This window comes from Salvelinus fontinalis, chromosome 31 (genome assembly GCF_029448725.1).
Source record: "Salvelinus fontinalis isolate EN_2023a chromosome 31, ASM2944872v1, whole genome shotgun sequence".
Lineage (NCBI taxonomy): Eukaryota > Metazoa > Chordata > Actinopteri > Salmoniformes > Salmonidae > Salvelinus > Salvelinus fontinalis.
The window spans coordinates 13,577,203-13,649,291 of NC_074695.1; the positions used below are offsets into that span (position 1 = coordinate 13,577,203).

At 42.5% G+C, this 72,089-nt stretch overlaps 1 protein-coding gene across 1 annotated transcript; it reads left to right on the forward strand.

Annotated features, from left to right (window-relative positions):
* Positions 1 to 32,456: 32,456 nt before the first annotated feature.
* Positions 32,457 to 38,548, forward strand: LOC129829593 (keratin, type II cytoskeletal 8-like). Its single transcript, XM_055891373.1, has 9 exons — positions 32,457 to 32,990; positions 34,839 to 35,047; positions 35,758 to 35,818; positions 35,909 to 36,004; positions 36,540 to 36,704; positions 36,880 to 37,005; positions 37,174 to 37,394; positions 37,518 to 37,561; positions 37,721 to 38,548. The coding sequence occupies exons 1-9, from the start codon at positions 32,565 to 32,567 to the stop codon at positions 37,984 to 37,986; spliced, it is 1,614 nt and encodes a 537-aa protein (XP_055747348.1). The 5' UTR covers positions 32,457 to 32,564; the 3' UTR covers positions 37,987 to 38,548.
* Positions 38,549 to 72,089: the final 33,541 nt, after the last annotated feature.

Consider the following 72,089-nt stretch of genomic DNA (forward strand, 5'->3'; position numbering starts at 1 on the left):
CACGCACCCGGCCTCCAGTGTGTCTCCCCAGCCTGGTACGCCCTGTGCCAGCTCCACGCACCAGGCCTCCAGCGACGGTCTGCAGTCCAGAGCCTCCTGCGAGGGTTCCCAGTCCGGAGCCTCCAGCGAGGGTTCCCGGTCCGGAGCCTCCAGCGAGGGTTCCCGGTCCGGAGCCTCCAGCGAGGGTTCCCGGTCCAGTGTCCCCGGCGACGATCCATGGTCCGGAGTCCCCGGCGACGATCCACAGTCCGGAACTTCCGGCGACGATCCACAGTCCGGAGCCTCCGGCGACAATCCACGGTCCGGTTCTTCCGGCGACAATCCACGGTCCGATTCTTCCGGGGTCGATCCACGGTCCGGTTCCTCTGGCGACGATCTATGGGCCGGAGCTTCCGGCGACGATCCACGGCCTGGTTCCTCCGGGCGACGATCCACGGTCCGGAGTTCCTGGCGACGATCCACGGTCCGGTTCCACCGGCGACGATCCATGGTCCGGAGCTTCAGGCGACGATCCCCGCACCAGAGTTGCCACCGAAGAGGGCGGATCCGCGAATGGAGCGGGGTCTACGTCCCGCACCGGAGCCGCCACCGAGGATAGATGCCCACCCGGACCCTCCCCTATAGAGTCAGGTTTTGCGGCTAGAGTCCGCACCTTTGGGGGGGGGTACTGTCACGCCCTGACCTTATTCTCTATTTTTGGTTAGGTTGGGGTGTGACTAGGGTGGGCATTCTAGTTTCTTTATTTCTAGGTTGGCCTGGTATGGTTCCCAATCAGAGGCAGCTGTCTATCGTTATCTCTGTTTGGGGATCATACTTAGGCAGCTTTTTCCCACCTGTTGGTTGTGGGATCTTGTTTGTGTATAGTTGCCTTGAGCACTGCATAGCTTCACGTTCGTTTCTTTCTTCTTTATTGTTTTTGCCGGTTCACGTTAAATAAAGATGATGAACCCAAACCACGCTGCACCTTGGTGCATTCTTCCAACAACGATCGTGACACCTGGCCAGTCTGTCATGGAAAGAGCAGGTGTTCCTAATGTTTTGTACACTCAGTGTATATTGCATCCTTAAATATATATTTTTATAAAAGTGCATAAAATATGCATATACTTTCATCCTCATTTTTTATATTTTACATTTAAACTCTTACAACTGTCATGAGGGTGTTCTATTAAGGCTATTGATTGCAATGATATAATATTCTGTATTGTGTCAATTAAAAAAAAGAAGTGACAGGAAAGCTCACTCTTTAGCTGTGTGTGAAATGTGGTGCCTCTATCACAAAAGACCCCGGATCCCCGGTGGCCGGATCATATGACCAATGAACCCACCCTGTGGAAAAAGCAGAACCGTTTGCATTTCAGAGGCCCAAAAATATATCTGTCTCATCTGCCCCTTACTTCCTCCTTTCTCTTATTTTGCTCTCTCTCTCTCTCTCTCTCTCTCTCTCTCTCTCTCTCTCTCTCTCTCTCTCTCTCTCTCTCTCTCTCTCTCTCTCTCTCTCTCTCTCTCTCTCTCTCTCTCTCTCTCTCTCTCTCTCTCTCTCTCTCTCTCTCTCTCTCTCTCTCTCTCTCTCTCTCTCTCTCTCTCTCTCTCTCTCTCTCTCTCTCTCTCTCTCTCTCTCTCTCTCTCTCTCTCTCTCTCTCTCTCTCTCTCTCTCTCTAATGTAGGACTTTGATCCTTCGCTGGCCTCGTATCCCAGGGTGGAATGGGCCTTGTGTACAAAAACATGACAAGAGAACTGATAAGAACTGAGCAGGGGAGAAGCACAGCTTACCATCTAACGATATCAGAGTAACATTGGAAGGCCATGGAAGGCCATGGATTGGACGGCCTTGACTTGTCCCGTTACTTTATTTCTCGACTGACTTATTCTCCGCATGCCCATTTCTTACCTTTTGTATGTATTCTCCTATTTTATTACTACATCTAGCTATTTAAGATTTCACTTGGGAGATGTGAGAATGCAAGGTCATTTCGATTTCTGGGGGTTTCTGTTTGGTTTGTCAACACTCCCAGGAGATAACCTTATACAGATGTAGGATCTTAATTTGATCATTCTGTTGCAGCTTTAAAAAAGGCTTCTGAAGTTTGTAAATTACACAGATATTTCTGACAAAAAATGTACCAGCCCCTCTAAAAATGTCAATTAATTATAATCCACATAACAATTCACATTTCCTTTTGTTGCAGGATAATTTTCCTGCTGCAGCAAACTGGCACAAATGAAGATCTTACATCTGTATGATTACTGTTCCTACGTTCCATTATATGGTTAAAACATTTATCAAGTGAAGGGCAGGAAGTGACATACGAGTGTAGATGGAACAAGCAGCTATTAAGGTGATGAATGAATATATTTAGTCATGCATGCCTGAGTGGATGGAGCTTCCTTGAAATGAGGGGTGTGTATATATATGGGTTTCCAGGGCAACGGGTCAGTTGTGATTGACTCAGTGGTCAACATTAGAAGATACATTTTATCTCGTCTTATCACTGGCGAATAGGGAGGAAAAGCCCCAACCTTGGATATCTACTGTGTGGTTAAATAGCAATACAAGTGGCAAGGATTAATGACTGTATCTTATGTCATAGTTTGTTACACATTAATTCAACAGCCACTGCGCAGGTCACAGTTGTCTTCTTCAAGATCAGTAGGGGGCAGAAGAGGGTAGGTGTTCGGTGGACAGGTAGGCTACAACCTACAGTAGGTAAAGGACAGCACAATGACATGGTCTCTCTAGTCTCCGCACCCTTTTTTACCCACAAGACCTTTGCACTCGTTTCCTCTTTGCACTTCCTCGCATGGGTTTCCTGTTTGAAAGCAGACTTTTTTTCATTACGTATTTCGTTCCCTCCGCCTCGTGATCATATATGGCCAGTCCTGGCATTGCTGAGTGTTCTGGGAACGCAGGTTCTTATCAGCTGCCATCAACCCACCAAATAAAAGGTGTTGTGACTGGTTTCCAACAACAACGAGTAAAAAGAAAACAAGCATCGCTTTTATTATGTGTCTAGCTGTTATCGCAACAATACATGCTGACTGTATAGGAAATTACAGGCCTGTAAGCCTCTCCCTCTCTCTCTTTTTCCCACTCTGTCTCTGTCTCTGTCATATTTGTCACATGCGTCGAATACAAGAGATGTAGACCTTACCGTGAAATGCTTACTTACAAGCCCTTAACATTCTGACATGCAAACACTTGGTTTATTTGGAAAGAAGACATCTGGTAGATTATGAGAAAGTGATCAGAAGATAGATTGGAGTTAAGTAGTTCAGAATACACAAGATCAAACACACACAAAAGAACAATTTTGTGTGTACTTTCATTGACAAGCTATAAGTGAATTATTGATAACTAGAGCTGGAAACACATCAGATGGCATCCACAACATGTGAATGATATCAGAAAAAATAGGATTGACAGACCTAACAACTAGAAATTGGCAGACGTTTTAGTAAGTGGTGTCAGGTGTGTTCACGGAACATTTCCAAGTGTCCCAAAACATCTCCAAAGTGTCCAAATGTGGTAATTGCACTGGGTGTGCCCAGAAGTTATTGTTTAAAATAAAAACAACATTTCTACAACACCAACTTCTCTCAAATATTGTGGTGTTGTCGGGGGACATACAGGGGATATGGATGCCTACAGAGCGTAATCAGGCAACATCATATTTTTGATGCGCTAAGATATAGTCACTCGGGTGGACATTCCATGTTGCCATTAAGTCATACATCACCAGATAGCATTGGCAATAGGCTAGATTTGTTCCTACCAACATAAAGATTCATCTGGCATCCCCCATGTAGCTATAGCTCAAATACAGAATAAATCGAAGCTGTTTGCTGTTTGGTGAAAACGTTGTGTAAAATAAGCATTTTGACCCTCGGAGCTGGTGATCAATAACGGTAGGTCAAAGCCAGACAAATAAGACATCCTCATGATCTGTGGAGTCCCAGCTTTCAGTGTGTATCAATGCATTCCGTGTTTATTTTGTTTATGCGTCACAACGCTAACCGGAATGTAGGTAGCAGGCATCTTGAAATGAGGTCATCAGCTCGGCCTGCCCTTATAAAATTCATATATGGTAGTAAGTCATACCAAAGATTTGAAGGCACCGATCAATAGCCAAGATACTCAGATTTCTGCAGACACCCTGCTTTTTCAGATAGGGGCTACCTGAATTGAATAAAAAAATCAAATAGGGTCCCCAACAATGCAGTTCAAGAAATAGAGTTAAGAAAATATTGACTTGATAAACTAAAGTAAAAATAAGTAACACAATAAAATAACAATAACGAGGCTCTCTCTCTCTTTCTCTCTCTCTCTTTCTCTCTCTTTTTCCCGCTCGCTCGCTCTCTGTCTCTCTCTCCGTCTCTCAGTTCATTTGCACCATTTGCCATCTTTTACTCTCTCTCCATCTTTCTATCAGTGCCCCGCTCTCTCTCACTCTGACCCCAGATTCTCTCCCAGTCTCCTGAGACTGTCAGATGGACCAGTGAGTCCTGGTGGTTAACCCTTCCTTTCCTGGATCTGGAATCCCTGGACTTTTTGGGTGAACTTCCCTCCTCATATCTTTCCTGATCGTTATTTTCTCAGAGGAAACATATTACCAAAAGGCCTTCATGAAAACAATTGTCACACTGCGTTGTATGATATTGTCATAGAACCCACTATGCTAGAGGTCAAGTGCATTCAGGGTAAGGTGCAGTAGAAGTTCCACTAATCAGTTGGTCACATTTATAAGAGTATACTTTTTCTGACAACCACGAGTACTTGAGTTTATCTGTGTTTGAAGGTAGATTCAGCTCATTGTTTCCAGGACAGGGTGTGGTGCATCAACACACCAACCCAGGTGCCTCAAAGGCCCACATTAATAATTTAGCTGGGTGAGAACAAAAGCCGCTCAAGGTGCATTAGTTATATGAGCCGATGCGTTTTCTGTTAACCCCTTCATTTAGTGCCGTATCATTTTATGACATAGTGTATGACTATGATAATACTGTCATGAAGAATTACTTCAAATTAAATACAATTTTATTTGTCAAATGCACCCGAATACAACAGATGTAGACCTTAGAGTGAAATGCTTACTTACAAGCCCTTAACCAACAAAGCAGTTAAGACAAATAAGTGTTAAATAACACATAGATAAATAACAAATAAAAGTAACCAATAATTAAAGAGCAGCAGTAAAATACAAAAAGTGAGGCTATATACAGGGGGTACCGGTACAGAGTCCATGTGCAGGGGCACCAGTTAGTCGAGGTAATTTAGGTAATATGTACATGTAGGTGGAGTTAAAGTGACTATGCATAGATAGTAAACAGAGAGTAGCAGCAGCATAAACGGGGGGGGGGGGGGCAATGCAAATTTTCTTGGTAGCCAATTGATTAGGTGTTCAAGAAGCTGATAAGAACTCTTTTGGACCTAGACTTGGCGCTCCGGTACTGCTTGCCGTGCGGTAGCAGAGAGAACAGTCTGTGACTAGGGTGGCTGGAGTCTTTGACAATTTTTAGGGCCTTCCTCTGACACCGCCTGGTATAGAGGTCCTGGATGGCAGGAAGCTTGGCCCCAGTGATGTACTGGCCGTACGCATTACCCTCTGTAGTGCCTTGCGGTCGGAGGCCGAGCAGTTGCCATACCAGGCAGTGATGCAACCGGTCAGGATGCTCTCGATGGTGCAGCTGTATAACTTTTTGAGGATCTGAGGACCCATGCCAAATCTTTTCAGTCTCCTGAGTAGGTGTTGTCGTGCCCTCTTCACAACTGTCTTGGTGTGTTCAGTAAACTACGAATAGTCATTCATAACGACTTGTATCAATTGACACAATCATGTTAGTCAGGAAACAACAATATGTCTTAATCTCATTTTAACATATCCTGATGCAAAACATCATAATTCCACCATGTACAAAACCTATAGTACTAGTCCCTTCACAATACTTGTCACACATTCTCAACGTAATCAACTAAAGTAACAACTAGTGGGCCCATTGGAAAACTGTCAAAAGAGCGTTTGTTCCAAGGCCCATGTAAGGAAACAGATCTCCAAAGCCACCCCACAGCCGGGCATTGATAATCGCTCTGAATATCAACAGGAAAACAAGCTAAAAGGGCCCCATGTTCTGAGGTTTGACTTTGTGACCTCTCCTTAAGATATCGCTTAAGTAAAATGGACATCAGGTGATTGATTTTACACACAACAAGATCTGACTGGCCAGAAGGACAGAATATGTGTGAATATTGAATTGGGAGAAAGGTTACGCAATAAGACCAGTTGCAGAAGTGCGACACACATCAACGATTTGGCCCCAGATCTGGAATCTGGATTGGGTAACACAATATACACTGCTCAAAAAAATAAAGGGAACACTTAAACAACACAATGTAACTCCAAGTCAATCACACTTCTGTGAAATCAAACTGTCCACTTAGGAAGCAACACTGATTGACAATAAATTTCACATGCTGTTGTGCAAATGGAATAGACAAAAGGTGGAAATTATAGGCCATTAGCAAGACACACCCAAAAAAGGAGTGATTCTGCAGGTGGTGACCACAGACCACTTCTCAGCTCCTATGCTTCCTGGCTGATGTTTTGGTCACTTTTGAATGCTGGCGGTGCTCTCACTCTAGTGGTAGCATGAGACGGAGTCTACAACCCACACAAGTGGCTCAGGTAGTGCAGTTCATCCAGGATGGCACATCAATGCGAGCTGTGGCAAAAAGGTTTGCTGTGTCTGTCAGCGTAGTGTCCAGAGCATGGAGGCGCTACCAGGAGACAGGCCAGTACATCAGGAGACGTGGTGGAGGCCGTAGGAGGGCAACAACCCAGCAGCAGGACCGCTACCTCCGCCTTTGTGCAAGGAGGTGCACTGCCAGCGCCCTGCAAAATGACCTCCAGCAGGCCACAAATGTACATGTGTCTGCTCAAACGGTCAGAAACAGACTCCATGAGGGTGGTATGAGGGCCCGACGTCCACAGGTGGGGGTTGTGCTTACAGCCCATCACCGTGCAGGACGTTTGGCATTTGCCAGAGAACACCAAGATTGGCAAATTCGCCACTGGCGCCCTGTGCTCTTCACAGATGAAAACAGGTTCACACTGAGCACATGAGCACATGTGACAGACGTGACAGAGTCTGGAGATGCCGTGGAGAACGTTCTGCTGCCTGCAACATCCTCCAGCATGACCGGTTTGGCGATGGGTCAGTCATGGTGTGGGGTGGCATTTCTTTGTGGGGCCGCACAGCCCTCCATGTGCTCGCCAGAGGTAGCCTGACTGCCATTAGGTACCGAGATGAGATCCTCAGACCCCTTGTGAGACCATATGCTGACACATGCACATTTGTGGCCTGCTGGAGGTCATTTTGCAGGGCTCTGGCAGTGCACCTCCTTGCACAAAGGCGGAGGTAGCGGTCCTGCTGCTGGGTTGTTGCCCTCCTACGGCCTCCTCCACGTCTCCTGATGTACTGGCCTGTCTCCTGGTAGCGCCTCCATGCTCTGGACACTACGCTGACAGACAAAACAAACCTTTTTGCCACAGCTCGCATTGATGTGCCATCCTGGATGAACTGCACTACCTGAGCCACTTGTGTGGGTTGTAGACTCCGTCTCATGCTACCACTAGAGTGAGAGCACCGCCAGCATTCAAAAGTGACCAAAACATCAGCCAGGAAGCATAGGAACTGAGAAGTGGTCTGTGGTCACCACCTGCAGAATCACTCCTTTTTTTGGGGGTGTCTTGCTAATTTCCTATAATTTCCACCTTTTGTCTATTCCATTTGCACAACAGCATGTGAAATTTATTGTCAATCAGTGTTGCTTCCTAAGTGGACAGTTTGATTTCACAGAAGTGTGATTGACTTGGAGTTACATTGTGTTGTTTAAGTGTTCCCTTCATTTTTTTGAGCAGTGTACTTTTTCTGCTAGCTCTCCTGTCTCCCTTGTACCCCTCTCCCACACACTTAAACCTTAAACCCTAATCTAAACCCCTCCAGCAACCCTAACCACAGGGCAGGTCTCTTCATAATTCACCAAAATGCCTGACTAAAAGATTGTGCAGGGAGTGCAACCCCTCACCCCCTCTCCTCCTCTCTGTCTGCCCGTTTCAGTGCATTCCTATCCCCTGCCATCATACCTGCAAGCTTTTCACACCGACCAAAAGCTCCCAGTCGTCCCTGCTGTAAAAGAGGCCTGGACAAAGGGCTATGGTCTTCGTGGACTCTTGGCCCATGCTAGCCTGATCCAAAGAGGAAAAGATCTGGTTGGCAACGCCAGCAACACAGGGGGAAATATTTACCCACAGTGCTTTACAGTGTTTGCTCTCTTGTTTCTTTGTTTTTTACAGCCCCTCGTTTCAAGTTCTGGGCTCTTTTTGGCCAGTTTATGAGCAGGCAGGCAGCACATAATACATCTGCACCTCTGTGGCAGGGAGTAGTCAAAAGCCCCATCCGCTCCAGATATAATAACATTTTATGAGTCATGACTGGCGAGCTGAGAACTACAGATCCAGAAATTGAGAGCTAGAATTAAGATTTTCAAATGTTTGTTTCTTAACCAGAAGCAGCCTTTGGGGAATGAGTCAGACCATAAATGGTTTCTTTCGTGAGTGCCTCCTGTTTTACTCTGCTATTGTGTTTTACTTTATCACTTTGGCTCATGGTACATAAATACTTCACAGGGCGAGGAAGGTGATATTTGAGATAAAGTCTACAGTCTACACAAAGGTTTCTATCAATGTTGTAGATCTCATTCTATCTATGCCAACCGACATACCTTTAACTCCCTTTAAAGGTGTGCTGGCAAATGTTGTGATGTGTCTTTGTTAGTTTGCATAGATGAGACACTTTGTTCTGTACTTTTTTGAAGTGTGAGATGAGCGATATCGTCTATCGCAGGTTCCCATGCCAGAAACTCAGTAATCTCCGGGGAATCCAGTGAGTCACTAACCACAACATTCTGATCCACAATCCTCAACTAAGCCAACAGTTTCTCAAACTGCACATTTTAAAAATAGCTTCTCTCTCCTCTACACTATGTTTCTGAGCCGAAAGTTCATCACGCTGTACTTCAACGCTGAAGTTGGTAGACATTCAAAAGAAGTTTCTAGCTTTGTCCACTCTCTCACCTCCTCACGTGACATGGTTCAGATTACAGGCCTGATGACGGATGTTTGCTACTCTGGTCTGCCTATAGGGAATGTAACATCCCCTCCTACACATCAGAGAAACTTTCCTGAGTTACTCCCAAGGCAATACAGAATACTGAATTTCTATTTACTCAAAAACAGATCTTTAAACAGATTCACGCGTTTCACCTCTTTTTTATTTTTTATTTTATTTCACCTTTATTTAACCAGGTAAGCTAGTTGAGAACAAATTCTCATTTACAACTGCGACCTGGCCAAGATAAAGCCTAGCAGTGTGAACAGACAATGACACAGAGTTACACATGGAGTAAACAATAAACAAGTCAATAACACAGTTGGGGGAAAAAATGAGTCTATATACATTATGTGCAAAAGGCATGAGGAGGTAGGCAATAAATAGGCCATAGGAGCAAATAATTACAATTTAGCAGATTAACACTGGAGTGATAAATCATCAGATGATCATGTGCAAGTAGAGATACTGGTGTGCAAAAGAGCAGAAAAGTAAATAAATAAAAACAGTAAGGGGATGAGGTAGGTAAATTGGGTGGGCTGTTTACAGATGGACTATGTACAGTTGCAGCGATCGGTTAGCTGCTCAGATAGCAGATGTTTAAAGTTGGTGAGGGAAATAAAAGTCTCCAACTTCAGCGATTTTTGCAATTCGTTCCAGTCAGGGGCAGCAGAGAACTGGAAGGAAAGGCGGCCAAATGAGGTGTTGGCTTTTGGGATGATCAGTGAGATACACCTGCTGGAGCGCGTGCTACGGGTGGGTGTTGTTATCGTGACCAGTGAACTGAAATAAGGCGGAGCTTTACCTAGCATGGACTTATAGATGACAAATCTAAACAAGGGAATTCCATTTTGTGCATTTAATTTACATAGTAGCCATTAGCCATTAGCCATTAGCAATTAGCCATTAGCCATTAGCCATTAGCCATTAGTCATTAGCCATTAGCCATTAGCCATTAGCCAATAGCCATACATCCCAAATCGTTACGTTTATGTGAGTAGTAAGTAGCAGCCACGACACAGCCCACTCTATCACTAACCAAACCACATTAGATCTGTGTGATCTGAGGCCCTCAATTTACACCCAAACATTAGAGCAGTGCAATGTAAATATTGCAATCAACTATATGCTGTTGCGCAAACACACAGACACACCCAAGCATACATAAGGGCCCAGGTAAGGTTCAACAAGACCACATACAGTGCCTTCAGAAAGTATTCACACCCCTTGACTTATTTCACATTTTGTTATGGAACAGCCTTAATTTAAAATGGATTATATTGAGATTTTGTGTCACTGGCCTACAGACAATACCCCATAATGTCAAAGTGGATTTATATGTCTATACATTTTTACTAATTAGTTAAGAATGAAAAGGTGAAATGTCATGAGTAAATAAGTATTCAACACCTATGTTATGGCAAGCCTAAATAAGTTCAGGAATAAAAATGTGCTTAACAAGTCACATAAATGCGTTGCATGGACTCACTCTGTGCAATAATAGTGTTTAACTTGATTTTTGAATGACTACCTCATCTCGGTTCCCCACATATACAATTATCTGTAAGGTCCCGTAGTCGAACAATGCCTCAGAAAGAAGGATACCTATTGGTAGGTGGGTTGAAAAAAGCAGATATTGAATATCCCCTTGAACAAGTTATTAATTACACTTTGGATGGTGTATCAATACACCCAGTCATTACAAAGATACAGGCGTCCTTCATCAATCAGTTGCCGGAGAGGAAGGAAACCGCTCAGGGATTTCACCATGAGGCCAATGGTGACTTTAAAACAGTTACAGAGTTTAACGGCTGTGATAGGAGACAACTGACAATGGATCAACAACATTGTAGTTACTCCACAATACTAATCTGAATGACAGAGTGAAAAGAAGGAAGCGTGTACAGAATAAAAATATTCCAAAACCTGCATCCTGTTTGCAAAAAGGCACTACAGTAAAACTGCAAAAAATGTGGCAAAGAAATTAACTTTATGTCCTGAATTCAAAGTGTTATGTTTGGGGCAAATCCAACACACCACATGATGGTGGCTGCATCATGTTATGGGTATGCTTGTCATCAACAAGGACTACAGAGTTTTTTAGGATAAAAAGCAACAAAATAGAGCTAAGCACAAGCAACGTCCTAGAAGAAAACCTGTCTCAGTCTGCTTTCCAACAGACACTGGTAGATAAATTCACCTTTCAGCGGGACAATAACCTAAAACACAAGGCCAAATTTACACCGGAGCTGCTTAACAAGATGACATTAAATGTTCCTTAGTGGCCTAGTTACAGTTTGGATTTAAATTGTCTTGAAATTCTATGGCAAAGACTTGAAAATGGCTGTCTAGCAATGATCAACAACCAACTTGACAGAATAATAATGCAAATGAAAGAATAATGTGCAAATGTTGTATAATCCAGGTGCGCAAAGCTCTTAGAGACTTACCCAGAAAGACACACCTGTAATCGCTGTCAAATGTGATTCTAACATGTATTGACTCAAGGCTGTGAATACTAAAGTAAATAGGATATTTCTGTACAAAATTTTCAATAAATGTGCAAACATTTCTAAAAACATGTTTTCACTTTGTTATTATAGGGTAATGTGTGTATATGGGTGACAAAACATATACTTTTAATATACATTTTTCATTCAGGCTCTAACACAACAACATGTGTAATACTATCTGAAGGCACTGTACTTGGATGGTTGGACCTGACGTCAATGGATCTAAAAACCTAGATGTAATCACACAAACATGCATAGTCCAACAGGATCAACACATAACAACACATGTAGCGGAGTTAAGACCGTAAGCTCACGCCACAACAAGCTTGAAATGAGGTACCTTTTGTTTTGCTCAATCGGTTTGCACATTATCAAAGAGGGCGGTCACATGTGTTGTGAAGCTGAGGATCAATGGTTCAAGCCCAGCATAGGGTGGCAGGTAGCCTAGTAGTTAGAGCGTTGGGCCAGTAACTGAATGAAATAGCTTTTTCCTGTCATCTAGTCATAACCATTATGCTCAATTCTATAAATATATAAATATTTATATATATATACATAAATATATAAATATGCTTCTCTGTATGTCTACTGAAATCTGAGTAAAAGGTTGAAATGAATGTGAATCTTAGGAATGTGAGTGCAAATAACTAGAACATAGTACAAAACAAAAAATGAAAAGCGAAGACATGAAACAGAAACAGAGTCAATAATGCCCGAGGAAAGAGCCATGGGGAGTGACAGATATAGGGGAGGTAATCAGGAAGGTGAGGGAGTCCAGGTGAGTGTCATGAGGCGCAGGTGTGTGTAACGATATTGGCAGGTGTGTGATAATGATGCGATAACTGGCGACGTCGAGCACCAGAGAGGGGTAGCGGGAGTAAATGTGACAGTACCCCCTCCCTGATGAGCGGTCAAGCCGCCGGACGGCGATGACCGGAGGGACGGTCCCGAGGACCAGGAGTGGACCGGTCGCTTCTGCTGAGGCGCAGGAACCTGTAAAGCCAGCTGAGGCGCGGGAACCTGTAGAGCCAGCTGAGGCGCGGGAACCTGTAGAGCCAGCTGAGGCGCGGGAACTTGTAGAGCCAGCTGAGGCACGGGAACCTGTAGAGCCTGCTGAGGCACGGGAACCTGTAGAGCCAGCTGACGCACGGGAACCTGTAGAGCCAGTTGAGGCGCGGGAACCTGTAGAGCCAGCTGAGGCGCGGGAACCTGTAGAGCCAGCTGAGGCGCGGGAACTTGTAGAGCCAGCTGAGGCGCGGGAACCTGTAGAACCAGCTGAGGCACAGGAACCTGTAGAGCCGGCTGAGGCGCGGGAACTTGTAGAGCCAGCTGAGGCGCGGGAACTTGTAGAGCCAGCTGAGGCGCGGGAACCTGTAGAGCCGGCCTGTTGAGCCGGTTGAGGCATGGAAGCCTGATGAGCCGCATGAGGCTTGAGAACCTGTCGAGCCAGCTGAGGCATGGAAGTCTAACGAGCCAGCTGAGGCATCCCTGGTTGCTTCCGCCTCGGCACTAGGACCCGACGTCACCAGTAATAAAATAAAAAAATCCCTGTTGCTTCCCCTTGGTGAGGCGTTATTCGGTAACGTGTACGCTGGGAGTCAGGAAGCAAGTACATGGAGTGCAAATGTAATAATAACTAGAACATAGTACAAAACAAGAAATACAAAAAGCATATAGACAGAAACAGAGTCAATAACGCTTGAGGAAAGAACCAAGGGGAGTGACAGATATAGGGGAGGTAATCAGGAAGGTGATGGAGTCCAGGTGAGTGTCATGAGGCGCAGGTTCGCGTAACGATGGTGGCAGGCGTGCGTAATGATGAGACAACTGGCGACGTCGAGCACTGGAGAGGGGTAGCGGGAGTAAACGTGACAGTACCCCCTACCTGATGCGTGGATGACGCTGACCGGACGACGCTGACCGGAGGAGCGGGAGTAAACGTGACAATGGGACTCCCAATCACGGCCGGGTGTGATACAGCCTGAAATCAAACCAGGGTCTGTAGTGACACCTCTAGCACTGAGACGCAGTGTCTTAGACTGCTCCACCACTCGGGAGCCAACTTGAATAAAACTATCCTCTCAGGTTTGGCAAGTCAACTTTTAATTTCCCTTGTGTACTTATACAGACTCTATTAAATAACGTTTAAAGGCCTCCTTCAGTGTGCACAATCCATCTATACATCCAATGTAAAAGGAAATACGCACAGTACTAGTAACTTATTGATCGTTTTTTGGAACTGACAATAACTGTGGTTAATTCTCAGACCAGGACCACATTATGACTTTTAGAACTGTTTCTGTCCTCAGTCAGACTAGGGTTACTTACATAATGTCAAGAACATGACCTCTCATGTTCTTATTATAATCTAATTTGAGCTGGATAGCATATGCTCCATCCAACATAACCTCCTCGGTTTATCAGTGTCATTTGTACACAAACTACAATGTGGAAACACTGCAGCTAAGACAGATATGCACTCACTGCAATATTGAGAAACATATGGTAGGACTGTGTATGTTTTTATGTAAATACCGCATTCAGAACCTGCACATTCTACAATACCTAGTCAGAGGTCAGAGTCTTAAGGTGCACGGGTGTCAGAGTCTTAAGGTGCACGGGTGAACGGTATGTGTGCATGGGTAGGAGGGTAGGAGGCATTGAGAGACAGAGATAAGTCACCTCTGACGTCTCCAAGGTGCCAAGGAATTCAGGAACCTTTATCAACGATACTGCACTACCAAAGCAGTAACTGCTCATAGCGTGGAACTGAGAAAATGTGCTTTTATTTACCTTGGTTTCACAGTAACTTTATGCAGTTACTGCTAACATGACCCCCATTTTCTCCAAAACACAATACAGCAGAGGCAGAATACTTGTCCACATGATTAAGCATGTATTTAATGTAGCAAAAATGACATTAACACATTTTCGACCAAATGAGCAGTAACTGCCTTTTTTCTAGGTAGGGCAGAATAGATGCCATGTGAGTCAAGGCTGCCATTCGGTCTAGATGATGCTTGGAAAAAATAGCAAGATGTATATTATCCATGTCCTTGTTCAGCCACAACTCCGAGAAACAAAGAATATTACAGTTATTCAGTTGTTAAGCAGAGCTCATCCAGTTTGTTCTCTATTGAATGTACGTTTTCCAATAGAACGCAGAGTAGAGACGGTTTATTTGCTCGCCAAAGTATTCTCATCCGGATGCCGGCTTGTCTGCCTCTTTTGCGTCGTCACTTCCTCTTTCGAGTCCCGGGGATTATGGCCTGGTCCAGAGTGAGCAGAAAGTCCAGAACTGTCGACTTGTTGAAGTAGAAATTGTCATCCAAATTGAGGTTAATGATCGCTGTTCTAATGTCCATAAGCTGTTTCGGTCATAGGAAATGATGGCGGAGACATTATGTACAAAATAAAGTTACGATTAGCTTAATAACACCCGTACAACAGCTGCTGACCCCTGCAGCGCAAGCAGGTTGCCTGCTAGGTATTTCTGTTTACACATTACAGCATGTCAATTTATATTTGTGTTTCGTATCACTTGCACTTCTAGAGGACTTAACAAAGGCTTCCAAACTGGCAGCGACTACAGGGCAAAACAGACCAAAAGGACATGGCAAAATGCTCAACCATTTAAGGTTTCAGACTTGCTGCCGCTCCAATCTGTCCCCTATACATTTTACATTTATGGGGCACTATAACTGCAGGATCTGAACTGGTACAGCATTCTCACTAACGGGTGCAACAAATGAGCTAGAAACAACAAAACTTTGCACACACTAGTGATCAAAAGGTTTTCGGCACTCCAGAAATATGGTACGGTATTGTATTCTGTGTGGTGGGATTGCAGTACCATTCGAAACACAGCAATTCTTTCCCCACCCACAACATGCACCAAAATGTACAGCATGCAGCAGCTAAACATTTCACAGTATTTTACTGTTTATTATACCCAAAAGTACCATATAAATTACAGTTTTCCATTATAGTGTACAGTACTAGCAATGACAAATGTTTTGGTTGAGAGAGCCATCCCCAAGCCCAGCTTTTGAATCAAGATTCACTACAAAGGAATCAAAAGTAACTACAGAGAAATCAAAAGTAGCTACAGAGGAATCAAGAGTAGCTACAGAAGAATCAAGATATATACTCTATTTAAAGGGTAGGAAGCATGAATTTGTACTCACCAATGTAACAACACAGTGTGGTCAAAGACTTAGTAATTTAGCTGTAGTCACCATCTGGTTAACTATAAGTACAAAATAGTTATTTTTTGGGTTATTACATATTTATCAACTTATTTCCAACTTCTAAACTACCCACAATGCACTATTTATCAACATCATGTACAGTATCTGCTCTCTGCTACCTAGTTCGCATGCTAGCTCGGTAGCTAGCTCAAGCTGGCTAACGTTAGCCACACCTCATGCTATTCACAGACTTTTTGGCTGTGTTACCTAGTGAAACCCCGTTAGCATCACAGGCTCTGGTGCCTTTTTGCCATGGGCTCAAAATGAAAGAGAAAATCATACCTTCTTGCTCTAATTATGTAGTACCTCGTCTGTTCTCCTTTTTTGGTTTTGTCAACTTTCTCAAAAATGTTCTCTGGGAAGTAGGCTACGGCAGTTTTGTAACTTTTTCCACCTTGACTTAGTGCTAGCGCGCTAGCTAGCTGACAGACATCGGGAATCTATATATTTTGGATATCGGCCCGGTGAAGTGCCCTCCTCCCCCTTGCTTGGGTAGCTAACACAGCCTCCATTCTTTTAAAAGTTTTACCATCAGAAGGGCCAAAACCATCAATCTGTAAGTCTCTGCTCCCCCTTTGCTTTGAATTTGCAGTTATGCTTTAGTTGTGTTGTGTTAGTTGTGTTTAGCTGCTCTCCAGTAGTTGGGCTATAGCTTCCCAACCATAACCATGGTGGTTGGCTTGGCTGGTTAGGCTAATAAGTAGTTGGCTAAATAGCTAATGTTAGCTGGCTGGCTATCTGGCTCGCTAGCTTGCTGGCGAAGATAACTGCATATAGCTAACATTCTTTGATAAATGGTTTGATGGGGGTTATGTATTTCCAAAACGTTGGTTTACTTTAATGTACAGTAGCTGTAAGCTAGGTGTTTAGTGTAGCGTAACATTAGCATGCTGGTAGGGCTAACATTAGCAGACTAATTGACTAGGAAGCTTGCAAGTTGATTTATAACAATAAATTCATAAAGTATTTGCTTGTAAGTTGGCTGAAAATAGAACTGAAACCAGTAGTCCTGAGTGAAACGATTTGGTTTAATATGAAGTTATACATTTGATCAAAGACTCCAGTCACCCAAGTCATAGAAGGTTCTCTCCTCTACCGCACGGCAAACAGTACCGGAGCGCCAAATTTATGTCCCAAAGGCTCCTTAACAGCTTCTATCCCTATCCCTGCTGAACAATTAATTGAATGGCCACCCGGACTATTTACATTGACCCCCCCCCACCTCGACTAACCTGTACTCCCGCACATTGACTCGGTACCAGTACCCCCTATATATAGCCTCATTATTGTTTTTTATTGTATTTTTTACTTTAGTTTATTTAGTAAATATTTTCTTAACTCAATTCTTTTAACTGCATAGTTGGTTAAGGGCTTGTAAATAAGTATTTCACTGTAAGGTCTACACTTGTTGTATTCGGCGCACGTGACAAATAAACTTTGATTTGATTTGATTTGATATGCAGTATGTATGTGTGGTTGGGTTGGTAGGTACAGTGCCTTCAGAAAGGATTCACACCCCTTGACTTTTTCTACATTTTGTTAGGTTACAGCCTTTATTAAATAGTTTTTTCCCCTCATCAATCTACACACAATACCCCATAATGGCAAAGCAAAACAGGATTTTTTATGTTTTTGCTGATATGAAAAAGAAGAAAAAAAGAAATATCACATAAGTATTCAGACTCAGTACTTTATTGAAGCACCTTTGGCAGCGATTACAGCCTCGAGTCTTCTTGGGTATGACACTACAAGCTAGGAACACCTGCATTTGGGGAGTTTCTCCCATTCTTCTCTGCAGATCCTCTCAATCGCTGTCAGGTTAGATGGGGAGTGTTGCTGCAAAGCTATTTTCAGGTCTCTCCAGAGATGTTTGATCGGGTTCAAGTCTGGACTCTGGCTGGGCCACTCAAGGACATTCAGAGACTTGTCCCGTGTTGGCTGTGTGCTTAGCGAGATTGTGCTGTTGGAAGGTGAACCTTCGCCCCAGTCTGAGGTCCTGAGCACTCTGGAGCAGGTTATCATCAAGGATCTCTCTGTACTTTGCTCTGTTCATCTTTCCCTCGATCCTGACTAGTCTCCCAGTCCCTGCCGCTGAAAAACATCCCCACAGCATGATGCTGCCACCACCATGCTTCACTGGGTGCCAGGTTTCCTCCAGACGTGACGCTTGGCATTCAGGTCAATGAGTTCAATCTTAGTTTCATCAGATCAGAGAATCTTGTTTCTCATGGTCTGTGAGTTTTTAAGTGCCTTTTGGCAACTCCAAGCAGGCTGTCATGTTCCTTTTACTGAGGAGTGGCTTCCGTCTGGAAACTCTACCTTAAAGGCCTGATCGTTTGAGATCCCCAAAGATTGGAAAGCTGCCGCGGTCATCCCCCTCTTCAAAGGGGGAGACACTCTAGACCCAAACTGCTACAGACCTATATCTATCCTACCCTGCCTTTCTAAGGTCTTCAAAAGCCAAGTTAGCAAACAGATCACCGACCATTTCGAATCCCACCGTACCTTCTCCGCTATGCAATCTGGTTTCTGAGCTGGTCATGGGTGCACCTCAGCCACGCTCAAGGTCCTAAACGATATCATAACCTCCATCGATAAGAGACCATACTGTGCAGCCGCATTCATAGACCTGGCCAAGGACTTAGAATATGTGGACATCTACAAATACCTAGGTGTTTGGTTAGACTGTAAACTCTCCTTCCAGTCTCACATTAAGCATCTCCAATCCAAAATTAAATCTAGAATCGGCTTCCTATTTCGCAACAACGCATCCTTCACTCATGCTGCAAAACATACCCTCATAAAACTGACTATCCTACTGATCAATGACTTAGGCGATGTCATTTACAAAATATCATCCAACACTCTACTCAGCAAATTGGATGCAGTCTATCACAGTGCCATCCGTTTTGTCAACAAATCCCCATATACTACCCAACACTGCAACCTGTATGCTCTCGTTGGCTGGCCCTTGCTTCCTATCCGTCGCCAAACGCATTGGCTCCAGGTCATCTATAAGTCTTTGCTAGGTAAAGCCCCGCCTTATCTCAGCTCACTGGTCACCATAGCAGCACCCACCCGTAGCACGCGCTCCAGCAGGTATATTTCACTGGTCATCCCCAAAGCCAATTCCTCCTTTGGTCGTCTTTCCATCCAGTTCTCTGCTGCTAATGACTGGAACGAATTGCAAAAATCACTGAAGCTGGAGACTCATATTTCCCTCACTAACTTTAAGTACCAGCTGTCAGAGCAGCTCACAGATCACTGCACCTGTACATAGCCCATCTGTAAATAACCCATCCAACCACCTCATCCCCATACTGTTATTTTTTGTCTTCTCCTTTGCACCCCAGTATCTATACTTGCACATTCATCTTCTGCACGTCTATCACTCCAGTGTTTAATTGCTACATTGTAATTATTTCGCCACTATGGCCTATTTATTGCCTTACCTCCCTTATCTTACTATTGTGTTATTGACTGTGTGTTTGTTTATTCCATGTGTAACGCTGTGTTGATGTTTGTGTCTGTCACGTTCCTGACCTTGTTTTCCTTTTGTATAGCTTTGTTTTGTTGGTCAGGACGTGAGCTGGGTGGGCATTCTCTGTGTTTGTTCCTTGTTAAGTGTCAGGGTTAATTGACCTTGTATGGCTCTCAATCGGAGACAGGTGTTTTCGTTTTCCTCTGATTGAGAGACATACATAGGGAGGTTGTTTCTCACTGTTTGTTGGTGGGTGATTGTCGCTGTGTCTGTGTTTATTGCACCACACGGTACTGTCTCGTTCGTTTTGCCTGTTCGTGAGTTCTGCGTGTTTTATGTAAGTTCCATGATCAGGTCTGTCTACGTTGTTTGTTTGTTATTTTGTATAAGTCAAGTATAGTTCGTGTCAGTCTTCGTCTTTTCAATAAATTCATTATGTCAACATACCTCGCTGCGTATTGGTCCACCGATCCTTCTCTCCTCTCCTCGTCCGAGGAAGAGGAAGACGACAGCCGTTACAGAATCACCCACCAAACTAGGATCAAGCAGCAGGGAAAAGGGCAGCGACAGCAGTGGGAGAAAACCCAGGACTCCTGGACTTGGGAGGAGATCCTGGACGGTAAAGGACCCTGGGTTCAGCCAGGGGAATATCGCCGTCCCAAGGCGGAGTTGGAAGCAGCGAAGAAAGAGAGGCGCTGGTATGAGGAGGCAGCGCGGCGACGCGTTTGGGAGCCCGAGAGTCAGACCCAAAAATTTCTTGGGGGGGGGGGGGGGGGGCACACGAGGAGTGTGGCAAAGCCGGGTAGGATACCTGAGCCAACACCCCGTGCTTACCGTGGAGTGAGAGGGCGTCGTACTGGTCAGACACCGTGTTATGCGGTAAAGCGCACGGTGTCCCCAGTACGCGTGCTTAGCCCAGTGCGGGCTATTCCACCTCGCCGCACTGGTAGGGCTAAGTTGGGCATCGAGCCGGATGTCATGAAGCCGGCCCAACGCATCTGGCCACCAGTGCGTCTCCTCGGGCCGGCATACATGGCACCAGCCTTACGAATGGTGTCCCCGGTTCGCCAGCATAGCCCAGTGCGGGCTATTCCACCTCGCCGCACTGGCAGGGCTACGGGCACCATTCAACCTGGTAAGGTTGGGCAGGCTCGGTGCTCAAGAGCACGTGTCCTCCTTCACGGTCCGGTATACCCGGTGCCACCTCCATGTACCAGTCCTCCGGTGGCAGCCCCCCGTACCAGGCTGTCTCTCCGGGTTCTCTCTCCAGCTGGTCCCAACTGTCCAGCGCTGTCAGAGCTTTCCTCCTCTCCAGCGCAGCCAGTTTCTATACCACGCACCAGGCTGTCTCTCCGTCTCCTCCCTACAGAGCTGCCCGTCTGTCCAGAGCCGTCCAGCCAGGACCAGCCAGAGCCGTCCAGCCGGGACCAGTCAGAGCCGTCCAGCCGGGACCAGCCAGAGCCGTCCAGCCGGGACCAGCCAGAGCCGTCCAGCCAGGACCAGCCAGAGCCGTCCAGCCAGGACCAGCCAGAGCCGTCCAGCCAGGACCAGCCAGAGCCGTCCAGCCAGGACCAGCCAGAGCCGTCCAGCCAGGACCAGCCAGAGCCGTCCAGCCAGGACCAGCCAGAGCCGTCCAGCCAGGACCAGCCAGAGCCGTCCAGCCAGGACCAGCCAGAGCCGTCCAGCCAGGACCTGCCAGAGTCCCTCAGCCCGGACCTGCCAGAGTCCCTCAGCCCGGACCTGCCAGAGTCCCTCAGCCCGGACCTGCCAGAGTCCCTCAGCCCGGACTTGCCAGAGTCCCTCAGCCCGGACTTGCCAGAGTCCCTCAGCCCGGACTTGCCAGAGTCCCTCAGCCCGGACTTGCCAGAGTCCCTCAGCCCGGACTTGCCAGAGTCCCTCAGCCCGGACTTGCCAGAGTCCCTCAGCCCGGACTTGCCAGAGTCCCTCAGCCCGGACTTGCCAGAGTCCCTCAGCCCGGACCTGCCGCCCCTTATCCTGGAGCTGCCGCCCCTTATCCCGGTGCTGCACCTTATCCCGGTGCTGCCCCTTCATTTAGGTGGGTTTAGTTGGAGGGTGGTCATTGGGAGGGGGATACGGAAGCGGGGAGTGACTATGGTGGTGTGGGGACAGCGTCCAGAGCCGGAGCCGCCACCGTGGACAGATGCCTACCCAAACCCTCCCCTTGAGGTTGAGTTTTGCGGCCGGAGTCCGCATCTTGGGGGGGGGGGGGGGGGGGGGGGGTAATGTCACGTACCTGACCTTGTTTTCCTTTTGTATAGCTTTGTTTTGTTGGTCAGGACGTGAGCTGGGTGGGCATTCTCTGTGTTTGTTCCTTGTTAAGTGTCAGGGTTAATTGACCTTGTATGGCTCTCAATCGGAGACAGGTGTTTTTGTTTTCCTCTGATTGAGAGACGTACATAGGGAGGTTGTTTCTCACTGTTTGTTGGTGGGTGATTGTCGCTGTGTCTGTGTTTATTGCACCACACGGTACTGTCTCGTTCGTTTTGCCTGTTCGTGAGTTCTGCGTGTTTTATGTAAGTTCCATGATCAGGTCTGTCTACGTTGTTTGTTTGTTATTTTGTATAAGTCAAGTATAGTTCGTGTCAGTCTTCGTCTTTTCAATAAATTCATTATGTCAACATACCTCGCTGCGTATTGGTCCACCGATCCTTCTCTCCTCTCCTCGTCCGAGGAAGAGGAAGACGACAGCCGTTACAGTGTCGCACTGCTTTGCTTTATCTTGGCCAGTTTGCAGTTGTAAATGAGAACTTGTTCTCAACTGGCCTACCTGATTAAATAAAGGTGAAAAAAACAAAACTATAAAATAAAAAGGCCTGATTGGTGGAGTGCTGCAGAGAAACTCTAGAGCTCTGTCAGATTGACCATCGGGTTCTTGCTCACCTCCCTGACCAAGTCCCTTCTCCCCCCATTGCTCAGTTTGGCCGGGCAGCCAGCTCTTGGACAGTGTTGTTGGTTCCAAACTTCTTCCATTTAAGAATGATGGAGGCCATTGTGTTATTGGGGACCTTCAATGCTGCAGAAATGTTTTGGAATACTTTCCGAAGGCACTGTAGGAGGAACTGAGGGTTGAAGGGAGGCCACACCCTGGTTTAACCTTCACCTGAGGAGACAGAGATTAGTCACCTCTCATGTCTCCATATCAAGGTGCCCAGGAATTCAGAAACGACCCCTCATCCGGGTAGGTGCAATGTGTGAGTCATGTTTATAGTAGATATCTCCTGGTGATTACCTTGAGGATTGCTTTACAGACAGGCTATTTTCATGATTGTATCTTTAACACACATCTGTGAACATCTGCTTTGAGTACTGGATCAGCTCAGTGGTGAGAAAGCGTACACACCTGTTAAGACAGGTCACTTTTGAGTCCTGTTGGAAAGATTACTGTACCTTTCTGCCACAGACACACATGAACACTCACCAGCAGCACACCTGCACCCAAACCTCCAAAGTGATTTGTCAGTGCACTGTGACATATGATGAAATAATGTTGGAGGGATAGTAGTCAGAGAAAAGCCAGATGTTGAGGTAAGTGACAGTTTTCCCTCCAAGGGTACAAATTCTCGACTGGAGTTTCCCACTCAAACCAAAAATACTCTTTACGCTTTCCAAGGCTGATGCCAAAGTCATCCAGGTTTATTTTATTTTCCATGCAGTTTCCCAATATCCTTCAGCTTTCTGGAAGTACAACTACAACATTAAACACAGTATTAGCATTGCACTTGGCGCTCTCTAGGGAGAATCACATTTCCATTTATTGAAATGAAATATAAAAATAAATTCTCACTAAGTTTTTATTATTTAAAATCATAAGATTCATACACCAAATGTTTTTATAAAGCACCTATCTCTGTCCTTCTAACTCCAAATAAAGGTACTTTGAACCTTGACACAATAAGTAGTAACGCAAGTCAGTGATAAACCCTTATAGTCTATGGATAAACCACAACTGTTTGTTCAGCTTATTGTTCTCCAAGAGCCCTCGTCAAAGTGACTAAGAAGCATAATGCTCATTGTTTGAGAATCCCTGTATCCATGTTGGCAGCAAAAATACTACCAATAGAGAAGTGGTTTATAAAGTTTACACGATGAGTCAGCTTCATGTGTGATTGTATAATGTTTAGCTTCTTTCACGTCTTGAGGGCTTTGCTGTAGGTTTTACATCAACACTCTTCCTTAACCATTAGTCAACCACCAAATTCTACACTGATTACTGCATGTCTGGACAGCTCTGGGGCGATTTGTGGTCTGAACCACTACTGTGTTTGCCTCAGGAGGTTGGAATAAAACTTTCTCATTTGAGAGAATGTTTTTATAACGAGATGAAAGTGATTGATAATGAAGAGTTTTTTGATTCTTTTTGTTATGAGCTCTATATTTTGATGCCAGATGAAACCAGACACATAACTAAAACAATGATTGCGATCGTAAGGACAGGGAAGAGGAAGTGGATTACAATTCTAAAATCTTTTACCTCATAAACCTGCCAACTAGGAAATCACCAACTGTAGAAGTTGGCTTATAAACAAGCATAAGCCCAGTGCTTCCTCTCCATTCAAAGTCACAACGTCAATTTATTTGTCTTTGTATTGTTACAGTTTAGTCTGCACAGGAAATGTGCCAGGAGGATACACTGTATATTTACATTTGTTGGTGAACTAAAATGTTTGAACTTGCAAATCTATTCTTGCTGCGTGCATTTGTATGTCTGTGAATGGGCTTGCACTGTTCAATCGTCAAAACCACTTTAGTCACAAATTATCCACTATGCATTTTTTGCGGTATATCCTCACAAGTGATTACTCATTGTGTGGCTATACTTATCTCTGTGTCCATGGCAACATCCCTCAACTTTCTAAGTCAAGAGTATCTAGAAAAGTCATCAGTGATCTGTGGTAACCCTGTTTCCATAACGACAGTGGGTGTGGCAGCGAAAGGCGCAGTGAAGCAAAGCGGAGAAGGATCACTGAAGGACAGCACAGCATGTGTGAGTTTTATTAAAGTGAAAGAAATATCACAGGTAATATCTATCCTCCAAGAACAGCATAAAAGCTAGCAAGCAGAAGCCACACACACACATCATTCGAATAAAGAGCCTCTGTTTTCACTGAGCAGGAAATGCTCCTGAATGGGAGAGAGAGAATGTTCCAGCCAAACTGGAGTCAGAAACCCACTTTGAGGGCAATGTTCAAAATGGGCTCAGGGCCATAGCGCTGAGTAAGACCAGGCTTTTCCATCGACACACATGTTATTTATTTCCTTGCCTTTTCTCTCTCAACCTAACTTGGGTAAGAAAAGGGTATGTGAAATTTAAAAGGCAGGGTCACATTTCAGCAGTTTAGTATGGTAGAGAGCAATTGCTTTACACCTTACATCTCTTACTGTATGTCCTTCAAACTCAACTCTGGACCTTGAAGCCAGTTCCAATGCATTTTTTTTCATTGTTCCCCTCTAATCAGGGACTGATTTAAACCTGGGACACCAGGTGTGTGCAATTAATTATTAGAATAGAAAACCAGCAGGCTCCGGCCCTATTAGGGTAAGAGTAGAACTTGTCAGCGATGGCAACTTGAGTACCAATAGTTGAAACGTTCTACATGAACACCATGTGACGTAAAACCTATTATGGTGCTGGTTGTAGGTGACTGGGTTCAGGAGTAACGGGTTTCATGTTACTGATTTAAACCTGGAACTGTAATCCGTTTCATTACCAGCAAAAATATTGTAATCAGATTACAGATACTTTTGAAAAAGTAGATGATTACTTTTCAATTCAGAAAGGATGTTTGTGACAATATTTTCTCTCTCACACATTTCTGTCTTCTCAATGACATTCAAATCAACATTGAAAACAGGTGCAAGTTTAAGTTTGTACGATACGGATATCAGTTTGGATAACTACAGGAGTCAAAGATCATACCCCCAAGACATGATAACCTTCCCTGTTTTTGGAAATGGTGAGAGGTTAAAATGTCTTGGGGGTATAATCTTTGACCCTCTGTAACTTTCTCACTCATCACTATTGGTGCTCCCGAGTGGCGCAGTGGTCTAAGGCACTGCATCTCAATGCTTGAGGTGTCACTACAGACACCCTGGTTTGAATCCGGGCTGTATCACATCCGGCCGTGATTGGGAGTCCCATAGGGCGGCGCACAATTGCCCCAGCATCGTCCGGGGTAGGCCGTCATTGTAAATAAGAATTTGTTCTTAACTGACTTGTCTAGTTAAATATAGGTTACATATTTTTTACAATTGGAACATTTATTCACGATTCATTCAGGATTATCCGTAATAATAGTAGCATCCACATTAATGTAGAAGTGTTTAAAAACATTATATTCTTATTTACCTTAAAACTGACTCCAAAATGACATAACACATTATCTACCATTCATTTCTATTGGGCAAAAAATAATCTGACTCAAAACGGACTGCAAACACATCCAACAAGTTTGTAGAGTCACAAGTTTGATGTAGTCATTGCGTACTAGGAATATCGGACCAAATACTAAACTACTTTATTTATAATAATTTTTACCCCTTACCTTTGTGAGAGAAAATAAGTATTACTTGTTAAACAAAATATATTTGTCTGAGCAATTGTATTAGCGTAAAATAATATAATGTAGCATTTTTTTGCATGCAATATAGTTCAGTATTTGAATAATTTATTTTATACAGTCATTATTGCTCATCTTTTTCAAGGGTGTCAATAATTCCAGACCCCACTGTACATAGCACATTGATGTGAATCACACTGCTGCTATCTCATTTAGCTATTTTAGTCTTACAGATTGTGGTTTTTGTGAATGGCTGTGGACATGCGTATTTGAACCCAATAAAGGTTGAATTGAAGAAGTTTAAGCTGCCTATCAATCATTGTTTTTTGTGACCAGTGGACAGGTAGTGAAAATGTGCTCTTGCAACAGCTGCATGCGGATCCCTGCCTATGGAATAAAAGTTTGAGGGAGTTCTTTCTAAACTCCTCCGTGGTCTTGTGCTCCATACTGTCAACGACAATTTATGAACACCACGAGTGGGGCTTTTATTGCTCAATCTAATTTGTGCTGAATAAATTATAAATAATCCATAGGCCTAACGGACACATGCTCAAACTTGTGCACTATTTATATAGACTAATATCTAAGTGTCACTAACAAAAAACGTAAACATTAGGCCTATAGCAAATGCAGCATATGGCATACATTTTCATATGCAAATAGCACCTTCCGGTAGTGCTCAAAGCATGCCATTCCATCTATATTTCCATATTTCCAAATTCTATTCTTGAAGATCAAGGAGTATTGAGAATGTGAATCTGACAGATTTTGTTTTTTATTGTAAAGATATAGTCTAATCATATTATTATCTGTAGTAGAAAGCAAAGGGAAGAAGCCTACATAACCAACCTGTAAAGTAAAACATCCATGTATGGCCATCTATGTAAAGGGGAAATAATCAGATTACATTAAAGAGTTTGGGTAATCTATAAATTACGTTACTGATTACAATTTTGGACAGGTAACTAGTAACTGTAAGTGATTAAATTTTAAAAGTAACGTACCCAACCCTGGAAAATGATGTGGGCTTTGCATGAAAACAGATATTTTACTGCAGTGCATTTGATATCCTCACTAAAGGAGAACGCTTATGGAAGCACCATAAGTGAATCAGTCCTTCTAAATATGTCAAAACTTTTCCACGAAAAGGAGTAAACAAATGAATAATATGTGAGTTATTTTGCTAACGAGGATGGTAGTGGTGATTCAATCTCCACCCCCTGATTCTAAACCACTTCATTGGACTTAAAACACTCGTGACATGTGGGAGTTGCATAAGTTCTGAAACACACTCAGCCACAACCAGACCCAGACACACCCTTTCTAGGTCTTTCTTGGGGGGGGGGGGGGGGGGGGGGGGGGGCTCAAAGGTTGAGAAAGATATTTGTAACTGCCACACAGAGCTTAAAGGCCCATCAATACAATCATCTCTGTGTAAACTGGTATGTGTGTAAAACGACCACGCCACATCAATTAAAACGAGTTGGCTCTTCAGTAAGGCAGGAGGTGTTAGCTAATAGATACCAGCGTAAGGCAACATGTTAACACAGTTAATGAAGTAATCATCTTGACGTGCCCTGAATGGGGAGGGACAGGCTGTAGATAAGTAGATAAGTGTTGTTCCCATTAAATACTTGACTGACACCTTTGAGTCCAAATTTGGAACCAATAGGTCAACTGTTTTGATAGCAATAGGGTCACTAGTAGTTAGTCCCCAACAATGTGTTATAAGGAGGAGTTTGTATAAATATCGCACATTTCTGTCTCATGCATTGACAACAGCGTGTCGATATTGTCACTCAGCAGCACATATTTCTGAGAGCATTACAGTCACACAGGTCACAGCATTGTAGTCACACAGCTCACAGCATTACAGTCACACAGGTCACAGCATTGTAGTCACACAGCTCACAGCATTGTAGTCACACAGCTCACAGCATTACAGTCACACAGCTCACAGCATTACAGTCACACAGCTCACAGCATTACAGTCACACAGCTCACAGCAATACAGTCACACAGCATTACAGTCACACAGCTCACAGCATTACAGTCACACAGCTCACAGCATTACAGTCACACAGATCACAAAGCATTACAGTCACACAGCTCACAGCATTACAGTCACACAGCTCACAGCATTACAGTCACACAGCTCACAAAGCATTACAGTCACACAGATCACAAAGCATTACAGTCACACAGCTCACAGCATTACAGTCACACAGCTCACAGCATTACAGTCACACAGCTCACAGCAATACAGTCACACAGCTCACAGCATTACAGTCACACAGCTCACAGCATTACAGTCACACAGCTCACAGCATTACAGTCACACAGCTCACAGCATTACAGTCACACAGCTCACAGGATTAGTCACACAGCTCACAGCATTACAGTCACACAGCTCACAAAGCATTACAGTCACACAGCTCACATACTTGGATCTATTTCAAGTGAGTGAGAGAGTTACCCATAATGTATTTCTCAAGGTTGCCATGGCAATATCATGGACAAGAGATCCGTTGGCGGGACAAGAGAGGATGGAGTGTTTGGCTCAAGGAGTTGTGACTCACTCTCTGAGAATGGAGAGGAAAGGTGAGGAAGGGCAACAGTGCCAAGGCATTGTCTACTTGGTAAGTAATAAAAAGCATTATCAGAAATGATCACACCCAACAGAAACATATGTAAAAACAGTAGCCAAATGATAGCCTCTCTTGACATGATATATAACGTGATAAAAAATGCTGGAATTTTCATGCTCAAAAGATATACTAAGGTAATTGTTAGATAGCCATACTCAGGTAATTGTTAGATAGCCATACTCAGGTAATTGTTAGATAGCCATACTCAGGTAATTGTTAGATAGCCATACTCAGGTAATTGTTAGATAGCCATACTTGTCACGTTCCTGACCTATTTCTGTTAGTTTGTTGTATGCGTTAGTTGGTCAGGACGTGAGTTTGGGTGGGCATTCTATGTTTTCTGTTTCTATGTTGGTTTAAGGGTTGCTTGGTATGGCTCTCAATTAGAGGCAGGTGTTTGGCGTTTCCTCTAATTGAGAGTCATATTTAGGTAGGTTGTTTCACAGTGTTCGTTGTGGGTGGTTGTCTCCTGTGTCAGTGTGTGTCGCACCATACGGGACTGTTCGGTTTGTTTGTACATCGTTCCTTTTGTGTAGTCTATTTTCCCTGTTCGTGCGTTCTTAGTGTTATATGTAAGTTCGTATAGTTCAGGTTTGTCTACATTTGTTTTGTTATTTTGTTAATTATTTCAAGTGGTTTCGATTCGTGTTTTTCCCGTCTTGTTTTATTAAAATTATGTCATCACAACCCGCTGCGCCTTGGTTCAATCCATGCTCCTCCTCTTCGGATGAAGAGGAGGAGGAACACCGTTACAATACTCAGGTAATTGTTGTGGAAAGGCAGCACATATTGCTACATCAGGAAGTACAATTGGGGTAATCAGTGGCAATTTTAGCATGTAAATCTTGGTGGGGAAAACTCCCCCAAAAAATGTTTATGCATGCCAGCAAAGCCACTACAGAACGCAACACCAAACAATATATTAATTGGACTATATCGGTGACAAACAGTGCCCACAAAATGTTAGGGCCTACATAAAGCTTTTCCAACAACAGAGTCCCAACAGCAGTCCCAACACCTTCCCACTGCTACACCTGACTGTCAGCGGAGCCTTGTCTGGCAGTGAATCAGTTCATTCAGCCTTATTTATTGGCTTTAAAAAAACATTGCTGATATGGCTGACTTGCTTAAACAAATGTGATTTTTACTGACAATTGAGATGTACAAACTATGACATAAGGGGAGGACGAGCGGTTAAGAGACAATCCGTAATTTCCAATAAGACTTAATGGGCGAGCTAGGACGGACATAGTCAATATAACTATTTGTTCAGCACTTTTGAAATGTACAGCGACAATTTCAGAACATGGGCCTTTCTTACAGTATTCTCCCTGTACCCCAAGTCAGAACCGTAGGATAAATAAAGGGGGCATATAAGCAGACAATGAAAGCTTTTACAATGTTTGATGATTACATTTCTCTAAAACAGGCTATAGGCTACATCTACACCACCAAGTCAGAACAGTAGGCTAAGTTATGAGGGGAAAAGGGACCAAATTATTAGGATGAGGCACATGGGCTACTAACAGCTTACTACACAACAAACAGTTAGTATTACTTTCTTAGCTACAGTATACATATCTCCCTGGCATATTACATAATTTATGCAGCAGCATATAAGACATTTTTGGACTCACCTTGCTGTGCTGTGCTCACTTGAACAGGAAGGTGGCGTAGCGGTCCTTTGTGGGCAAATTTTGTCATCAACTTTGTCATCAGCCTGTCATTCTCTGGATTTATGGTGCTTTCAAAACAACTGGGAACTCTGAAAAAAACAAGGTTGAATCGTGACGCTAGTGATCTACAGGTCAGCGCTCTAGAAAGATGCCCGGTTTCCTGACTTGGAATTCCAAGTTGGAATACCGTTCAAAATGTTTTTTCCCAGTCAGAGCTTGTTTCTTTCAGAGTTCACAGTTGTCTTGAACTCACGGAAGTCTGAGATTTCCCAGTTCTGAGTTTCCAGTTGTTTTGAACACAGCAGAAGTCATGCTGGATTGACAGCACGGCCAATGTTGAATGTTTACCCTTTTAAACTTGGAAAAGAGACACTTAAACCCAGACTTGGACCACACATCCACTCCACTGAATAGCAGGATAGTGATTGCTTTACAATGCTTGCAATTAGACACTGATTTCTTCCAAATCACTCACTGTTGAATTTGCAATTTCCAACTTGTTGTGTAATGTTTATATCCAATGGTCGATGAGCACCGATATGTTTTATCTATAATTTCTCTTCATAATTTCTCTTCATATGATCAAAGATTAAAAAGGATTTGCCAGTAAATTGTTGACTTGATTCATGATGATGACTGCTAGCTACGATTTTGAAAGTATGATGTTGACATGATCAGTCTAATCAAAGCTGCTCTAGATATAATGTGATTTGACATAATTTTATCTGTGGCCAATGACCTTGAGCCTTCTTGGATGGGCATTCTAATGTAACTCTATGGCAGCACCAAAGGGGCTTGAATTTTCTAGCTCTACCCTTAGACTTGGAGGTGACTAGTGTCCTCATGAGTGACAGAACACTGAGCCAATCACGGTGCAACTAGAGAACATTACCAACCCCTACGCTCCGTATTTTCGGCTGGCTGACCCACCCCCACAGAAAGCACTGAGCTAGGCTGAAACACCTGCATTTTGGAGCTGCCTTACTCAAGAAAGCAAAAAAGAGACCATGTTTGTATACTGTACGGCTCCATGATACCATTTTTGTACATTGTTTGCAAACTGATATGCGACAGATATTAAGAGCAAAATAACATGCAAAACAGGCAAACCCCCCCCCAAAATATATATTTTATTTTTATTTATTGCTAAACAGGTGGTGCTCAAAACAGGTGAATGACGGGCCGCCACCGTGGGTAATCAAGATTACAAGCACAACGGCACTGCTGTATATCTGATTGGTGTTATCTGGTAGGACAAAGGTAAAGGCAACTTTTAAGGAGTCTTCAGTAGATCACAACCCAGTAAACCATCATCACCTTATAACCATGATATTCTAACATGGGTTTCTGTAGCATGCTGTGAGACATAGAGGAATGCATGCAGCCTCAGGCCTTGCTCCAAACCACAACAACAAGCCCCATTGGGTGAATAGCTTGAACACCTAGCTGGTTGGTGTCGTTGTCCCTGTTTCTAGGAATAACTGGTTCTGCTGAGAGATAACATTGGCTGATTGAGAGCATGATGGTTCAAAAAATGATTATATAACTAAAAGTGTAAAGCGTCTATGAGGTCAATTATATAACAAAAAGGTGTCTGTGATATCAGGACAAGCCTACTGGCAGCATTCATTCATTAAAACCCTGAGTAGCCCAGGCTCATTACGTTCACGGTAGGCAAGGCATCCTGTTTCACACCTTCAGTACAGTATCTAACTGGACCCGTCTGCAATCAGGTACCAAATTAAAGAGCAGCGCAGTGAGCAACAGTTCTGCTTTGCACCTGACCTATATTCCATGAGGTTTACTGGCAAGCTTCTAATCCCTTGTCGTGTAACACATTTGACTATGTAAAGCTATGTAGAGAGGTGATCCTGTTCAACTACATGACAGTTTGTATAACCAGCTGTTATCATATTTCACCTCAGGCTTTAACACTCCAACAGGTCCCTTATGCCCTACCATGTTTTTCCTAACAGGGTCCAAATGCCAGGTAATAACTTGGTCAGCTTGTGTTATAAACTAAAAGTATTCTGTTACACTGTACTGCTCCTCCCTCTTCTCCCCTCACCCAGAGGCCTGCCCAATGAGAGCTAGCCCTTTGGCCCCTCCCACCGGGAAGGCTCTTAAAACCAGTGCTGTAACTCATTCTCTGTCTATCCACTCGGGTTTCCCCAGCACTCCAGACAAGCCCGCCTGCCATTCTATCTCCCCCTCAGTGTCCTTCACTCACCAACCGCTCAAGACCAGCCAGGATGTCGGTCAGGAAAACTACCAGCTACACCGTCAAGTCCTCTTCCTCTGGGGCAGCCCCTCGCAGCTTTAGCAGCATGTCCTACTCTGGACCCAGCCAGGGGGCCTCCCGCCAGAGCTACAGCGCCCGCAGCTCCTATGGAGGGGCCAACAGGGGCATGGGAGGCGGGTTCGGGGCCGGTGGTGGAGGCGGCAGTTACATCTCAAGCTCTTCTGCCTATGGAGGTGGCATGGGCCTGGGGATGGGGATGGGTATGGGGATGGGGATGGGTGGTGGTGTTCATACCCCCATCACCGCTGTCCAGGTGAACAAGAGCCTGCTAGCCCCCCTCAACCTGGAGATCGACCCCAACATCCAGATCGTCCGCACCAATGAGAAAGAACAGATCAAAGGCCTCAACAACCGCTTCGCCTCCTTCATTGATAAGGTCAGCCATAGTAACCTTTCCCTGTCTATCTGTCTGTCTGTCTGTATTTGTATCTATATCTATCAATATCTCTGACAATGTACTTTGCCATAAGCTTAAACTGCTATAAAACTTTAGTCTTTGAATGAAAAAGGGAAGTACAGAGTACAAACAATCTGTGGGATTTTACGAATGTATCTCTATTAGCTATTACAATGCTGAGGTGTCTGTTGTGTAATGAATGTGGAACAGCGGAAAAGAAATAGATAAAAGTTAACTTTGTGAAATGCTGGTACACGCCATGGGAGATCTGTTAGAGTGTGTTAGGTTGAATACACGCACAAGCAAACTCATCAGCTTGGAAAAGGGAAGAAAATCTAGACTTGTCTGAGACTCAACGCAGTCAAGCAAACTGCTTGTGATAGTTTTTTCTGGGTTCTCAAGAATTCACATCTAATGGTTTTGCAGTAATTGTCCTTTTATAGTGATGAAAACAGAAGTGCAGCAGGGTGGGGTGGGGGAGAGCGTTTCTACAGAAGGGTGTGTCTGTCTCTGGTTAGAGTAGCTAGTGATCTGGTATACCTTGGGAATGGCTGCCTGCCCTACCCCTGCGGAGGGGTGTGGCCCGCCCCTGTGGAGATGTGTGGCCCTGCCACTGTGGAAGGTTGTGGCCCTGCCCCTGCGGAGGGGTGTGGCCCGTTCCTGCCCTGCTGGAGACTCCAAAGAAGGTCATACTCCTGGAACACAGACAGGACCATTTTGTCATCACCGTCATTGTTACGTTTACATACTTTTTATATTCTTAACAAGTCTTGGAACAATGGAATGAATTTCAATGAAAGGCTAGTCTATACAAAAACATGGAGGGTAACATCAGAACACGGTCAAACATCAATACATAACATTTAAAAGTGATAGCAATGTTTCATATTGCTTTAGTTTAACTGATGCCTGGGGGCGTTTTTCTTAATAGCTTCTCTACTGACCTATCTGTCCCACATGCCTAGCCTGCTCCACTGGGTTAGTATTTAAAAAGGGCAGCTGGTTTCATGTTCTGGCTAACATCAGTGGATTGGTTACATAACGAGGAACAAAACGAATCAGAAAGGGATTTTACCACTGCATGTTTCTACAGGGGATAGATAATAGTTTGCAGATCGCCCCTCCTTTTTCATCTTGTGATAACAATTCCCTTTCCTACTTATTTCTAAGTACTGACTCTAATCTAATTGCAGTTGAGGCAGCCATTTTGTGATAATTCCTGAGGCTCAGTCAGGAGCAATGTCCACTGACAGCCATCTATTTATTTTATCCCCTATTATAGATGAGCCAACATGCTCTCCCCCTCCCCCATTACACCTACCTGTATACTGCAGTTAAATATTTACCTTCTAGTTGGTTGGATTGGCTTTGTCACGTTCCTCTCAATTCTCTCTCGAGCGGGCGGTCGCCCCACCTCCCGACCGCGCCCTTTTAAAACAGGAAAAACATGAAGGAGGTCTAAATAACTCTATCCCCAGCTCTTTCCTTCTCCCCCTCTGCCTCCTGTCAGGATGCACATCATAGCTTCCTTGGAAAAATTGCTTGCTAGGTCTATCCTCAAAACAGCCGTCCCCACAAGCTCCAAACACTAATTTAAACAATAAACACCCTAATTTCTCCATTGGAGGATTAAAAGGATCACATGAGGATGACATGGGGATAGTCATGGATGAGTCATGTTAACCCACCATCGATGTTCCTTTTATGGTGCCCTTTTATGGTAGAACAGAGAAAAGTCCAGAATTGGATCAATATATTGTGACAATGTGATAAACTGGTGATCAATGTGCTTATCAAATGAATCAACATCTCTTGCACAACACACAGGTACGCTTCCTGGAACAGCAGAACAAGATGCTGGAGACCAAGTGGAACCTCCTCCAGGGACAGACCACCACCCGCTCCAACATCGACGCCATGTTCGAGGCTTACATCTCCAACCTGCGCAGACAGCTGGACGGCCTGGGCAACGACAAGATGAAGCTGGAGGCGGACCTGCACAACATGCAGGGCCTGGTGGAAGACTTCAAGAACAAGTGAGTTCGCTATTCATGTCTCTGCCTTTAATTAACAGATGTCGTCAGCCATATTTTCAGAAAAGACTTTGCTTGGGCCTCTGCCTGGCCAGGTTCAAGGCACCATTGGAGGGGTGCAGTAAAGGATCAGGGAAAGCCTGTTAGTAGAGGGAATTTTTGATTTAATCAGTAACACAGGACACACCGGTATTGTGTAATCTCAGTACTATAGATGGACAACACCCAACTATAGTCCATTCTCTTCACATCATAGGGATTACTCCACTGAACTGGAATGCTCTGGAGGAAGCATTAGATTTTACTTGACTGGAGGTGAAAGTCATTTAGATGACTAGATGTCTTTCAGCTTCGCTTACACAGATCGCTGCATCATGGCAACGGAACACACACCAGTGCCGCCAATCTGTCAGTCCTGACAAATGATACGAGCACATTAGCAGTCTGTGTCCTCAGGGGGAAATAGCACAAAATAAAGAAACACCTCACAATCTCCGCCCAGATTGAAGAGTGCAGAGTAGTAAACGATTCCCAGGGGCATAGTTGTTTTGAACGTAGCACTCATGCCCCCTAGTGTGAAAATGGTATATTAACTCTATTACTATACCATAATAATAAATAGTTACAATTATGACATTGAAATATATAAAATCGAATGTTGAATATATTCATATCTGAACTAAAGCTAACATTGCTCTCAATCTTCTCCCCAGGTATGAAGATGAGATCAACAAGCGTACCGAGTGTGAAAACGACTTTGTGCTCATCAAGAAGGTTAGCTACTTAAGATTTTATCCCATCAGTTTTTCTGGCTTTCTCTTGTTGTCATCTTGTTAACATACGGATTGTGGATGTTCCTCTCAGGATGTGGACGAGGCCTACATGAACAAGGTTGAGCTGGAGGCTAAGTTGGAGAGCCTAACAGATGAAATCAACTTCCTGAGGCAGATCTATGAGGAGGTATGTCACTGAGCTCATCACTTAGCTACTTCCTGTTTACATTACTCCATAACAGTTTAGTTCAAAATAAATACCTCAAGCCATAACCTTATATAATGTATCTGACTCCATCTACCTACCTAATCTGCTAGGAAATTATTACAACAACTATTTGAATTAGGAGGACATTATTGACTCTTCAGTCCTTAATTAGGATGATATTTTTGACTCTTCAGTCCTTAATTAGACACTCACTCATTATAACCAGATGTGTTGTTGGCAGCTTCCAACAACGGCCTGGATTTTTTTTGTTGCTTTTATTTATTTAGTTATTGAGTTATGGCACACGGTGTTGTTTGTTGTATAGACTGGAATGGGTCTCTCTCATGCTGGATCTACACTTTTACTGACATCTGTTAGGCATCTTGACTTTGAAGTCAAACTGCTGGAATCAATCTGGTTGATTTTTCATCTCTGGGGTAGGCTGAAGTCTGAAAGTCTTGTCTGTAATAGGCCAAGTGTTTGATGGTCTCTCTCTCTCCTTCTCTCTCTCCAGGAGCTGCGTGAGCTGCAGGGACAGATCAAGGACACCTCAGTGGTGGTGGAGATGGACAACAGCCGTAACCTGGACATGGACTCCATCGTGGCTGAAGTGCGTGCCCAGTATGAGGACATCGCCAACAAGAGCCGGGCCGAGGCCGAGACGTGGTACAAGAGCAAGGTATAGTAATGGGCACTTCTATAGTAGATAAACATGATTTCTCCCTTTGGCCGCTATGTTCAGGGCTGCTAATAGCCTTTCAGTACACTGAAAAAGTTGATGTAAAGTCACGTGTTTTCCACCCCGACCATGAATCACTAACGAACCCCCTTCTTTCTTCCTGTTGGATGTTTAGTATGAAGAGATGCAGACATCTGCCACCAGATATGGAGATGACCTGAGATCCACCAAGACAGAGATCTCTGATCTGAACCGCATGATCCAGAGACTGCAGTCTGAGATCGACTCCGTCAAGGGACAGGTACACAACCAAGACTCTCAGTGCTAATAAAGTACAATCTTATCTTAAGTGTTAGATTTGTGGCATCTAGACTCACGTGATGTTGACAGAATATACTATTTTCCAATGGCATTAACAATTTGATTATAAGCAGAAATTATGACATGCCGTGTCTTCGTCTTGTGTTAGCGTGCCAACCTGGAGAACCAGATCGCCGAGGCTGAGGAGCGCGGGGAGATGGCGGTGAAGGATGCCAAACTCCGCATCAGGGACCTGGAGGATGCCCTCCAGAGAGCCAAGCAGGACATGGCCCGGCAGATCAGAGAATACCAGGAGCTGATGAACGTCAAGCTGGCCCTGGACATTGAGATCGCCACCTACAGGAAGCTGCTGGAGGGAGAGGAGGACAGGTGAGATATTGACATCCATGAAAATAGTACTCGTCAGCTTGAAAGTACAGTATTATATAGCAATGGAAATACTGTATATTACCAGAAACTAACACTTTCAATTGGTCTTCTTTTCACAACCAGGATAGCAACTGGTATTCAGTCCATCAACATCTCCAAACAGAGCTGTAAGTACATGCCTTCCGCACACCATTTAGCAGACACTTTTATCAAAATAAAACCCAGTGTTTTTCCCCTTCTGTTTTGTGGTGCATTTAAAACATCCATGATATTCATGTTTAGCCAACCTGTATTTACCAGTTGTCTCTCTCTGTGTCACCTCACAGCAAGCTACAACTCCTTCCCTATGGAGAGTGCTAACAGCACCTACAGCAGTGGCTACTCCAGTGGTTTCGGCGGTGGATACGGCGGTGGATACGGCAGTGGATACGGCGGTGGATACAGTGGCAGCAACTACAGCTCCGGTAGCGGCTACGGTGGCGGCAGCACCACCAACGTCACCACCCAGAACAAGAAGAGTGTCGTCATCAAGATGATCGAGACCAAGGATGGAAAAGTTGTCTCTGAGTCCTCCGAAGTTGTTGACGATTGAGCGGCTGGATAATGCCCACTAGTCTAATCTCTTGCTCACCATTCCACTACAGTGTAACACTTAAAGTCAAAGGCAAACAATGTTACATGAGCACAAATATAAATGTGGCTGTTAAGCAATAAACAGTTTTAATCCAACCAAAGATTTTAAGGGGACCACAGAATATTTTTCTTGTTCATACTGTATGTCTTATGCCTTTTCTAATTCTGTACTAAAACTAAATGCTTGCAGGAAATTAGCAAAAAATGAAGTTGCAACTTGTAGAACATTCTGTCCAAACCTCTGCAACCATGTTCTCTGTAAAGAGGGCCATTCTCTGAGTTCAGTTGCATGAAATGGATGATATTGTGTACTGTCCATGACAAGCGTTGCTCAGAGTGGGTGTGAATGTGACAGTGCAGCACCAATGTTCTTGGTCAACCTGTCTAAAATGTCTGCTATGCTAGATAGTAGTGCATGTCTTCCCTGTTGTGTTCTGTTGGACCCCAAAGAAACTTCCCACCGTTGCCTGAGGTGCTGTTTTTGCTACCAAACAATTAAATGTGTTTTTACTGAAAACGTATTTTGTCGTGTGAGTTTCACGTCTTTATTCCTGCACACTCAAATTCTTGTAAAAGTTTCTCCCAACATGGGTGTCATACATAGTCTCAGTCGGTATGAAGTCAGTACTGAGATAATGCTGGTAAAACTGAAAAGGAAGGAGACAGAATCATCCAGTGGTAGTAAAGGAGAAGACACACATTGAGGGTGATATGGACAGCACATAAACAAACAACTTCTCACCTGCACACAAGCCTTTCTTCAGCTGTTATACTGTATTCCATTCCTTTCTTCAGCTGTTATACTGTATTCCATTCCATTCTTCAGCTGTTATACTGTATTCCATTCCATTCTTCAGCTGTTATACTGTATTCCATTCCTTTCTTCAGCTGTTATACTGTATTGCATTCCTTTCCCTTGACTGTTATACTGTATTGCATTCCATTTCTTTCTTCAGCTGTTATACTGTATTGCATTCCATTAATTTCTTCAGCTGTTATACTGTATTGCATTCCATTAATTTCTTCAGCTGTTAGACTGTATTGCATTCCATTCCAGCATGCTCAAGTGTTCTGGAAAGAAAGAAAGAAAGAAAGAAAGAAAGAAGGGATACAGGTCTATAGTTTTTGACGTCAGTTGAGTTGAGTGTTGGTTTCTTGAGGAGGGGAGCAAAAGCCATTTTGAAGTCAGTGTCACAGTCATTGGTCAGGGATGATTTGATGAGGGAAGTGAGGAATAGGAGAAGGTCTCCAGAGATCGTCTGGGTAAGGGATGGGGGGGGGGGGGGGGGGGGGGGGGTGAGCTGGCAGGTTGCCGGTTGGCCAGACCTCACTAGTTTCAGAATGTCATCTAGAGAGAGGGGAGAAAGAGGTCAAGGCGTATGGTAGTTCTGTGTAAGTGGGATCAGGGGACTCAATAGGCTGAGTGAATGAGGAGAGGATGTCGTCAACCTTCTTTTCAAAATGGTTGACAAAGTCGTCTGCACAGAGGGAGGGAGGAGGGGGAGGGGGTGGAGAATCAAGGAAAATTGTTTATATTTGCTGATTGCCTAGGAGAGGTGAAACCACTCCCCCTCCAATACAGCCACTGATTAACAAAACAAGTCCCAATTTGCCCTGCCCCCTAGTTGTTGACACATTAACCAGGATTATCTGCAAGTTATGATCAGTCAGTAGTCAACACACCAGGTAGGCCACTGGGAAGACAGGCAGCACTTAAAGTAGATGGCCCTAGCCAACAAAGATACAGTACTAGACCACAACAGTTTAAAAAAAGTTTTTTAAAGTATCACTCCTGGAGATAACAGGAGTTCTCTAGCTATAGAATGAAGGACGTTTTTAGACATTATTGGTCTTATTACACCAATTATTTAATCAGTTATGGCCATGAAAAATTCATGCTGTTCTTCCCCATGTTGAAAATAGGCTGATGGGACTGATTACAGACAAGATTTCTGATGACCCTATATACTGTAGCTAAAAAACTTTCCCAATCGGTCTCCTTGTTCTGTGTGAAATTTGGTGTAGTTATCATCTAGGGTACCATGTGATAACAGAAACCATCCCAATACGGTCCATTCTTGTCACGAATCCCGTTTCCTGAGTCCGGTTGTTGCCTGTGTTCTGTTCTGGAGTGTTTTTCCGGTGTCCTGGAACGCACCCTGTCTGGTTGCCGGGCGTTTTAGCTAGTTGGGAGATCTCAGATTAACCGCACCTGTATCCCATCAGCTATCTGTGCACCTGGTCCTGATCATCATCTCTCCTCTTCATAAGCCCGGACCTGACATCCATTCCCTGCCGGATCGTTAGCCTTAAACATTATTCACCCGAATCACTTACCCCATTCCTGCCTGGTCGTCGGAGGCTTCCGCTACTCCCTTGGACCCACCTATTCACTCCCATCAACTCACCACCGCTGCCCGTTACGCTACCTGGATATTTCTACCCCTTCATATTCACTTGTAAATAAATACTCACCTTCTTCCTACTCTCCTTGTCCTGGTCTGCTTCTGGGTTCGATTTTGAAAGAACGTGACAATTCTGGCTCGATATACTGCAAAATGCATACATGTATGATCTATGAGCCCACCTTAGGGGGTGTCAATACCATTCTTATTGTTTCATACCTTAATGTGCGTTGTATTATGAAGTTAAAAACATATCAAATAGCTTGAGATTGTTTCCTGATAATAGAACATTACATTTCATACCCTCAATGCTGTTTGCCCAACTAACCAACTAGGGGTCATAACATATAATGCAGTGATAACCACATTTAGTTAACTCAGATGCATGGGTATTATACGAAAATATAACCCACAGACATGGACCTTAATGAAAATCATAATTAGATTTTGCTAGCCTAAAGTAAATAAATGTGTGAAATTTGGCCTGCTGGCCCATGGACTAATATATATGTCTATGTCCCAGACTGAGTGCCGCAGAGATAAATAAGGCTTACAGCAATTATAAAGCATTAAAGTAGGTTAAAATGTCATTCCATGTGAACAACATGTCAACACAAGTTTGTATTTTCATGAAATGTAGCACAAGGAAATATCTTTCAGGAAGGATTTCAGACATCACACATTTGGGAAGTGACCTATAGAGGGAGTTCCCTCTGTATGCATTTTCACATATCCCTATTGGTCATGACTCCCAAAATACTGGGCCTGTATTCATGAACCCTCTCAGAATAGGATCGCTGATCTTGGATTAGGTCCCTCTTGTCCATGTAATCTTATTCATTGTGCTCTTAAAGGCAAAACTGATCCTAGAACAGCAGAACTCCTTCTCTGTGAAACGTTATGAATACGGGCCCTGGTGATACCACTCTCAAAATCTAAAACACTCCTAAAACACTGCCACCTTTTTGTTAATAATACAATGTAGTCAGTGATATGATGTACAGTGGCAAGAAAAAGTATGCCAACCCTTGGAATTACATGGATTTCTGCATAACTTTGACATCAACTTTGATCTGATCGTCATCTAAGTCACAACAATAGAAAAACACAGTGTGCTTAAACTAATAACACACAAATTATTTTATTTTTCTTGTCTATATTGGATACATCATTTAAACATTCACAATGTAGGTTGGCAAAATGATGTGAAACCCCTAGGCTAATGACTTCTCCAAAAGCTAATTGGAGTCAGGAGTCAACTACTGGAGTAGAATCAATAAGACGAGAATGGAGATTTTGCTTAGAGCTGCCCTGCCCCATAAAAAATACTTACAAAATTAGAGTTACCTATTCACAAGAAGCATTGCCTGATGTGAACTATACCTCGAACAAAAGAAATCTCAGAAGACCTAAGATTAAGAATTGTTGCCTTGCATAAAGCTGGAAAGGGTTACAAAAGTATCTCTAAAAGCCAGTCCACGGTAAGACAAATTGTCTCTAAATGGAGACATTTCAGCACTGCTGCTACTCTCTCTAGGAGTGGCTGTCCTGCAAAGATGACTGCAAGAGCACAGTGCATAATGCTCAATGAGGTTAAGAAGAGTCCTAGAATGTCAGCTAAAGACTTACTGAAATCTTTGGAAGATGCTAACATCTCTGTTGACGAGTCTACGACACGTAAAACACTAAACAAGAATTTTATTCATTGGAGGACACCATGGAAGAAGCCACTGCTGTCCAAAAAAACATTGTTTCATGTCTGAAGTTTGCAAAAGAGCACCTGGATGTTCCACAGCGCTACTGGCAAAATATTCTGTGGACAGATGATGTTTGGAAGGAACACACAACAATATGTGTGGAGAAAAAAAGCCACAGCAAATCTACATCAAAACCTCATCCCAACTGTAAACTATGGTGGAGGGGCTGCTTTGCTGCCTCAGGGCCTGGACAGCATGCTATCATCGACTGAAAAATGAATTCCCAAGTTTATCAAGACATTTTGCAGGAGAATGTAAGGCTATCTGTCCGCCAGTTGAAGCTCAACAGACATTAGGTGATGCAACAGGACAACAACCCAAAAGACAAAAGCAAATCAACAAAAGAATGGCTTGAACAGAAGAAAATATGCCTTCTGGAGTGGCCCAGTCAGTCCTGACCTCAACCCGATTGACATGCTGTGGAATGACCTCAAGAGAGCAGTTCACACCAGACATCCCAAGAATTTTGTGGAACTGAAACAGTTTCGTAAAGAGGAATGGTCCAAAATTCCTCCTGACCATTATGCAGGTCTGATCTGCAACTACAGAAAGTGTTAGGTTGAGGTTATTGCTGCCAAAGGAGGGTCAACCTGTTATTAAATCCAAGGGTTCAAATACTTTTTCCAACCTGCACTGTGAATGTTTACACGGTGTGTTCAATAAAGACATGAAAAAGTACATCTGTTTGTGTATTATTAGTTTAAGCAGACTGTTTGTCTATTGTTGTGACTTAGAGGAAGATCAGATAAAGTTTTATGACCAATTTATGCAGAAATCCAGGTAATTCTAAAGGGTTCACATACTTTTTCTTCCCACTGTAGGTGCAAAAATTAAACAGAACACTGGGTCAATTTCCACAATAACTAAGAGCGTTGAAGTGGAAATTAATTGAATTTGTCTTAACTGAATTGACTTCATTGTCTTTAAACCTCTTAAGCTGACAGTCCCTGAAATCGGGCACTAGAATTACTTAAAAATATATGTTTACATTAATTCTTTTATTGATTTCCCACTGTTTAGAAATCAGAAGACAGCCATCCAGACCTTCCTATGACCATGTAACTGTCCTCTGTCGAATAGACTTGTATTTGCCTCTATCTGGTGGTCGACTGCATCATTACATCAATCAATCAATCAATCAAATGTATTTATAAAGCCCTTTTTACATCAGCCGATGTCACAAAGTGCTATACAGAAACCGAGCATAAATCCCCAAACAGCAAGCAACGCAGATGTAGAAGCACAGTGGCTAGGCAAAACTCTCTAGAAAGGCGGGAACCTAGGAAGAAACTTAGAGAGGAACCAGGCTCTGAGGGGTGGCCAGTCCTCTTCTGGCTGTGCCGGGTTGAGATTATAACAGTAGATGGCCAAGATCTTCAAACGTTCATAGATGACCAGAAGGGTCAAATAATAATAATAATCACAGTGGTTGTAGAGGGTGCAACAGGTCAGCATCTCATGAGTAAATGTCAGTTGGCTTTTCATAGCCGAGCATTCAGATAGAGACAGCAGGTGCAGTAGAGAGAGTCGAAAACAGCAGGTCCGGGACAAGGTAGCACGCCCAGTGAACAGGTCAGGGTTCCATAGCCGCAGGCAGAACAGTTGAAACTGGAGCAGCAGCACGACCAGGTGGACTGGGGACAGCAAGAGGTCATCAGGCCAGGCAGTCCTGAGGCATAGTCCCAGGACTCAGGTCCTCCAGGAGAGGAGGGAGAGGGAGAGAAGGAGAGAGAATTAGAGGGAACATACTTAAATTCACACAGGACACCGGATAAGACAGGAGAAATAATACAGATATAACAGACTGACCCTAGCCCCCCAACACATGAACTACTGCAGTATAAATACTGGAGGCTGAGACAGGAGACACCGGACAGGGCCAAACAGGCAGGATATAACCCAACCCACTTTGGCAAAGCATATCTATCCTTTCAAATCGCCTGTAAAGAGCATGAGCATGCTGTGTCAAGTCACAATGTCTCAGAGAGAGAGAGAGAGAGAGAGAGAGAGAGAGAGAGAGAGAGAGAGAGAGAGAGAGAGAGAGAGAGAGAGAGAGAGAGAGAGAGAGAGAGAGAGAGAGAGAGAGAGAGAGAGAGAGAGAGAGAGAGAGAGAGAGAGAGAGAGAGAGAGAGAGAGAGAGAGAGAGAGGAGAGAGAGAGGAGAGAGAGAGAGAGAGAGAGAGAGAGAGAGAGAGAGGCTAATTCAACAATAAGGGGATTATTCATGAGCATAACATATGACCTTTAATAAAGGACATGTTTGGAATAACCTTTAAAAACCAACTTCTCTGGTTTTAAACAACCTTTGTGGCATCGATATGAGTCAGAAACATGAAATCTAGTGTCAACATTGACTACAAAGTGTAAATAGGATAATTTTGCTCATAAAGCCAGTCTCGTCCAAAACTGAGTTTTATAAGTAAGTTTGTCACAATTTACTGGAGGGCTGAGTGTGGATTAAGGTCATGCCGACTTGCACAGTGCCCACTAACCAGAAAGAAGCAGCTGTGCTGATTGCCCTCAATCAGCTGCTAATCATAGCAGCCGGAACCTCCAGATAGTGAGACAGATCTGCCCATTACACAGCGCCTCAGACTTGTTTACATAAGACAACATGTTGTCAATGTTATGTTGAAATAACCCTTGGCCCGAAGCCTTTTATGGAGTGGCCACTTGCTGATGTGGTGGATAGTGTCAATCACTCGAGTCTGCCACTTTGAAGCAAAATTATAATTGAGATGATGAGAGTGCACTTGTATCCCAACTGCAACTAGTCAATATTCCAAAACTCATTCACAAGAACCTTGTGTCCCCCGTGACCTGTTTAGTAACATGATTCCCTATGAAACACTGCCAGACAAAGGCACACTGGTAATAGATAGTGAGAATGTTGTAAACAACTAAACGGCGCCGAAGCTCTCGCCAGTGACTTGATAAGCTGATTGTGGCCTGGCTGCTCAATGTGCCTGCTAGTTGCTAACTTCATTGACAAACACAGAGTTGGAACTTAGCTACCCACATGGCAAAAACTGGTTGAATCAATGTTGTTTCCACATCATTTCAACAACAAAAATTCTATGTGATGATGTTGAATTAACATGTAAAACTGATTAGCTTTGCAAAAAGTCATCAACGTAAGGTCATTTCACATTTATTTTACCTAACTTTTAACCTAAATCCAATGACAGGGTGTAAATCAAAACTCTAGATGTTGAACTGACGTCTGTGTCCAGTGGGTAGCTTAGCTAGCAAATTATATTGGGAACTAATAAACAGTGTGTAGCTCGTGGTTTATTTACGATAGTTTGACAGCTTGCAGATTCTAAAGTTGTAGACGATTCTGTGCTTCCAACTTTGTGGCAACAGTTTGGGGAAGGCCCTTTCCTGTTTCAGCATGATAATGTCCCCATGCACAAAGCGAGGTCCAAACAGAAATGGTTTGTCGAGATTGGTGTGGAAGAACTTGAATGGCCTGCACTGAGCCCTGACCTCAACCCCATCGGACACCTTTGGGATGAATTGGAACGCCAACTGCGAGCCAGGCCTAATCGCCTAACATCAGCGCCAGACCTCACTAATGCTCTTGTGGCTGAATGTAAGCAAGTCCCAGTACAGCAATATTCCATCATCTAGTGGAAAGCCTTCCCAGAAGAGTGGAGCAGCAAAAAGGGGACCAATTCCATATCAGAGGCAACCCGTCATTCATGGTGTTTCAGTGGTTACCCGTCATTTTTTGGGGGGGATGTGTGTGTGCCTGTTTTATATGTTATTTTGGTATTAATTTATGTCACACATCAGTTTGCAAACAATGTAAATATATATATATATTGAGTTAATAAAGCCGCATACAAACATGGTCTCTTTCTTGAGTAAGGCAGCTCCAAAATGCAGGTGTTAAAGCCTAGCTCAGTGCTTTTTGTGGTGGAGGGGCAGCCAGCGGAATATACCAAGTGTAGGCATTGGTAATCTTCTTTAGTTGCACCGTGATTTGCACAGTGTTCTGTCACTCATGGGGATACTACACCACCAGAGAATCTACAGGGAGATCTAGGCAGTTCAAGCCCCCTTGGGTGCTGCTATAGATTTACATTAGAAGTGCCCTTCCAAGAAGGCTCAAGGTCATTGGCCACAGATAAAATTATGTCAAATCACGTTATATCTATCGTAGTTATGATTGGACTGATCATGTTACTTTCAAAATCTTAGCTAGTAAGCTAGACAGGCAGTCATCTTCGTGAATCACATCGACAATTTACTGGCAAATCCTTTTCAATCCTTGTCATATGAAGAAAAATTATAGATAAAACATATTGGTGCTCATCGGCCATTGGACATAAACATTACACAACAAGTCGGATATCGCGAATTCAACAATTTGTGGTTTGGAAGGAATCAGTTACTAACTGTGATGCAAAGCAATCACTATTTTGCTTCCCCTGCCTGCTATTCGGTAGAGAAGGTGTGTGGTCCAAATCTGGGTTTAAGGATTAAAAACATCTGTCTGAAATGGTCTCTTAAAAGCATAAACATTCCCACACAACACCATAGGCCAGAAAAGGTTGAACTCATTGGCGGTGCTGTCAGTCCAGCATGACTTCTGCCGGGTTCAAAACAACTGGGAACTCTGAACTCGGAACTAGGAAATCTCGGACTTCGATGCATTCACGACAACTGGGAACTCTGAAAAAAACAAGAAACTCAAGTATTTTTCGAGAGCTCTGACTTTCTGACCTGAAGATCACTGACGTCGTGATTTAACCTTGTTTTTTTTCAGAGTTCCCAGTTGTCTTGAAAACATCATAAATGCAGAGAATGACAGACTTTGATGACTAAGTTTGATGACAAAGTTTGCCCACAACGACTGCCGTTTCACCTTCCTGTTTAAGTGAACACAGCACAATAAGGCAAAAAAAATTACTACAATTAATAAGCCTATGTCTTGCATGCTGCTGCATAAATTATGTAATATGCCAGGGATATATGTATACTGTAGCTAAGAAAGTAATACTACGTTTATGTGTTGTAGTAAGCTGTTAGCAGCCCATGTGTCTCACCCAAAGAATTTGGTCCTTTTCCCCTCATAACTTAGCCTACTGTTCTGACTTGGTAGTGCACATGTAGCCTATAGCCTGTTTTAGAGAAAAGTTATCATCGAATATTGTAAAAGCTTTCATTGTCTGCTTAAATGCCCCCGTTATTTATCCTACGTTTCTGACTTGGTGTATAGGAAGAATACTATAAGAACGGCCCATGCTCTGAATTCTGTTACTGTCCATTTACAAAGTGCCACACAAATAGGCATATCATCTGTCTGATGATCTTTCTTCTCTTGTTCTTTCACCAAAAGTAGCCTAGATATGGAAAAATGTTATTTGTGATCACAACAGAAGGACTTTAAGTAGCTGTCAAGAAATAATAATTTAAAAGAATCCGTACGTGTAGGCCTACCACAGAGGGCTCTCTCAGTACGTCCTCTCAGCCAGTAGAGGGAGCAGTATAACCTATGGTGTACTCCGTGTTAGAAGTCAGACTGACTAATTTTGCATTGCTCGCCAGGGGGCAGCATCGTATGACAATATCTCCTACTCCACGTCATCACCCAACACTACTATGTACAGTACAATATGTTCCTTGATAGGCTGTTGAGGGCTCACTCTATCAGAATGTAAAATACAAATAATGGCCCGGCACAAAAAATGTACTTTGTGATACTGATTCACAGAAGCAGCCAATAATTTAGTTGAAGCCATGATAACTAAACCTATTTGAATTTGTATCTTAAATGTATTCTTGCCTATCTTCATTTCATATTTTGTCGCTGTCCGATGAAAATCTCATAACTACATTTGTACCATTTTTTATTTATTTTTATATATTTATTGAAAACAGTAACTAACCTCAATGTACTCTAAACATTTCATGACTAAAGGAACAAGAAAATGTATTCAAAATAGCTCCTTAAGTTTTACAATTGTATGTTTGTTAATAGAAAAATATGGTAATTTTTCAATTTCCTGAAAAGTCTCTGTTTTGAAGATAAGAGGTTTTCATCAAGCAGTGACAATTTGTATCAAGAAAAATGGTGTTTCTAAACTGTGATCCTTCTATTATTTCATTTGATTTATTGTAAGAAATGTGCTGTATAAATAAAGTTTGATTGATTGATAACGCAATGAGGGTCTCAGTCCATGCTAAAACACTGACTTGTATCACCTTAGTAAATTCTCGAGTTCTTTTAACCTGGTCCCAGATCTGTTTGCGCTATGCCAACTCCATTGCTGTCATTGTTAAGCCAAACATTGACATGACAATGAGTGACAAGCAGTTGACATAATTACAGCTCAGAGCATACTGGCACTCAGGCTAGCATTCCTTGGGATCTTTATGCAAACAATGTTTCTCATACAAACATACCTGGATAGGTGCATCATTTGCATCAATCATAAATAAATCAACATATACTCAAATATGACATGATCAATGAGGTGATCTGTCCCTTAGGTAGGTTGGCCTGATACCAATGAGATACATGGCTAGTTCATCAGTATGTATAATCTATTTACTATGCATAAAACATAGAAGAGAAGAGAGCCATGCAGCTCTTCAACCCATGTCTCATAGGAATTCTTAGATGTAAAGTACCACATGTGATTTATTCTGCTAGAAGCTTTAAAATAAACAGTTTGTTGAACCATAATCAGTGTGCCTAGCCAGATAGCTACTCTACCACGCCTACTCGTTGAATGTCTACAGAATGTATGGATATGCACACCGTTGAGGAGCATGATGCTGTTAACCTTCATCTAGAAGATATACCCCCTGACCTCACAAAACACTTCTCTTTCACAATCTTTTCAGCACTTAAAGGGTGACTGCACTTCCTGATTTTGCCTTTCTTTCTGAAGATTGCTCATTAAGAAATGCTAGCGGCCATGACTGAAGCCAAACGAGAGTTGTTTTGGGGGTGTGGTTTGATGTGGGTGTGTTATGTTCGCATATCATACCCTGGCAGGAACTGTTGTTTGTTCCTCCTGAGTCACCGTAGCAACAACATAGCCACTTCATCAAAATGGTCAAAAAGATACATCAAGAAATGTGTCATTCATTTACATGTTTTTGCCAAGGAGGTCTTGGTCATGCAATTTTACATCTAGCTGAGATGTTTGGTGCAGTATTTCAGAAGTTAAAACATTTGCATGAAAAACTAGTCAATGCACTGCATACAGTCTATTGAGTTGGGAAAGTCTGGCTGCGTGCCCAGGACTGATTTTTGAGAACAATAACATGTCTACAACTTTAGAATCTGCAAGCTGTCAAACTATCGTAAATAAAGCACAAACTACACACTCTTTATTAGTTCTCAAAATCACTTGCTAGCTAAGCTACCCACTCAAGTTTTGATTTACACCCTGTCAATTAGGTTCAAAGTTAGGTCAAATAAGCATGAAATTCACTTACAGTATGTTGATTACTTATTGCAAATCCAATCAGTTTTTCATGTCGATTTAAGGTCATCACATTGGAGTTTTTGGGTTGAAATTATGTGGAAACAACTCAAATCGAATCATTTTTGGAATATTTTTTTTCTCCAATTATTCAACAACAATACAGTAAGAGTAAGTACTATGACAAAAGGTATTTCAACCCTCCCCAACCCCCAAAACAAACAAATAAATGACATATTACAAAATAAATCAATTAAATTAGAATAGAAATAATGCTAACAATGACTAAATAAGACAAATGACAAGAGAGGCCAACATATACACAAAGCAATGCAAACAGTACATTACAGAGAGACCAACATATACACAAAGCAATGCAAACAGTACATTACAGAGAGACCAACATATACACAAAGCAATGCAAACAGTACATTACAGAGAGACCAACATATACACAAAGCAATGCAAACAGTACATTACAGAGAGACCAACATATACACAAAGCAATGCAAACAGTACATTACAGAGAGACCAACATATACACAAAGCAATGCAAACAGTGCATTACAGAGAGACCAACATATACACAAAGCAATGCAAACAGTACATTACAGAGAGACCAACATATACACAAAGCAATGCAAACAGTACATTACAGAGAGACCAACATATACACAAAGCAATGCAAACAGTACATTACAGAGAGACCAACATATACACAAAGCAATGCAAACAGTACATGACAGAGAGACAATTGCTACATGATTCTACAAGCTCACATCTACCAAACCCCAATGGAAGTGTTTCCATATAGTCCAGGAAGGGTTGCCATATTTTCACAAAGTAATTGAATTTATTTCTTAAAGCGTAGGTAATCTTTTCCATCAGAGAGCCATCTTGTAATTGGGAGAGGGGAATCTGATTTCCATGTTGATTTCCAACAAATTGTCTTGCAGTGGCAATTTCTGTAAATTTCATGTTGAAGTTACTCCTCAAATTCACATTTGTTTTGTTACCCAGAAGGCATTTTTTAAAATTGTATTTAACTAGGCAAGTCAGTTAAGAACCAATAATTTTTTACAATGACAGCTTAGTGGGTGAACTGCCTTGTTCAGGGGCAGAATTACAGATTTTTACCTTGTCAGCTCAGGGATTCAATCTAGCAACCTTTTGGTTACTGGCCGAATGCTAACAACTAGGCTACCTGCCACCCAAGGGACAAGTGAGAAAGGGACCTCCATAAATAACCCTTGGCTTCTTTATTTCAACATAACATTGACAACATGTTGTCTTATGTAAACAAGTCTGAAGCGCTGTGTAATGGGCAGATCTGTCTCACTGTCTGGAGGTTCTGGCTGCTATGATTAGCAGCTGATAGAGGGCAATCAGCACAGCTGCTTCTTTCTGGTTAGTGGGCACTGTGCAAGTGGGCATGACCTTAATCCACACTCAGCCCTCCAGTAAATTGTGACAAACTCACTTATAAAACTCAGTTTTGGACGAGACTGGCTTTATGAGCAAAATTATCCTATTTACACTTTGTAGTCAATGGTGACACTAGATTTCATTGTATATGACTCATTTTGAAGCCATAAAGGTTGTTTAAAACCATGAAAGTTGGTTCTAAGGTGCAGTTGACTTTTAAAGGTTATTCCAAACATGTCCTTTATTAAAGGTAATATGCTCATGAATAATCCCCTTATTGTTGAATTAGCCTCTCTCTCTCTCTCTCTCTCTCTCTCTCTCTCTCTCTCTCTCTCTCTCTCTCTCTCTCTCTCTCTCTCTCGCTCTCGCTCTCGCACTCTTTCTCTCTCTCTCTCTCTCTCTCGCTCTCTCGCTCTCTCTCTCTCTCTCTCGCTCTCTCGCTCTCTCTCTCTCTCTCTCGCTCTCTTTCTCACTCTCAAAGACATTGTGACTTGACACAACATGCTCTTGCTCTTTACAGACAATTTGAAAGTATATATATGTACATACAAGCAGAGAAACCGGATAACAAGCCAAGACATCGCCATCTGAGTACATGCACTAATCGGCACAGAAACAGGGTGTTCCGCGGACACACACACACACCTTATTTTCCAGTTGGGACTGGTAGGCTTAACGAGTATGTTCATCCTATTCACGGATGACTAGATATAGAGACCACACACTCATGAGCTCCACCACATACCGTTAGTCACAAGCAGACAGTGTTTCGATCCTGCAGGGATCTTCTCCAGGACATTTCCTCTTTCAGAGCCATAGCTTAGAGCCAGAGTGTAGGAGAAGGAGTCACAGACACCCCTCTCTCTTCACACGTTTCATTATAGTAGGGGAGTACCAGTGCCACTGCAGTATACTTACTGTATATTTTAATAAGGGGAGGAATAAAGAGATTAGCTTTTTTCCCCCTTCAGTCTGCAATCTGAAGTTCAAACAATAACATAGCGGTCACCCTGTCACTGATTTGGTAAAAAAGCTGTTGGATGGGCTGGAGAATTGTAACCACTCTCAAATTCATAGACATAGCTATGTATGCAAGGACTGATCATCCTCAAGATCAAATGTATAATTCTACCCACGTTCGGAGGCGAAAAAGTGTTTAACCTCTAATTCCTCCCAATCCCGGATCCGGGAGCACCCCCATCAGTAAAAAAGCTGACTAGCATAGCCTAGCATAGCATCACAAGTAAATACTAGCATCTAAATATCATTAAATCACAAGCGTAAGACACCTGATGAAAGATACACATCTTGTGAATCCAGCCATAATTTCAGATTTTTAAAATGTTTTACAGGGAAGACACAATATGTAAATCTATTAGCTACCCACGTTAGCAAAAGACACCACTTTTTTTACTCCAGCATTTTTTTACTGCATCAGTAGCTATCACAAATTCGACCAAATAAAGACATAAATTGCCACTAACCAAGAAACAACCTCATCAGATGACAGTCTGATAACATATGTATTGTATAGCATATGTTTTGTTAGAACAATGTGCATATTTCAGGTATAAATCATAGTTTACCATTGCAGCCACCATCACAACTCTCACCAAAGCGACTAGAATAACTACAGAGAGCAACGTGAATTACCTAAATACTCATCATAAAACATTTCTGTAAAATACACAGCATACAGCAAATGAAAGACAAACATCTTGTGAATCCAGCCCATACTTCAGATTTTTTAAGTGTTTTACAGCGAAAACACAATATAGCATTATATTAGCTTACCCCAATAGCCAGAAACACAACACCATTTACCAGCAGCAAAGGTTAGCGATCGTAACAAGCAAGCAAAAGATATATAATTTTTTACTAACCTTCATAAACTTCTTCAGATGACAGTCCTGTAACATCATATTACACAATGCATATAGGGTTTGTTCGAAAATGTGCATATGTAGCGGCACAAATCGTGGTTATACAATGTGAGTAGTGGCCAAACTTCAAGGAATCTGCCCGGCGCCATCTTGGAGAGGCACCTAATCTAATCGATAACTATTCATAAACTTGACAAAAAAATACAGGTTGGACAGCAAATGAAAGATACATTAGTTCTTAATGCAACCGCTGTGTTAGATTTTTAAAATGAACGTTACTGCGCATACAGCGTGCGCTAAAGCGAGACCGCACCGAAATTCTTGGCGGAATTATTGTTTAACATTTGTCAACATAAATACGAATTAACAGCATAAAGACTTCTTACTATTTGACAAGCTTCCATCAGACTCTTGGGCAAGGTGTCCTTTCTCCAGAACAATCGTCTTTTGGTTGAAAGATGTTCTCTTCTCCTGTAGAATTAGCAGCTAACGCTAGCTATGTGCCGGAGAGGTGTCCAACTCGTGATAGAGCGTGACAAAGAAATTCCAGAAAATCGCAATAAACTGATATAAACTGCTATAAGTTGGTTTAAATTAACTACCTTATGAAGTTTTTAAGACAAAAATCAAATTAAATCAGAGCCGGAGATATAGAACTGCTAAAACGAAAGCTTTTCAGGACGCCATTGTGATGTCCCTCCTGCGCCAGGCGCCCCGTTGAAAAGAACGGACCTTCCGTTCCACGGGCTTTTATAGTGCCCCAGATGGTGCAATCCACTCCATTCAAATTCTCACCGCTTACTGACATCTAGAGGAAGGCGTATGCAGTGCATGTAGCCCCATAGCTTACATGGGAATTTATAAACTGACCCTAGAACAGAGACCTCGATTTCAGAAATCTCACTCCTTGACAGGAAGTGTGCTGCAGAATGAGTTCTGTTTCACTCAGAGAAATAATTCAAATGGTTTTAAAAACTAGAGAGTGTTTTCTATCCAATACTATCAATAATATGCATATTGTACGAGCAAGAATTGAGTACGAGGCAGTTTAATTTGGTAACACATTTTTACAAAGTCGAAATGGCGCCCCCCCTATTGACAATTAATTACAATGACATTGTTTACAAACATTAGCGTAAAACAAGCTAATATTTTGGATTCTGATGGGGTACGCCAGTTGAACTAGACGAATGAGGCAGTTTTAAGTTATGTTTTTCGAGTATCAACAGAATCTATTATAAATCCCAAAATGTAAATACCAATCACCCCTTTAAATGCATTACATTATTACCATATGCTCTTATCTAGATCGCCTTTACATTAGTGAGTGCCTTCATTTTCATACTGATCACCCAAGGGAATCAAACCCACAGCCCTAGCATTGCAAGCGCCATGCAAGCACTAACCCTGGCGTTGCATTGCAAGCACCAACTAAGCCACAGTGGACCCAACTGAGTATGCTCCATAATCAACTTTTGCCTCAGGAGACTAAGGATATGTGGCTTGTAACATATCTTTGACAATTCATGCTCCTTTTTTCCCTTTTAATATTTTTTTTTTGTGTCCTTGGGTCTCTTGAAAGACGCTTTAAATCCCATTCTTTTTATTACTGTTATACATTTTACTCACGGCCCATCCCAGTTTACTGTACATATCAAATAGAATTAGCGCTACATTCTCCAGATCATGGCTAACTGTTCTCAGTTGTAGGAGAACCTTTGACCATTCACCAGCCCTGATAATTCCCTGTGGTCTGACTGGCACCCTAGTTGCCACATACTGTCTAGGTAATGGACAGTCAATAGGTGAGAAACAAATAGATTTAATTTACTCATTCTGTCTGTTATTATAAATAACTGTAGGATAATGTCTAGTGCAAACATCATCAGATTGTGAGACCACATTGAGGTAAATGACTTAAGAAATGTATGGAGCATGTCTTTAAGAAATGTATGGAGCATGTCTCTAAGAAATGTATGGAGCATGTCTTTAAGAAATGTATGGAGCATGTCTTTAAGAAATGTATGGAGCATGTCTCTAAGAAATGTATGGAGCATGTCTTTAAGAAATGTATGGAGCATGTTTTTAAGAAATATATGGAGCATGTCTTTAAGACATGTATGGAGTATGTCTTTAAGAAATGTATGGAGCATGTCTTTAAGAAATGTATGGAGCATGTCTTTAAGACATGTATGGAGCATGTTTTTAAGAAATGTATGGAGCATGTCTTTAAGAAATGTATGGAGCATGTCTTTAAGAAATGTATTGAGCATGTCTTTAAGAAATGTATGGAGCACGTCTCTAAGAAATGTATGGAGCATGTCTTTAAGAAATGTATGGAGCATGTCTTTAAGAAATGTATGGAGCATGTCTTTAAGAAATGTATGGAGCATGTCTTTAAGAAATGTATGGAGCATGTTTTCAAGAAATGTATGGAGCATGTCTTTAAGAAATGTATGGAGCATGTCTTTAAGACATGTATGGAGCATGTCTCTAAGAAATGTATGGAGCATGTCTTTAAGAAATGTATGGAGCATGTCTTTAAGAAATGTATGGAGCATGTCTCTAAGAAATGTATGGAGCATGTCTTTAAGAAATGTATGGAGCATGTCTTTAAGAAATGTGTGTTAGAACTGCTTCTGTACTGTATTGTTCTGGTTGTCAGCTAAGAGCAGATAGACCGGACTCCATACAAAGAACATACGGCAGGCCGCTTGTTGATACCCCCAGCATAATGCAGGCTGGGACAAGGTGCACCAATCTCCTTCAACCTTTAGAAATATCACATTTTTCTACAAAAGGTTCTAGGATGGGCGTTGCCACCTGTTGGGGCCTGCCTTCCAGAAAGAATACTCGATTTGGTGCTGGAGGTGGTGTAGGCCAATCAATGAGACACTATTTACTCCACACACAGAGTTAACAGTAAGTCATAAATCTGTCTGCGACCAGGGAGCCTAATTCCACCTCCACCACATCACACTGTAAAAACCCTTAACAACTGTGTTGATATACAGTATGTCGTGGAAGAAGCCAAAGGCATTTTTCTGCTTTTAGTTTAAAAAATAAAGACTCTAAATAGTACGGTATATACTTTATGTAACAGCTCAACCTGGTGTGGAATGAGGTCAATTGTGAGCAACAATATCAGTCAGCTTCATGTGGAATTCTCCATCTTCCTTCCCATCCTACTCTTGTACTATAGTAATTATGGTATTAATCGTCATCAATTCTGTCCAATATTGACTCCACCAACTCCTCACAGTGGCACAAAGGAGGTTTTTGGATTGCTTCCTCTCAATAGGCTTCAGTGTATTATGATTTTACATAAGCTCTGTCCTTTACACTCAAAACAACAGCGCTAGTTCTGATCGGTCCACAGACAGATTGATGGACTAACACCATTGTCATCCAGCCAACGAGGCCTGGGAAATCAGCAACACCGGCCACTGGGATGCCAGGCTGCAGCCAACTAGATCATCTTACTCATGGCTTAGCTGTGTGAGTCATGCGACAGTGGTGTGATCGAGAGCGACTCATCTAGTCCACACCCATTTTGCCAGGCGCCGGCATCTCTACCACACTAAAGCCAACCAATGGGATGACACTGTCTACTGGGCTTGTACCAACAGCTTCTCCATGAGCCTGGCAATGCAGGACTCCAACTGTACAGAGGAGAGAGTGAAGCAGCTTGAGAATATGTGGTGAATACCTGTCACATAACGCCTCTGGAAGGACTCCACACTCTGGAGGTGTGGCTCTAGCCGACAGGCATTTGTGTGTTTGACTCACAATACCTTCAGAATGTATTAACACCCCTTGACATTTTCCACATTTTGTTTTGTTACAGACTGAATTTAAAATGGATTACATTCAGATTTTGTTTCACTGACCTACACACAATACCCCATAATATCAAAGTGGAATGATGTTTTTAGACATCGTTACAAATTAATAAAAAATGTTAAAGCTGAAATGTCTTGAGTAGTCAAATATTCAATCACTTTGTTATGGCAAGCTGAAATAAGATCAGGTGTAAAAATGTGCTTAACAAGTCACAAAATAAGTTGCATGGACTCACTCACACAATAATACTGTCTAACATCATTTTTGAATGACAACCTCCTCTCTGTACCCCACATATACAATTATCTTTGAGGTCCCTATGTCGACCAATGCTTCGCAAAGAAGGGAACCTATCTGTAGATGGGTGTAGCAATACACCCAGTCATTACAAAGATACTGGCGTCCTTCTTAGTTGCCGGAAAATAAGGAAACCGCTCATCGATTTCACCTTGAGGCCAATAGTGACTTTAAAACAGTTGCTGAGTTTAAGAAAAACTGAGAATGGATCAACAACATTGTAATTACTCCGCAATATGAACCTAAATGTCAGAGTGAAAAGAAGGAAGCCGGTACAGAATACAAATATTCCAAAACATGCATCCTGTTTGCAATTTTTTTTAAATAAATGTAACCTTTATTTACAAAGGTCAGAATAGGTTCACAATTCCTCTTGCTGCTAAGTTTCAAGACACCTTCCCTGTGCTGCTAACGGCTCATTTATGACGCTGCATTGTTTCTGCACTAACAGTGGACATTTGGGTGCAGAGACCCCAGTAGATGTAAAGACTAGGTACTTCAGATGAAATGTAACCGCTTCAAGACAACGCCCTTCTGATTAGTTCACTTTCTCTTTGAAATTAGCTTTGATATACATTTCATATGGAATGATTAAGGAGTGGGGTGGTTGGAGGTATCCTCCCTTGGGGAACTCTAGACTGTAAAGGATTGAACAAAAGAGAACATACATTCAGTATTCATAATGTAACGTGTAGAGAGATGAATGGAGCAAGATTGACTCTTATTTGTCATAAGGGGAGAGGTTGACTGGTCATAGAACAATTTATTTGGTATTACAATGAGTGTGTAAAAAAATCACCTTGATGAAGTCCCATTACCTGTACCAAGGGACCACACCCACTCATACCCACCCAGCAGTTGGCATGGAGCAGACAAAGCTGTGCCTGGGACTGGCACAGGACCAGTGTCCCACAAATTAATGATGAAAGCCGGCAGTGCCCTGCCACACCCTGACGGTGTTCTCTACAATTATGTGCATTAATACTGGCAGGTGTGTGTGTATGCAATTCACACTGTATAACAACCACACTTCTGAAAGCGCTATCCTGAAATCCAGAATCTGCAATAGACTGAATACCGGCCTTTGGTATTCTGAGATTCATCAATAAACATCTGTGAAAGCTGTCTCCTTTGTGTATCTGCATTCCCTATGAGGGTCGAATGGCATGTCCTTAGTTCAGTAGCTAGTTATATAATTATATAAGACGTTTTCCCATCAGCAACTGCTTTACATTTTTAATGGGTAGAATGTAAGACCATTACGTGACGTATTATCGTTAATGGGATGACATGCTATTTTTTGAATAGTTAACTATGTTTACAATTACGTGATTAAATTAATCCGGTAACTATTAACTCAGTAACCTGGGGCACCACGGGAAAAGTTTGTTAATTGAGTAACCAGTCATGACAACCATCAGCCTGAGGGTGGCCTTGCGGTCAAGTCGCCTTTGGCACATTATGCGTATCCCCTCAAGGTCTGTAGTATTAATGATTGATGTGTTTGATAAGCCAGAGAGTCCATTCACCTGGGTGTATCCCAAGCTTTGTCTATTGTAAGTTTACCTCAACAAAAACTGCATTCCAAAAGCAAATGTTGACGGATCACCTGGGGATTCCAAATTTTGGCAAATTAGCATCACCTAACTTGCTCCAGGCTGTTGGTTGTTTGTGTGTGTCTGGTTAAATCAAATGAAAGTGTAATAGTCATGTAAACAGTTTAGCAGGTGTTATATCGGTGCAGGAAAGGCTTATGTTCAACCTTGACTCAGTGGTAGAGGTAAGATAGTAAACGTAAATCCAGGACACTCCAATTAGTATGATATGTTACAAATTGTATGGTATGTAATCATTTGTGGATGTCATCCATTTCATACAATATGTTATGAATTTCAATCCGTACAATATGTTACACATTTGCAAAGCATATGATATGTTACGAATTCCAATTTGTTGTGGCTAACGTTAGCTAGGTGTCTAACTTGAGCTAGGCTATGGGTTAGGGGTTACGGTTAGGGTTCAGGTTAGGGTTAAGGTTAGGAGTTAGGTTAAATGGTTAAGGTTTAGGTTAGGGGAAGGGTTAGCTAACCTGCTAAGTACACTGAACAAAAATATAAACGCAACATGCAACAATTAGTTACTGTTGTGTAGATAAAAAATAGAATAAATAAAAAATCTATCGATTTTAATCCCACTTCGTAACACAATAAAATGTGGAAAAAGTCAAGGGGTATGAATACTTTCGAGAAGGCACGGTACTATTAAAAGTATCTTGTGGGAGCTGTTTTGTTAGACTTCAGTGCAGATTTATATGTCATTGATCATAAGCTATTGCTGAAAAATGTATTTGCATCCTCTGCATTATTATGGATTGTGAGTTACCTATCTAATAGAACACAGAGGGTTTGAGCCTCTCTCATGCAAATTCTGTTGAGAGTAGTGTACCGCAGGGCAGCCTACCAGAGACATTTTTTTTCTTCTGTTTTTACAAATGACCTTCCACTGATCTTGAATAAAGTCTGTGTGTCCATGTACGCTGACGACTCACGGCTCGCTGACGGCTGCAACAGTAAAATAAATAACTGACACCCTTTATTAACATAGAGCTCCAGTCAGTTTTAAAATGAGTCACTAGCAATAGGCTGGTGCTAAATATCTCAAAAACGAAAAGCATAATTTTTGGGACAAATCACTCGCTCAATGTTAAACCTCGTTTAGCTCTATTATTGAATAATGTGGTTATTGAGCAAGTTGAAGAGATAGCATGGGGTAACCCTAGATATCAAGCTTTCATGGTTGAAACATATAGACTCAATGGCTGCTAAAATGCAAAGAGATCTGTCCATGATAGGATGTTGCTCTACCTTCTTGACATCTCAGTTGACTAGGCAGGTCCTACAGGCCCTAGTTTTGCTGCACCTGGACTACTGGCCAACTGTTTGGTCATGCATAGCAAAGAAGGACATAGGTAAATTGTAGTTGGTCCAGAACAGTAGCACGTATCGTTCTTAAATGTACACAGAGGGAAAGTGTCAGTAACATGAGTGTCAGTCTCACCTGGCTCAAAGTTGAGGAGAGATTGACGGCATCACTATTGGCCGTTGTGCAAGGTATTGATGTGTTGAAGGTACCGAGCTGTCTGTTCAAGCAGTTGGCACACAGTTCAGACACTCATCAGTACAACATAAGACATGCAGCCAGAGGTCTCTTCACAGTCCCCAGGTCCAGAACAGAGGCTGGGAAACGCACAGTATTAAATAGAGCCATAACTACAAGGAACTCTCTGCCATCCCATGTAACTCAAGGTAGCAATACAACCAGTTTGAAGAAACAGATTAAAGAACATCTTACTGCACAAAGGGGACTGTGAAGAGACACAGCCATTTTATATATATTGTAGAGTGATTTATACTGTAATGTGTACAGTACCAGTCAAAAGTTTGTACACACCGACTCATTCAAGGGTTTCTACATTGTAGAATAATAGTGAAGACATCTATGAAATACAAAACTATAAAATAACACATATGGAATCATGTAGTAACCAAAAAAGTGTTAAGTCTGCCTTGAATTCTCAATAAATCACCTACAGTATCACCAGCAAAGCACTCCACACATCACACTTCCTCCTCCATGCTTCACGGTGGGAACCACACATGCAGAGATCATCCGTTCACCTACTCTGCATCTCACAAAGACACGGCAGTTGGAACCAAAAATCTCAAATTGTACTGATCAGACAGAAAGTCCATATTTCCAGCAGTCTAATGTACATGGCTCGTGTTTCTTGGCCCAAGCCAGTCTCTTCTTCTTATTGGTGTCTTTTAGTAGTGGTTTCTTTGCAGCAATTTGACCACGAAGGTCTGATTCACGCAGTCTCCTCTAAACAGTTGATGTTGAGATGTGTCTGTTACTTGAACTCTGTGTAGCATTTATTTGGGCTGCAATCTGAGGTGCAGTTAACTCCATTGAACTTATCCTCTACAGCAGAGGTAACTCTGGGTCTTCCTTTCCTGTGGCGGTCCTCATGAGAGCCAGTTTCATCATAGCACTTGTGTGCATTGACTGACCTTCGTGTCTTAAAGTAATGATCGATGGTTGTTTCTCTTTGCTATTTCGAGCTGTTCTTGCCATAATATGGACTTGATATTTTACCAAATAGGGCTATCTTCTGTATACCACACCTACCTTGTCACAACATGACTGATTGGCTAAAACGCCGAGTGGATGTCGCAAGTCACTACTTCACAGGAGAGCAGTTTGAACTTAAACATATTTTTTAATCAAAATGTATTTCTTGGCAGAAATGCCTTCTTGAACATGTGAACTTTCATGTGCCTTAATAACAAACTTGTATGCCATCTGTAAATACGAATACAATTGTTAAATTACGAGCCTTGTTGGTTAAGCCACATAAAAAGAAGCAATCTTCCCACTAGCCATGATTGGCTGAGATAATGAGTGGGCTGGACATGCCGAGAGATGAGTTCGGATTGGTCTGCCATAAAGAAGGCTTCTGTCTATTTGAGCTGGTCAGTCTGTGTAGGTTCACCTGGCACATCTAAAGCCTTTTCTTTTGGGGTGTTGCTATAGGCCACCAAGTGCTAACAGTCAGTATGTAAATAATATGTGTGAAATGATTAATAGGGTATGTGATGTAAACAGAGAGGTCTACTTTTTTGGGGACCTGAATATTGACTGGGTTTCATCAAGCTGTCCGCTCAAGAGGAAGTTTCTCTCTGTAACCAGTGCCTGTAATCTGGTTCAGGTTATTAATCAACCTACCAGGGTGTTTACAAACACTACAGGAACAAGATCATCCACATGTATCGATCATATGTTTACTAATACTGTAGAACTTTGTTCTAAAGCTGTATCCGTAGCCATTGGATGCAGTGATCAAAGTATAGTGGCTATATCCAGGAAAGCCAAAGTTCCAAAAGCTGGGTCTAAAATAGATCATATAAAAGATTTTGCTCTGACTCTTATGTGGATGATGTGAAACATAATTGTTGGTGTGATGTGAGTAATTAATAACGCTGCACTTGATTAATTTATTAATTTCCTTCTTCCAATTATTGACAAACATGCAGCTGTTAAGAAACTGTTAGAACTGTTAAGGCTCCATTGATTGATGAGGAAATATTGTTATAGATCAATAATGACAAACCTCTTGGCATTGACAACTTAAATGGAACGCTACTGAGGATGATAGCAGACTCTATAGACACACCTATCTGTCATACCTTTAATCTAAACCTAGAAGAAAGTCTTTGTCCTCAGGCTTGGAGGGAAGCCAAAGTCATTCCGCCACCCAAGATTGGAAAAGCGGCCTTCACTGGTTCAAACAGCAGACCTATCAGCTTGATGCCAGCTCTTAGCAAACTGTTTGAAAAATTGTGTTTGACTATTTCTCTGTAAACAAATGAACAACAGATTTTCATCGTGCTTTTAGAGAAGGGCACTCAATTGAACATGACACAAATTACTAATGATTGGTTGAAGTAAATTGATAATAAGAAGATTGTGGGAGCTGAGAAACTGACGCCTCACAAGTCCTCAACTGGCAGCTTCATTGAATAGTACCCGCAAAACACCAGTCTCAACGTCAACAGTGAAGTGGCGACTCCTGGATGCTGGCCTTCGAGGTAGAGTTCCTCTGTCCAGTGTCTGTGTTCTTTTGCCCATCTTAATCTTTTATTTTTATTGGCAAGTCTGAGATATGGCTTTTTCTCTGCAACTCTGCCTAGAAGGCCAGCATCCCGGAGTTGCCTCTTCACTATTGACGTTGAGACTGGTGTTTTGCGGGTACTATTTAATGAAGCTTCCAGTTGAGGACTTGTGAGGCGTCAGCTTCTCAAACTAGACACTCTAATATACTTGTCCTCTTGCTCAGTTGAGCACCGAGGCCTCCCACTACTCTTTCTATTCTGGTTAGAGCCAGTTTGCGCTGTTCTGTGAAAGGAGTAGTACACAGCATTGTACGAGATCTTCCGTTTCTTTGCAATCTCTTGCATGGAATAGCCTTCATTTCTCAGAACAAGAATAGACTGACGAGTTTCAGAAGAAAGTGCTTTGTTTCTGGTCATTTTGAACCTGTAATCAAAGCCACAAATGCTGATGCTCCAGATACTCAGCTAGTCTAAAGAAGGCCAGTTTTATTGATTCTTTAATTAGAACAACAGTTTTCAGCTGTGCTAACATAATTGCAAAAGGGTTTTCTAATGATCAATTAGCTTTTTAAAATTATTAACTTGGATTAGCTAACACAACGTGCCATTGGAACACAGGTGTGATGGTTGCTGATAATGGGCCTCTGTACGCCTATGTAGATATTCCATTCAAAAATCTGCCCTTTCCAGCTACAATAGTGATTTAAACATTAACAATGTCTAAACTGTATTTCTGATCAATTTAATGTTATTTTAATGGACAAAAATTTTCTTTCAAAAACAAGGACATTTCTAAGTGACCCCAAACTTTTGAACGGTGGTGTATGTGTTATGGCTTTTCAAACTTTGCCTTATCGTGGATTCAGAGCTATCTATCTAATAGAACTCAGATGGTTTTCTTTAATGGAAGCTTCTCTAATGTCAAACATGTAAAGTGTGGCGTACAACAGGGCAGCTCTCTAGGCCCTCTACTCTTTTCTATTTTTACCAATGACCTGCCACTTGCATTAAACAAGGCATGTGTGTCCATGTACGCTGATTATTCAACCATATACACACTGAAACCCTTAACAAAGAGTTGCAGTCTTTTTTGGAATGGCTGGCCATTAATAAACTAGTCCTGAACATCTCTAAAACCTAATGCAATGTATTTGGTATAAGTCATTCCCTAAGTTCTAGACCTCAGCTGAATCTGCATATGAATGGTGTGGTTGTTGAACAAGTTGAGGTAACTAAATCACTTGGTGTTACCTTAGATTGTAAACTGTCATGCTCAAAACATATACAGTACCTGTCAAAAGTTTAGACACGTCTACTCATGCACGGGCTTTGCACATTCCTGGCATTCTCTACATTACTATATAGCTCTGTTATTTCATGGAACTCACTTCCATTTCTTATTGCTCAAATAAACAGCAAACGTGTATCAAAAATCAGATAAAGCAACCCCTCATGGCACAAAGCCTCTCCCCTATTTGACCTAGATAGTTTTTGTGTATCTATTGATATGTAGGCTACGTGTGCTTTTTTTAAATTGATGTAGTTCTTTTGTTGTGTATTAAGGTTCTGTATTATGTTTCATGTTTCATGTTTTTTTGTGGGCGCCAGGAGAGTAGCTGCTACTTTCGCAACAGCTAATGGAGATCTTAATAATATACCAAATACCCTCCGCGCGCTGCTTCTATTCTGCAGCTTTTTTGCAGTGACAACATGCAGGGAGGTATTTTGCCAACATCTATTTAGACATATTAAAACACATTTACGAATACGGATACGATTGCAAATAAAAGTATGGCCATATCGGCACACCCCTAATGTTTTCCAGTAGTTGCAAAGTAGCTAATTAACTAAAATGCTAAAGTTGTCTGTGATGAGATCCCAACACACACACAGCCTTTGAGTTGCTAGACGTTCAACCACCCATCCACCCCGACCAATTACCCTACTTTCGTTTCTTTTGCCTTAAGTAGCCTTCTGTCTGTAACCACGCCAGACTTAACATACCATACTAATTTGAGTGTCACGGATTTACATTTACTATGTTACGTTTAGTCTATGAGACTAGGCTGTTATGTTACTAGCGCCTAACAATGCAGTCAAATGTCAAACAAGAAACAAAATGTTTTTTTAAAGACAAGAAATCAAGAACAACTGGACGAATCCAAAATAGAGAAGATCATTTACCTTCTACATTCTCAATGTGGTTCTCACGCTTCTCTCTGCATAGTTCAACCGTATCTGTCTTTGAAACATCTTTTCTGTCATTTATATCAGTGTGGTTTGAAAATGTGGATTGTCTTTTAACTCAAAGAGCTCAAGATACAAACATATTTCCTCTAAAAAGGACAATATAGTAAACTGAACTAAAATGGGTATTTATATGTATTATCACTCAGGGTTGGATATGTTTCTTTCTAAATGTAATCTGTACAGTTTCTAGTAACCTGTCCAAAATTGTAATCAGTAACGTAACTTTTGGATTACGCAAACTCAGTAATTTAATCTGAATACTCGCCCTTAAGAAGCATGCGAAGAAGACAAATGTAACAAAATATGATTGCTTTCATTTACTTTTGGATAACCATCCCCTTAAGAGAAATTACAAGAAAACAAAAAGGATCCATCCAACGCATTTGGTGTTTCATCATAGTGGTCTCTGACATCATAGTGGTCTCTGACATCATAGTGGTCTCTGACATCATAGTGGTCTCTGACATCATGGTGGTCTCTGACATCATAGTGGTCTCTGACATCATAGTGGTCTCTGACATCATAGTGGTCTCTGACATCATAGTGGTCTCTGACATCATAGTGGTCTCTGACTTGTGGTCAGACCGCTCAGGTGGAACAAACTTAAATTTGAGCCCTTTTTCAATGCTGAACTGAATGTCATTGAGAAAACAGAAAGGTGTCTTAATGTATTTTTTATATATTTTTTATTACACTATTTAACATATAATATGGTAACGTAACTCATTACAGTTATCTTTTTTTTGTAATCCGATGACATGTAACTGATTATATGTAATCAGTTACTCTCCAACCATGTTATCACTCCATTTGACATGTTTTATTGGTTTCAAGGAGCTGGCATCGCCTACCTAGTGACTGAAACACTACAATTGTGTTTACAGTTTTATTATTGGAAGCTCTACCTTATTTTAATTTTACACAGAACAATCCTCAGCCACTCTCACCTTCTGCTCCACACCCCTTCACTGACAGGCTCCCCTGGGGTAATACTCTGTGCTGTAACTCCCCTGAGGTAATACTCTGTGCTGTAACTCCTCTGGGGTAATACTCTGTGATGTAACTCCCCTGGGGTCATACTCTGTGCTGTAACTCCCCTGGGGTAATACTCTGTGCTGTAACTCCCCTGGGGTAATACTCTGTGCTGTAACTCCTCTGGGGTAATACTCTGTGATGTAACTCCCCTGGGGTCATACTCTGTGCTGTAACTCCCCTGGGGTAATACTCTGTGATGTAACTCCCCTGGGGTAATACTCTGTGATGTAACTCCCCTGGGGTAATACTCTGTGCTGTAACTCCTCTGGGGTAATACTCTGTGATGTAACTCCCCTGGGGTAATACTCTGTGATGTAACTCCCCTGGGGTAATACTCTGTGATGTAACTCCCCTGGGGTAATACTCTGTGATGTAACTCCCCTGGGGTAATACTCTGTGCTGTAACTCCCCAGGGGTAATACTCTGTGCTGTAACTCCTCTGAGGTCATACTCTGTGCTGTAACTCCTCTGAGGTCGTACTCTGTGATGTAACTCCTCTGAGGCCATACTCTGTGCTGTAACTCCTCTGGGGTCGTACTCTGTGCTGTAACTCCTCTGAGGTCATACTCTGTGCTGTAACTCCTCTGAGGTCATACTCTGTGCTGTAACTCCTCTGAGGTCATACTCTGTGCTGTAACTCCTCTGAGGTCGTACTCTGTGCTGTAACTCCTCTGAGGCCATACTCTGTGCTGTAACTCCTCTGAGGTCATACTCTGTGCTGTAACTCCTCTGAGGTCGTACTCTGTGCTGTAACTCCTCTGAGGTCATGCTCTGTGCTATAACTCCTCTGAGGCCATACTCTGTGATGTAACTCCTCTGAGGTCATACTCTGTGCTGTAACTCCTCTGAGGTCGTACTCATTTCAGTAAGTAAGTGCTGAAGCCTGCACTTTGAACCATGAGAGATTTACCTGCCTTTTACTCGTGTTAGTGCTTTATTGGGACTGCAGGTAGCCTAGTGGTTAGAGCGTTTGGCCAGTAATCAAAAGGTGGCTGAATCAAATCCCTGAGCTGACAAGGTAAAAATCTGTCGTTCTGCCCCTGAACAAGGCAGTTAACCCCACTGTTTTCCGGTAGGCTATCATTGTAAATAAGAACTGACTTGCCTAGTTAGCACGAGGAAGATATTCCGAACCTTTTCAGCTCGAGGAAGGTATTCTGAACCTTTTCAGCTCGAGGAAGGTATTCTGAACCTTTTCAGCTCGAGGAAGGTATTCCGAACCTTTTCAGCTCGAGGAAGGTATTCTGAACCTTTTCAGCTCGAGGAAGGTATTCCGAACCTTTTCAGCTCGAGGAAGGTATTCCGAACCTTTTCAGCTCGAGGAAGGTATTCTGAACCTTTTCAGCTCGAGGCAGGTATTCTGAACCTTTTCAGCTCGAGGAAGGTATTCTGAACCTTTTCAGCTCGAGGAAGGTATTCTGAACCTTTTCAGCTCGAGGAAGGTAATCTGAACCTTTTCAGCTCGAGGAAGGTATTCTGAACCTTTTCAGCTCGAGGAAAGTATTCTGAACCTTTTCAGCTCGAGGAAGGTATTCTGAACCTTTTCAGCTCGAGGAAGGTATTCCGAACCTTTTCAGCTCGAGGAAGGTATTCCGAACCTTTTCAGTTCGAGGAAGGTATTCCGAACCTTTTCAGCTCGAGGAAGGTATTCTGAACCTTTTCAGCTCGAGGAAGGTATTCTGAACCTTTTCAGCTCGAGGAAGGTATTCTGAACCTTTTCAGCTCGAGGAAGGTATTCCGAAACTTTTCAGCTCGAGGAAGGTATTCCGAACCTTTTCAGTTCGAGGAAGGTATTCCGAACCTTTTCAGCTCGAGGAAGGTATTCCGAACCTTTTCAGCTCGAGGAAGGTATTCTGAACCTTTTCAGCTCGAGGAAGGTATTCTGAACCTTTTCAGCTCGAGGAAGGTATTCTGAACCTTTTCAGCTCGAGGAAGGTATTCTGAACCTTTTCAGCTCGAGGAAGGTATTCTGAACCTTTTCAGCTCGAGGAAAGTATTCTGAACCTTTTCAGCTCGAGGAAGGTATTCTGAACCTTTTCAGCTCGAGGAAGGTATTCTGAACCTTTTCAGCTCGAGGAAGGTATTGCGAACCTTTTCAGCTCGAGGAAGGTATTCTGAACCTTTTCAGCTCGAGGAAGGTATTCCGGACCTTTTCAGCTCGAGGAAGGTATTCTGAACCTTTTCAGCTCGAGGAAGGTATTCTGAACCTTTCCCATACTGCTCTCTCTGATGTCAAACAGTATGTCTCACTTACCACATTTAATGAGGGCTGCTTCTCCTTTAGTTGTACCATTCTAACATCCACTATAATTTTAATATTTCATATTTATAAACGCCTAAGGCCTAACTCCTAGGGGGAAAGCACATGCCATAGTATGACAATAAAAACCAACCATTTAAAATGTTTTTATCACTTCTATAGGGAGCGGCTTCACCTGTGTTTGATTCCTTGCAAGATCTATTAATGATAATAACATACTTGTTTTCGTCTCTGTGGTGAGATTGACAAGACACTTCTATCTCAGCAGTAAGTCACTTTAACGAGTCTGGAAATACCACGCCCATCCACAGTCACAAGAGTTATAGCTGCCTAACTGAGAGGGGTATTTTAGCCCCTACAGAGGCTGATAGGAAGAAACATGCAGGAGAGGCTTTTTGTATCTAACCTTATAGTTAATCCTGACCCTGACCTTTGTTGACATCAAATCAAATGTATTTATATAGCCCTTCTTACATCAGCTGATATCTTAAAGTGTTGTACAGAAACCCAGCCTAAAACCCCAAACAGCAAGCTATGAGGGTGTAGAAGCACGGTAAGGTAGTTGACTTACTTTCGCGTGAACGTAATGGCACAATGCTCTGCAGAGATGTAGTACCACAGGTGTCCATGGTCTGAGACCATACAAATCCCTTTAGAGCATTTTGATGTGCCTTGTCCAACAGAAGTCTCCCATAATTTGGAGACAGGGAGGTGAAATGAAGTCAATCTGATCAGAATGCCTCCTTCACTAGAGGTGTAATTGTGGTCCTGAACCCAGATGCAGTGTAGAGCTGATCTGGGATTACTCTTGTTAATGAGAGTCCAGGTACAGTTAGGCCTATTGCAAGGTATTTACTACAGTCATTAGACATTGAGAAGGTTAACAGGGACACTAAGATACTACAGTCATTAGACATTGAAAGGGTATACAGGAACATTAGGAAGTATTTGATGATTATTTACATTTATCCACATTAGACACAATATCTCATGTTGAAGCCTGTAAAGTATCTGTACTACATTTACATGTACATTTTAGTCATTTAGCATATGCTCTTATCCAGAGCAACTTACAGTTAGAAAAATTCATCTTAAGATAGCTAGCTGGTACAACCACATATAACAGTAAGTATATTTTTCCTCCATAGCAATCAGCAAAGTCAGAGCTAGTACGGGGGGGGAGTCAGAGCTAGTACGGGGGGGGGGGGGGGGGGGGGGGGGGGGGCAAAGTCAGAGCTAGTACGGGGGGAAAGTCAGAGCTAGTACAGGGGGAAAAGTCAGAGCTAGTACGCGGGGGAAAGTCAGAGCTAGTACAGGGGGGAAAGGTTAAGTGTGAATATTAGTTCAGATTGTTTAAGTTTCAGGTATTTTAGGAAGATGGACAGGGACTCTGCTGCCTTATCTTCAGGGGGAAGCTGGTTTCCACCATTGTGGTGCCAGGTCAGAGAATAGCTTGGACTGGGCTGAGTGGGCGCTGTCCTCCCGTAGGGGTGGGACACCAGAGGTGTCAGAATGGAGTGCTAAGGATGGGGTGTAGGTTTTGAGCATAGCCTGAAAGTAGGGAGGGGCAGTTCCTCAGTAGGCAAGTACCATGGTCTTGCAGTGGAAGTATACCCTTGACTATTTTGAGTATAAAATATACACAAATAAATACCATTTAGTGAATGCTTTTATCCAAAGTGACCAGCAGTGTTACTTATTAGACCTGAACACCATGTGTGGACAATAGGGCCTATGCTTTAGAATGTTCAGTTAACGGTAGAACTCCAAAAAGCTGGCGGAGGTGTGAGATGCAATGATTCATTCAGACCGCAACAAAACAGTTCCTCCAGTTTAATAGTACATATTCCGCCAGAGGCTCATTTTGCTCAAATAATCACTCTAGCTTTTCTCAGTAAAACCTGCCAAGTATCTGGAGATGAACTGAATTTGAGCTGGGCTCTCAATGAAACAAGAGCAACATACCGTACCAAAAGGCAACCTAACTTGTCACATGTCTTAGCTGAGAAGATCTTCTAAGATCCTGTGACAGGCTGATTCCCATCTACTATCTTGGAAGAATGTTAACAACAATAGGTGCACAGAGATAATGAATACAATTAAATAAAATGGTGTGACCTGATTTTAACGACCATGGTGCCAAAGCTAGTGCCTCCACTACAGATTACGATTCTACAGTCATTAGACAATGATAGGGTATACAGGAACATTAAGATGCTACAGTCATTAGACAATGATAGGGTATACAGGGACATTAAGATGCTACAGTCATTAGACAATGAGAGGGTATACAAGCATTCAAATCAAATCCAATTGTATTTGTCACATGAGCTGAGTAAAATTCTTACTTATAAGCCCTTAACCAACAATGCAGTTCAAGAAATAGAGTTATGAAAATAATTACTAAATAAACTAAAGTAAAAAATAAAATAAAAAGTAACACAATAACATTACATAACAATAACGAGGCTATATACAGTGGTTACCGGTACCAAGTAAATGTGCAGGGGGATAGGTTAGTCAAGGTCATTTGTACATGTAGGTAGGGGTAAAGTGACCATGCATAGATAATAAACAGGTACGTTTGCATGCAAGCATACTGTAAAGACCATGCAGACCTTTTCAATTGACATGGCATTGACACTGATATGACATTGACAGTGTCTCTGATATCACGTTGCACTTTTCTGACAGTACCATGCTTGGGAGAAAAATGTCTGTGTAAGCCCTCTGTAGGTGACGGCATGAAGGGTGTGTCCCGCCCATAGTTCACTTGCACCCTGCGGACATTCTAGGTGTACTACGGAGAAAGGGATGTCTCCACCTCTGGCTTAATAAGTCTGAACAAGTATTTCCTTCTCGTTTTCACTACCGCTGTCCTTTCTTCTAAACTGTCAATGCGATACTCTGCCATGTTTAAGCTTCCCATTTTTGCACAATAAACCAACTTAAAGTGCATTTAGTAACCCAGAAATAGCCTTTAAGGTATAGGACCATTTACAGTATAATAACAAACCGCTGAATGTTGCATATAGTGTGACTTCCCCAAAAACGTTTCAAGATGTTAGCGTCTTTTGGCACCAAAGCGGTAGGTGGTATGCTTTCCCATTGCAACCTGTACAGTAGCAGGGCTAGACACAGAAGACAGCCAATGCCAATGCTATAGATCCCTTCAAACTCAACTCTGTACCTCAAAGCTAGTTCCGCTACATTTTTTCATTGTTCCCCTCTAATCAGGGACTGACTTAGACCTGGGACACCAGGTGTGTCCAATGAATTATCGGGTAAAACAGAAAAACAGAATGTTCCGGACCTAGTAGGGTAAGAGTTGAACACCCCTGCATAGAGGATGACTGGAAGGCTTGGGGCATGCTACCAGCTCACTTTATCATGCTAACTTCTCTCCTATGCCTTTCACCAAGAGAATATGAGCCAATAAATAAATCAGATGTCTAATAGTAAGGTACTTGTAAAAAAAAGAATCCTAGCCTTGTTGTTATTTCTGTTGTCATAATACTGTCAAAGTTCCAGTAAACTGTGAGAAAAGCACCTTCCTTACTTCATAAAAATGTATTCAGAATACCGACAACTCAATCACTCCCTCAGAGTAAATATTTTTCTCTATGCATTATTTCCCTGGTTCTCTCAGCGGATCAAATTACTTACAGTACGGCTGTAGAATCTTAATTTGAGCCAGTTTGCTACAGCAGAAAAATAATCCTGCAACAACCGAAAATGTATATCATCGTGTGGATTATAATTATTGTAGGGGTTAATACATTTTTCTTTAG

Coding starts and splice junctions, on each gene's coding strand:
- LOC129829593 (XM_055891373.1), top strand. CDS start 32,565: ATGTCGGTCAGGAAAACTACCAGCTACACCGTCAAGTCCTCTTCCTCT. Junction 32,991..34,838: donor TCGCCTCCTTCATTGATAAG/GTCAGCCATAGT, acceptor CACAACACACAG/GTACGCTTCCTGGAACAGCA. Junction 35,048..35,757: donor GTGGAAGACTTCAAGAACAA/GTGAGTTCGCTA, acceptor TCTTCTCCCCAG/GTATGAAGATGAGATCAACA.